This window comes from Cibotium barometz, chromosome 36 (assembly GCF_041138505.1).
Source record: "Cibotium barometz isolate CiBa-2024 chromosome 36, ASM4113850v1, whole genome shotgun sequence".
NCBI lineage: Eukaryota > Viridiplantae > Streptophyta > Polypodiopsida > Cyatheales > Cibotiaceae > Cibotium > Cibotium barometz.
Genome location: NC_141081.1, coordinates 17,752,623 through 17,824,711, shown reverse-complemented (window position 1 = coordinate 17,824,711; position 72,089 = coordinate 17,752,623). Strand labels below are relative to the sequence as shown.

The 72,089-nt window shown below is 41.4% G+C and overlaps 2 protein-coding genes across 3 annotated transcripts; one reads left to right on the top strand and one right to left on the bottom strand.

Annotated features, from left to right (window-relative positions):
- The first annotated feature begins 26,717 nt into the window (after positions 1-26,717).
- On the top strand, positions 26,718-41,796 carry LOC147617556 (E3 ubiquitin protein ligase DRIP2-like). 2 transcript variants are annotated; one of them, XM_086775430.1, is made up of 4 exons: positions 26,718-26,836; positions 27,689-27,945; positions 41,163-41,262; positions 41,359-41,796. In XM_086775430.1, exons 2-4 carry the CDS (start codon positions 27,816-27,818, stop codon positions 41,480-41,482), a joined length of 354 nt encoding a protein of 117 aa, XP_086631556.1. In that variant the 5' UTR covers positions 26,718-26,836; positions 27,689-27,815; the 3' UTR covers positions 41,483-41,796. The 2 variants fall into 2 exon arrangements, with proteins under 2 accessions (XP_086631556.1, XP_086631555.1); XM_086775429.1 differs by lacking the exon at positions 26,718-26,836 and adding an exon at positions 26,877-27,541.
- Positions 41,797-58,706: 16,910 nt separating this feature from the next.
- NOP10 (nucleolar RNA-binding Nop10p family protein) lies at positions 58,707-70,596 on the bottom strand. The gene is made up of 3 exons (XM_086775831.1): positions 70,402-70,596; positions 59,178-59,220; positions 58,707-58,995 (listed from the first exon to the last, which is right to left on the bottom strand). The coding sequence occupies exons 1-3, from the start codon at positions 70,453-70,455 to the stop codon at positions 58,898-58,900; spliced, it is 195 nt and encodes a 64-aa protein (XP_086631957.1). The 5' UTR covers positions 70,456-70,596; the 3' UTR covers positions 58,707-58,897.
- Between the last annotated feature and the right edge of the window lie 1,493 nt (positions 70,597-72,089).

Genomic DNA, 72,089 nt, shown 5'->3' with positions numbered 1-72,089 from the left:
TAATATATATAATTTAAAGGCATGTATTTTTAAATTATTTTTTAAATAAATTTAGTTTTTTTAAAATAAGTTAAAAATGTAAATTTAATAATATATTATTTTATAATGAAATAAATTAAATATTTAATAATTTATGTAATATATAAAATTTAAAGGTATGTAATTTTAAATTATTTTTTAAATAAATTTAGTTTTTTAAAATAAGTTAAAAATGTAAATTTAATAATATATTATTTTATAGTGAAATAAATTAAATATTTAATAATTTATGTAATATATATAATTTAAAGGTATGTAATTTTAAATTATTTTTTAAATAAATTTAGTTTTTTAAAATAAGTTAAAAATGTAAATTTAATAATATATTATTTTATAGTGAAATAAATTAAATATTTATTAATTTATGTAATATATATAATTTAAAGGTATGTATTTTTAAATTATTTTTTAAATAAATTTAGTTTTTTTTTAATAAGTTAAAAATGTAAATTTAATAATATATTATTTTATAGTGAAATAAATATATTTTAAGTTTTCTTCTTTAAAAATAGATATTTTTTTATTTTAAAAAAATATTATTTTAAAATATTATATATATATATATATATCAAATTCCTCCCCATTTTAAAAATCTAACCAAAGATATCATGTATTTTTTTTATAAAATATATATATTTATCAATCCATAATCATCTAATTGAATAAGGAAAAGCTTATCTTATGAAATAGAATATCCAATATAATGCAAGATAAGAGAGTAATGTTTCTTACAAATGCACACACTTCTACACTCATTTCATTCAATCATAGCTTGGCGTCTATTCTTCATAGCATTTTAGAGAGAATGGGCTCATAAAGTCGTATAGGAGTAATAAATCTTATAAGAAAACCCACCACTCATAAGGCTCAAGAAGCTGAGAGAAAGAGGATAGCTTGCGAGCAAAAAAGAGAGTGAAGAACATGCCACAACATGCAGTCTCTAATGTTGGCAGACCAACACCGCCCTCACCTCCTCTACATTAGCCCTCTCCACCCCCTTGGTTTGGATGAAGCATGTGAGCCTCCCTCTCCTCCTCCTCCTCCTCCTCCTCCTCCTCCTTCTAGTGAGAGTGTGGATGCAAGAGCCACCATAGGCAAGCTAGACATACGTCATTGTGTGTGCAAGACTATTTGTAACTTTTTTCCAGACCTCACACCCTTGTCACATTATGTTGTTCTCACATCTCTTATTGACCATCTTGACCTAGCCAAGTGTAGGGTTGTTGTTGAGATTGGTGAGCATCGAGAGAGGAGAGCGGGGCACCGAGATTCTAGTGCATATAACCTATCACCATGTTCTTGATTCTATGATAGATACAAGCTTACCTCTTGACTCTTGGTGGATGATTAACATATTAATCAAGCAATAACAAATAGCATGCCAAAGAGAGCAAATATTATTACATTTTGATCATTGAATATATGCATTTGTGCAAAGTTACATTAGTTGTGTGATAGAAACTGTCATTGCTTATTTGTTAATAACTATTGGTATTTAAAAGTAGAATGGATAAAATACGACTATGGAATAAATTAAAATATAATGATAAGGATTATTTCCTAAGCCAAAACATGGCACACTTAGTGGGCTATCTACCCCTACAGACAAAGATCAGACCCACATAGTTGTGTGAGTCACTAGGAGCATAAGTAATAACATATCCAAATGGCCTAACCCTAATCTATCTTGTGGATGTCTAATAGTAATATCTATGACATGAGCATTTGGATGACTATTTCTATATAAATGTAATTGAGAATGAAGTTAATCTGGAAAAAAATATTGTTAAGATGAAGAGATAAATGATCCAATTTTAGAGCTTCACAATGGTCAAGACCTAACTGGAAGTCTTCAATTCTTTGTCACCATGTGAGATCTCGGTAGGACTTTTTGGCTCTTAGTGATAGAGCCTTGGGATCGTAGCCTTAATCTTCATGGGATGGGACCTTGTGGCAAAAAACAATAAAAGGGCTACAAAATCATCATTGTCAAGGTATTTATAGCAGTTCTTAGATACTCTTGTATAGGATCTGTGGGCCGTTTCTTAGGTCTTTGCAGGGTAGTTCCCTAATTTTACATTTTTATCTTAGAAGTAATAGTTATAAATTTTTATTTAAAAAAAGAATAAAAGATAAAAGCTTAATAAGTCACTTTTAGCAGTTTCATTTATGAGGCTAAATAATAGCTAGAGATGGTTTCACAAAAGTTATAGTGTGTAGAGACTAGGGTCATAACATAAGGCATGTTCTTTTCTCCGTCTTAGTTTAGATCAAATTTAGACTACCCTAAATATCACCCTTGTCTTAACTAGAATAATTTGACCAGTCACACAAACAATATTTTCTCACTGCTGATTAGGTGTTTGCATTGTGCTTAAATTTCAATTATTTTCCACAAGAACACCTTACTGGTTATACCATGTTGCCTTGCAAACCTTACAAGCCTTCCCACATTTCCAAAACGGTAACATGCATCTAGCATACAACCTTGACGCATCTGCACCAGGGCTTCCCAGGGGGTATAGGATCATAGCTCGCAGCAAGACAGTAGTCTCTATCCTCTTGTATGCAGATAACATGGTCCTCATCTCGAATTCAGGAGAGAGGCTACATAAACATCTAGATGCACTTTGAACTTTTTGTGAGAAGAGAAATCTCACAATAAATCTTGGTAAAACCAGATCATACTCATCTCAATAAGCAACCAAACACTCTTTCTCCTACAATGGCATGACCGTGGAGATAGTTACTTCATATGTTTATTTGGGATTACCTTCACTGGTCCATATTCATCGTCGTGTGTGTGTCTGCCTAGGCTCACTTAGTTACTTCATATGTCTATCTAAGATTACCTTCCTCAGTCCTATCTTCATCGTGCTCCCAGCTACTTAGGCCCACTTAGCAAGAGGACATGCTGCCTAGAGAGATAGTGCTTGTAGGTCCATTTTCAAGAACCTAGCACCAAGAGTTGACTATTTAACACATTATTGAGATCACCTATGATGTACAAGGCTTTAATTTAGGAAGGTGATTTGGGAGAGGAGAATTGAAGGAGGATGGATGGAGAGAGTGCAGGTGATGATGTATTATGCATGATCAAATCTATAGGACATGAGATAGTCTTGGTAGAGTTCGGGGATGGTCATTGATGTTTTCTTCCAGACATTGGATAGAGATCACCTAGCAAAGGATAGCATTTGAATAGCATGTCTTGGAACTCACAGATTTGTCAGCTAGCTTGGCATGCATGGTCTTCAAATGAGCCATCTTCTCCCTTTTGATGAGTATAATCTAGATTCCCCATGCTTTGGATCTCAACTACATAACCCATGATTCAAACATGGAACATTGCCAAAGCTTATGTTCTACAAAGAGCACTTTAGAGTTTTAAAGGATGGCTTCATTAAGGCACTAGAGTATCTTCTTAGACACACGTCACATGCCATAAGGATTGCCAACCAATTGAGGTTATCCTCCCATATGTAGTGCTCCTCTGTCTTAGTAGACTAGGCATTTGCATAGTAGACAAAGGAGCACTACATACGCGGATGCCTAGTCTACTAAGAGATACGTGGGATATTTCATTACCTCTTCTAAGATGGATTTGGCACCCTCTCAAGTGATCTATATAATAGAGATCGGAGCTATATAAGCTTGTACTTGATTTGGAGACTCTCATGAGAGGCAACACTCAAGAAGAGGCAATGAACCAGACATCTCTCAAACCTTCATCAAATAATTTTTTGGTTCCCATCAAGTAATCACGATGCCCACCACCCAGACTCATCTAGAAAGGAGATAACATTGTTTACAAGCAGTGAGCTTGGGACCCTCTAGCACCATGCACCTAGGGAAGAGAGGACACAATCTCCAAAGAGCTCGACATCACCACCCCTAGATATCTAGACCCTCCACCCACTAACCATAGATACATGACATCCTCAAATGCCACGGAGATGTATCGCCCTAGGAGGTGGACATTGTTGCACTATGCATCATTTAAGAGGGAGGAGGATGAGCTTAGGTTCTCTTTTAGTATCCAAGGCTCACATAGTAAATGGGCCCATTTTATTTAGTAAATGTTTATTTTTTTCATGTCTGTGACATCCAGTTATTCATAGATCATCATAGACCCTCCTATAGAGCTAGTTTCCTTAAGTGTGTTTCAAACACATTTGCAGAAATAGGCCCCCCTAAAAGGTACCTCCATCCAATAGAGTTTTCATCCTTGTTTATCACCCTTCTTCACACTGTCACCTCCAGATGACTTCACGTCTTTCTTCTCTCTCCTATAGAGCTAGTTTCCTTAAGTGTGTTTCAAACACATTTGCAGAAATAGGCCCCCCTAAAAGGTACCTCCATCCAATAGAGTTTTCATCCTTGTTTATCACCCTTCTTCACACTGTCACCTCCAGATGACTTCACGTCTTTAATACCAAAGCCTCTTTACAAAATTTATTTTATACAATCTTTCTTTCTTCGCACTTGGTGCATAGACATGGATTGGTGGAAGAGAGAAATGGTTAAGCTGCAAGCATGCATCCTATAACTAAGCAAGCAAGAAGGTAAGAGCTCAAGAGAAGAAGAAATCTTTACGTTTGAGAAATGATTGAATTCCCCATTCACATTATCAAAAGATGTCTAAACTGAAGAGCGGGTGCCTTGCGTATCTCTAGAGGTGGGGATTTTTAATATATGGAAAGAGTTAACAATCGCCCTTGCCTAGACCTACTTCTATCCTTGGAAGTCGTGAATGATGGGGTTGTTGATGATGAGAGGATCTATGACCTCGTCATATGGAAGTGTTGCACCACCTTTAGACGTTTTGGAGTGGCTTCCCACCGACTAAACACAAATTTGTATCCTGAGAGGGTGAACTCATATGAGAACATCTCTTCAAAGGCTCATATCTTGAATGCTTTCAAAAATTGGGTGTGCTTAAATAGGCCAAAGATTTGTTGAAGTGTGGGCCTGAGGTTGATGTCAAAGGCAAGGCCCTTCCCTGGCCCTGCACATGTGTGTACATGTGATTCATCATATTTGTGCCATTGCATGGGGCCCTTCTCTTCCTTGAAGTCTTGTAGATAGATCCAAATGGTGTCGAGGAACTTGATGGCTACTTGGATGGCAACATCTAAGGCATCTTGATATGAAGTAATAAACTGTCCAATTAGACCACACATTCATTCTTGTGTTGGGATCATGTCGAATGGTGGAGATTCAAATTATGGGAAGTTGAGGAGAAGAGGGTTAACATTTTTTTTGGCATTTTACTACTTCCATTGAAATTATGCATTGTAGGGCACAATAGGTTTCCTAGCAGTTTGGATTGTGAAGGTAGCAAAGTTGCCACACTTGGGTTGGTTCTTCATCTCTGCACACACTGTTAAAGGCGTTGTCATCTTGTGTCACTGCTGGCGCTCTTTGATTGGGGTGTTTTACAACCATTTCTTGAAAGAAGGTTGCTCGAGGTAGAGCCACATAAGTGGGACCTCGAGCTCGTGGATGCCATGAATCGGCTCTCTAAGGGAGATTCTTTGCTAGTATGTGAATAGCTTCATAATAATCCTGAATTATAGGTAGGTGGGAGAGGTCCTTGGGAATTTCTTTGGGTAGTCTCTCTTTTGCTTCAAAAATAAGCTAGTGGGATTAAAAGTGCCAGGTAGGTGGGAGAGGTCCTTGGGAATTTCTTTGGGTAGTCTCTCTTTTGCTTCAAAAATAAGCTAGTGGGATTAAAAGTGCCAGGTAGGGGGTCACGCACCCATTGTGGTGCGGTTCTCTGATCTAAATCTAGTAGGACCTCACCTCCTTCCTGTGACGACTTAGTGCCTTCCCTATAGCTATGGTGGTTCCTCAAAAGCTTCAACATTGAAATCTGGAAAGTCCACCTACTGGGGCTTGTCTTCCTTTTCTATGCTAGTTCTCTGGGAGGCTTCAACATCTTTCTATTTGTCAATGCGCAAGGGCGGCTATTTGTCCCCTTCTTTAGCATCCTTGCTGGCAACCTTTGAGGCATGATCCTCTGACTTTTTGTGCTTGTCTACATAGTCTTACCTCTCCAAATCACAATAGAATCTAGGGCCTCACCCCCCTCCATTATATTAAAAGTTGGGTAGGCAACTTGGAGTGTAGTAAAAATAGAGCATTGGTTGCTTTCTACTCTTCAATTTGGGCTACAATACTACACCGATGTTGTCTGTATGTTTTTAAAAGGACTTCCTTTACATGATCCATAATTACATCTACTGTATGTTTTTAAAAGGACTTCCTTTACATGATCCATAATTACATCTACTGTATGTTTTTAAAAGGACTTCCTTTACATGATCCATAATTACATCTACTGTGGCAATTGGCTTTGCAAAATTTGATCTGCATTTAGTATATTGGCTTGGCATCAGCCTTTGCACATGTGTTTTTCAATATGGCACACCATCTGCATGGTAGTTGGAGATGATGGGGTGCACTTTTTGATTGTAAATATATGTTGGTTACTCCAAGAAGATGTCTCCATTAAAAATGAGCATGTTCACCAGGTGCATATACTCTACTGGCACCTTTCTATATAATTTAGTGAATAGGTGGAGGTTTGCTGGCTAACCCAAGGTGTCTTCTTGGTAGATAAATGTTAATGGTACTACCTAGAGGGCTATAGGTGGAGGTATTGGGTAGGGCTATACACACCTAGTTTGGTAAATGCACCACCACCTCGAGGATCAATTGATCCTTTTCAACATTAGCCTCGATCAACTTGGCTAATTCCGAGCTTGTTGGCTCTTGGGAACTCTCCTTGGAAATCTCCTACTGTGTAAGCATCTAATAATGGCATCCCTCTTACTCATTTATGATGCATGCAAGGCATTTGTGTTCTGGTAGGTATGTTCAAGGTGAATGACTTTTGCTTGCTGCTCTTGCAAAGCATGAAGTGTGCAGACTCTATCTCTTTTTATAAAGTGTTGATTGCCTTGTCCTTTTTTGTCAAGATTGACTGGTTGGCCACATGAGCTATGTTTTGAGCCTGTTAGCTTTGCTGCATGCTACAATTAGGCTTTTGATGAATAAGTCCTTTCCATCTCTTGAATGTTTACCAACAATGCCTCTTTAGACTTCCAATTCTTATGGATTTGGGCTTCCCTCAATCTGATTTGTTCTAGGGATTTGCTAAGCATTCTTGGTAGCTCTTTATGTCTAAACAAAGTGTAACTAGGAAAGTTGTGCTGCAAAGTGTTGGATCAACTTGATACATCATGCTTGGGTGTTTGGTTGTCCAATGGTAGTTAAGGTTTGGGTCTCTAAAGTAGCCCTGCTAGCACTTACGTCCCTTGTCATCCATTTATCACTCTATTTTTCATTGGGGACAACTGTCCCATGAGTTGTGAGACTAGAGGCATTCTCTTAGACTCACTTGGTCCTTGCACGATATCCGAATGTTTAATTATGAGGTCATCACTAAATCAATAGCCCTCAGCTTTAGCTTTTTCCTATAGCCCTTGGCTTATGTAAACTTCTTGGTAGTAGCTTGTGCCTCCTCTTCAACTCTGGGATTCTTTGTAGGTGGCAGAGTGACACAAACTCTCTTTCTTTTATGCTTTATGGGCATTGTGTAAAGGGTTTTCCTTTTGTAGGTCTTTCCATGGGTGGGAGTGCTTCTAGTCTTTCCATGGGTGGGAGTGCTTCTAGTCCTCAATATATGATTCTTGTAGTAAGAGGTCTCCATGGGTTAGAGTGCTTCCAGTACCAAATATATGATTCTTGTTAAGTAAGAAGTCTTCACCTAAGTACTGGCCTCCCAATGTCAACAACTTCTCGATCTCTCTATGGTCTAACGCTATAAAGTTTTGCATGGCTGCCTCAACATCTTACTCTTTGTAGGCTCTATAAAGCTTAAGAAGCACCCTTATGTCCACTTTTCTGATTTTGTTTTGCTTAAAAAAAAGAAAAATATGTACAAATTGCTTTTCTTGGTGTAATAAGGTAGGGCAACCTGACATCAGTCTAGTGGGGCTTGGTTAGCTTTTTTCGGACTGAATGTTGATGTCTACTCTACCTCTATAGCATTGTGCTAAAGTGTGGCCCACTCTCAGAGACTAAGGGATTTCTACAATACTTGTCATATGAGGCCATGGCCTAAAAACATCTCAGGTAATCCATGCCCCATGGTAGCCTAAAGAAATCAAGGAGTCCTACCTTCAGCTCTAGCATTGATATCCTCCAAAATCATTCTGCTACAATTTGTCGATAGGACTATGTCATAATAAGCCTTGTTTAGCATACCCATCTTTGACATGAAATTTAAGCATGTACCCACCATTGACCCTTTTCCATTCTTTAGCATGAAAAATTCCTGCCCTATTAGTTGTCACTTGGTAAGGGAGGTATGGAGGAACTGCCTCCTTGGGTGTTGCTGCCTATTTCTTCATGATCTTGTGGACCCAGATGTGCCTTCTGTGTGGTAGCAACTTTTCTACACCTTGCACTCTTACAATATACTTTTTTGCAATGAGCTTCCTTGCCCCCCTTGCATTCAATACAGTATGTAATCTTGCCTTGGCTTGCACTCCTTTTGCCCTATTTTTGGCAGAGTTTCTACTATGTGAGGCTTACCCTTTTCAATTTTGCCCGTAATTAATTGGACATGCACAAACCCTAATCTCTCTTACAGAATCTCCAACCACACTAGCCTGTGGGAGTTATTCCAATGTAAGAGTCTCTAAGAGAAATTCAAAGATCAAACATCTTAATAGGTGATTGCAATTGGGGTGCACACTTATGATGCAAATCGATGAATTCAACTAATGCAAAAGCTCAATTGCATGTTGTGATTGTTGTTGCAATCATCGACAAAGTGAAAATTGCTTAGGGCTTTTACATTATATAGATTTCCTAGTTAGATCATCCACGTGGCAATCAGGTCGGGTTGGCAATCCAAACTTTGGACAATTTAAGCATGTGACTGATCAAGATGCTAGACGATTTGAAATCACATGATCCAAAAACAAGGTGATCTAAAAAATCCACAATCTAAAAGTGAGCAGGCAATTCAAGGGATTAGGATCGACGATTTGACGTTATGGTGATATGAGATTTTTGGGATCGACAATCTGAGTGGATGGAGATTTCAATGGTAGGTTTTAGGTCGGTGATCCCATGGATGGCAATTTGAAGTTAGGATCGGCTAAAGTTAAGATCGGTGGGATCGAGAAATCCGGATCGGTGATTGGAAGTGTAGGTTTTAGGATTGGAATCTAGAAAAAGGAATTGAGATTAATAATCGAAAGTCTGGCATCTGGCAGGGCGATTCCAAATTTAGGATCACTGGATGGATTCGTATCGATGATCCAAAACTTGGGATCAATTAATTATGGAATTCTTGGGATCGAAAATCTGAGTGGATGGAGATTTCAATGGTAGGTTTTGGGATGGGCAATTCAATGGATGACAATTTAAAATTAGGATCGGCTAAAGTTAAGATCGACAAGATCAAAAAATCAGGATCACTGATTGGAGGTGTAGGTTTTAGGATTGGAATCTGGAACAAGAAATTGAGATCGACGATTGAAAGTTTGGCATCTAGTAGGGCGATTCAAAATTTAGGATCATTCGATGGATTTGTATCTATGATCCAAAACTTGGCAGTTATGAAATTTTTTCCTTTCCTTCTTTGGGGTTTCTTTAGCTTTGGTTGGGTGTTAGTGCAAGGGTCTCAACAAAATCAAGGTGCCTAATGCATGTGTTTGTGTGGTATAGGCACCCATAAGGATGCAATTAAATGCATAAAACATGTAGTGCATTGACACTCAAGTGGGGGTTTATGTGATTTTGAAGGTTTTTACCCTTGAAACTCTATCTCATGAGATGGAAGAAAGGATGATTTTGAAGGGTTTTACCCTTGAAACTCTATCTCGTGAGATGTTTGTGTGGTATAGGCACCCATAAGGATGCAATTAAATGCATAAAACATGTAGTGCATTGACACTCAAGTGGGGATTTATGTGATTTTGAAGGTTTTTACCCTTGAAACTCTATCTCGTGAGATGGAAGAAAGGATTTATCATAGAATCCTCAGGCAATGGGTCATACACTAGACCAAACAGAGAAAGGTTACCCTTTTGTCTTCTCACACTAGTGCCCCCCCCCACTCTAGGAATGTACCTAAGAGGCTCTTGGAGTTGAATTTTTACTCAAGTGTTGTTAGTGGATGATGAATGCATAAGTGGGACTCACTTCTTCAATCCTTCAACCTTGATTCGACCATTATGCTTATCACATCCCGCATCGATGACTTGACTTGATAGTTATGCTTGTCTCTCTAGCACAGGCAACTTGACCTATAAAAGATTTGAATAACATATTGTGTTGCACTTAGGATTTACACGGGTGCTTTTTGGCCTTTTGTAGTAGCTGGAGTCTTGACTTTTATGCCCTTGGCATGCTTTGGCCTTTGGTGACTATTAGTCCTTTCTTTCTACTATTAGTCCTTTCTTTCTACTTTGTGTTGCTATTTTTGGGGTAAGAAAAAACTATTAATCTTTTCTTTTTACTTTGTGTCTCTCCAGCACAAGCCACTTGACCTATAAAAGACTTAAATAACATAGTGTGTTGTGCTTAGGATTTACACTTTTGGGCACTTTTTAGCCTTTCGTAACTCAACTCTTAACTTTTATGCCCTTGGCATGCTTTGGCTTCCGGTGACTTGCAGGTTGTCTATTAGTCTTTTCTTTCTGCTTTGTGTCACTATTGGGTAAGCAAAAACTTCTTTTATACTGTGATATGGTATGTAGGTGACATCATCCTCTTTATAAACAAGGTTTTTTCCCATGTAAGGATTGGAGACTTAAGGGTCTTGGGGCATTTTCTGAGGTGAGGTTTGCTTATCAACCCTGCTCTGCCCGCCGACACTTTTGTTGGGATTTGAGGAATCTTATTTAAGCTTGAGGTTGATGCAAGGTCCTAAATTTATCTTTGGAGTTGTTCCCTTTCTCCCTCAGTTCATAGTTCCTCTATCTTTACCTTGCCTTTGTTGGTCCTTTTAGGTACCCATATTTGCTTTGGCTCGACTAGTTTGTGCATTAGCTTTGAGCACAATGATGATTTTTGATGTACTAGCTCTCATGCTTTGTTGGTTGTAACCTTGTGTTCGCTTTATCTTTGACACCTATCAAGTTGTGTCCTTTATCTTTGACACCTAAATCAAGTTGTGTCCTTGATAATCTCCTTGGGCTTTTAGGGAGCATTTTGTAGTTATCCATCCTTGTGTGGCTGGATCATTCTTCAATTTGGTATTTCTCCCTCTCTTTGGGATCCATACCAGTTGTTATATACAGTCCATTGTACATTCAGTATACTGGCTTTTGGGATCCACTTTTATTTTGGTCTCTTGGCCTCAGCTTTAGGAGAAGTATAGGGTACGATAACTGGAACGATTAAGACTTTTGATACCCATACTTGTCAAATTTTACCCATTGGGTATTGGTGGGCATTGGAGGCATCAGGAATTGGTGGGCATTGGAGGCATCAGGAATTGGTGAAGTAGAGGCATTAGGAATTGTTATGTCCTTGGCTATTTTTTTGTTTCTTCTGTGATTCCTCCTTGGTTTCGTCTTGGGCTTCTCCTCCTTAAGTTTATCTCTTGGCTTATAGGCCCTTGCTTGTGATGGAGTTGGGAAGGGTTATGGTTGTTTTGTTGAAGCTTGGAGCTTGAGAATAATTGAGCTTACTGGCTTAATCATACTTGCTTATAATAAAGTGAGCATTTTTTAGATCTCCAAGGAGACTTGTCTTAGTTGTTCTTTTGCAAGAAGAACATATATGGTTCGTTGCTCAAATTTGATGGTTACAGTCCTTGTCCTCCAGTTATGAGTCACGGTTGGCTATTCACCCTCTTCTATGGGCGGATGATTTTTTTTGGCATAGTTTCTGCAGTCTCGTGAGACAAAGAAAATATCTTTCTTATAATAAGAGGTTGTGTGGAAATCAAGATTTACAACACCGTCATCATTCATTGTACAATCTATAAAATAGTTTGCACTAAGGTCTTTGTAAAACGAGATCCATATCTCGTAGGACACTAAGTTTCTCCCCGCCCTTATATCTAATCAAGCAAGTTTGTCTATACCTTTCATGGTTGTCGAAAAGTTCAAGAAAAGATTTGCGGGCTTTACTTCTTCTTCTCCTTTATTATCATTGTCTACTAGCCATGTGGACAGGAAGAATGCCTCTCTGCTGCTGTTTAGTTTTTTCCTCACAAGACTTGGCTTCTCATCAAGCTTGTTTCTTCCTTTCTAATTTCTTTTTTTTTGTTTCCTTAGCCAGGTGGATGGCTTCAAGTTGTTCATAGGAGAGATGTCCGTATAAATTTTTAAGTTTACTCCCATTAAGGAATCCTTCCATTTGGACTCCATCCAATGTTTCTAAGTGAATAGCTCCTCCCAAAGTCATTTCATAGATCCCTAAATGACCCATTCCTATGAGTTTGAGTTTTCTTTAGTTTTCCTTGAGGTTAGAGAGTAGGATCAAGTCCCCTGCTTGAACCTCTTTGTTTTGATGTTAGAATTAGAATCCTCCTATTTGGACTCTATCCAATGTTTTTAAGTAATGAATAACTCCTCTCGAACTCATTTCATAGATCCTAAAAGGACCCATTCCTATGAGCTTGATTTTTCTTTTGTTTTTGGTTAGAGTGACCAAGTCCCCTACCTTGAACCTCTTGTCTTTTGATGCTCGAATCGAACCATCTTTTTCTCCACTTCTTTTTAGTACACATGCCCACCAAAGAGTGGAGCCTCGCCTCATTTTTAATAAGTTTAATGAATCATTCAAATAACTTATTGCCAGTCCACTCCATTTGTTTTGACTACCCTCAAGGTTAGGATCATGAATTCCATAGAGAGAATTACATCTAGTATAAAGACCAAATTATTAAGGCATAGTCCTTGTTGATGTCTTTTCAGTAGTCTAGTCTGCCCATAACATTGATGAAAGTTTTTGTTCCCAGTCTTTTCGGTGGTCTAGTCTGTTCTGGAAGCTTTGAGACTGTTTTTTAGAGCATTGCACATAAGGCTTTATTCTAGATCTTAGCCTTGTCCATTCGTTTACGGATAGTATGGGAAGACTTATGATGGATAACCATAAATTCTTCTAAAAGAAACTCCAGCATATCATTTAAGAAATGAATCCCTTGATCACTTATGAGTTCTAGGAAACATTTAAACCTTGTGATGATGTTCTCATAGAGGAATTTGGTAGCCATCTTAGTGTGTTAGACTTGATTGTGGCCTTAACCTCAACTCATTTGGTTATATAATCCATAGCCATGATGATATATAGTGCTTGTGTGCTTTTAGGTAGGGATAAAGGGTCCAACAAAATCCATTTCTCATTTAGTAAAGGGTTTGACAAATATGATTGGCTATAAGGATGTGCAGTGCTGGTACTCATCCGTATCTTTTGACATATTCAGTGGCATCTCCAAAGAGTGTTGGTCACTACAATTCATCATAGAGGACTTTTTGAGTGGTGATTTCACTCCCAAATAGTCTTCTAGCAACTTCTGTGTGAGCTTATTCAAGAATATCAATGTACTCATCCTCACACACATAGAGTCTTAAGATATTGATCATCTCTTCCCTTTTTATATAGCTTCCCTAAGATAAGCATATCATAGGCTACTGCCTTCACATGTTGTCTCTTCCTTTTTAAGGACATTGATTCCTCTAATGCGAATCTATGGCTCAAGAATTGAGCAATCTCATAGCTCTATCTTGGCACTAGGCTGATTTGGAATAGAGGAGCTTCTGAAAGATCGTCCTTAACTCTTGTTGGTGGCTCTCCACTCAAGATTCTTAACATATGCTCAGCTTATCAAGATGGTAAATTTAAACTCGAGAAGAAGCAATAGCCACCATGTGATTCGCCCCAGGGCGAATGGCTTATTCACTAGATAGAGTAAGGCTTGATGGTCAACACAATGGTCAACATAAAATACAAAATTGTTTTGCCAAAAGATAATGGTGAAAATTCTTTACATCATAAATAATCAATAAACCCTCTCTATGATTTTATAGTTCTTCTTTGGCTCATTCAACTATCTACTGGCATAACAAATTGGAAAATCCATGTTGTTTTCTCCTGGTGGTTGAATTAATATCCATGTTCTTTTCTCTTAATATCCATGTTCTTTTCTCCTGGTTGAGTTAATATCCATGTTATTTTCTCCTGGTTGAGTTAATATCCATGTTATTTTCTCCTGGTTGAGTTAATATCCATGTTATTTTCTCCTGGTTGAGTTAATATCCATGTTCTTTTCTCCTGGGTTGAGTTAATATCCATGTTCTTTTCTCCTAGTTGAGTTAATATGCATTCTATGGCATAAGCTGTGTATATTATAATATGCACATAGAAGACAATATCCTATCTTGGTGCTCTCCAAATTAGAGCTGAAATCAGAGTTTGCTTTAGCTTGTGGAATGCTTCCTTGCATTCCTCTACCCATATGAAACATACCAACATGGCATATAGAGATCTAGCAATTTCTACATACATAAATATAAATGTATGTCTATGATGCATGTATATCCATTCCATGTCACATACTCTCATGATAGCATGTATGTCTATGATGCATGTATATCCATTCCATGTATGTCAAGATGGGTCACTCGAGATCTTCACATGCTCCCATGATAGCATGTATGTCTATGATACATGTATATCCATTCCATGTCATATGCTGGCATGGACTTGTCACATGTTGACATGGACACATCAAGTGCCACATCATTAGATTAGTCCACCCATGGAACCAAAAAAAAAAAAAGCTCACCACCAAATGCTCGCCAAATAAATTAAACTCTAGAGTTGCCTTATTCTCACCAAAAACAATAAGGCTTGATGATTTGTATAAAAAATAGAATGATTTCCCATTTAGATGGCTAGACAGATCCTCCATACTCTATCCTCATCTCCACTATCTTCATCGAGCTCTCGACCTCACCAGCCACCATCATCTTTTTGGTGCTCTCTGAGATCTCTAACCTCACCAATTTGCCACCACCACCACCCATGTTATCTAAGCTCTCCATTCCTCACCATTGCCATCACCACACTTTCCTCAAACTTCTTTGACCACCAAGTCCATTGATAACTGTGTACACTCACGAGGTGCATTGCCACCATGGGCTAGGCTACTCAAGGCTTGCATATCCCCCTCCCTTTCCCAAGGCTTGCATATCCCCCTCCCTTTCCCAAGGTGAGTAGATATCTCTCTTGAGTTCCATCTCCCCCTCCCTTTCCCAAGGTGAGTAGATATCTCTCTTGAGTTCCATCTCCCCCTCCCTTTCCCAATGTGAGGGGAGATCTTTATTGAGCACTATATCCCCTTCCCAATGGACTCTAGATCAAAAGATCTTGAGCGCCATCTCCCCCTCATTTTCCCAAGGTGAGGGGAGATCTTTGTTGAGCACTATATCCCCCATGACATAATCCGTAGTTATTAAAATGTACCTTACTTGGGTGCTATGTGCAGCCTTACTGATGGGTCCCACAAAATCAATGCCCCATTTCATAAAGGGTTATAGAACTTTAATAGGGTGCAAGGACATCATGTCCTTCTTTTGTGGTTTAGCACATCATTGAACTTGTCACACTCTTTTGACAAATAGTGCACAATCTTTGAAGAGCGTGAGCCACCAATACCCCGATTAGAGTATTTTCCTTGCCACTGTAACATCTCCTACAAAGTGTCCATAGGCTACCCCTTGGTGTGCTTGTTTGATTATGTATAAGTATTCATCCTCCCTAGGGAAACGCCTTAATATGTCATACTTACCTCTTCTATAAAGAGTTCTAGCAATCAATTGGTAAGGTTTGGCTTCTTTAAGGAACTTCTTTGCTAGATCTTTCCTTAGCTTCTTTACCTTTAGAAAACCATTAGCTAGAAACTTAACGATTTTCTCACTCCACTCTGGTATAGTCTCTGCTTTAAATAGTGTAGCGTCAAGTAGATCATCACCTATTCTAGTTGGTGCTTTACCATTAGGTATACAAGATAAATGATCAGCCATGACATGCTTTTTGCCAAGTCCTTACCACCACTATGAAATCAAACTCAAGAAGAATCAACAACTGCATAGTGATTCTTCTTATGGAGAAAGGTTCATTGTTGACAAGGTATAGTAAGGCTTGATGAATCAACATAGAAAACAAATTTATTAGCTAGAAGATAATGTCATAATTTCTTCACGGCATATGCCATCCTTAAACCTTCACGCTCTGTGGTGGCATAATTTGTCTTAGTCTCACACAACTATCGATTGGCAAAACTTATGGGGTAGTCTAGTTTATTTCACCTGGCTGGTGGGCTAGGACACATCCAATTACATAGTTAGAAGCATCACTATACACATGGAAGATAACATCCTAGTTTGGCACTCATAGTATGGGATCACTAGCCAAATCTTGCTTTAACATGTCATAGGCTTGTTGGCATTCTTTTGTCCACTCGAATATAATGAAAAGCTTACACAAGGGACGTGCAATCTTGGCATAAAAGAGGATGAATTACATGTAGTAGCCTACATGCCCCATAAACCTTTCAACTACCTTGTAGTTTATTGATGTGGGTAATTCCAAGATAATTTTGATTATACTCTCATCTATGAAAATCCCATTTTTGGACACTATATGTCCTAAGAGATGACTCCATGTTTAACCTAAAATTGGCATTTGAATGGTTTTAGAGATAGGCGATCATTCAAATACCTTCGTAAGCAGGTTAAATACGCTTTCCATGACGAATGAATACACAAATCATCTAAGAAAGCTTTAAGAAACATCCTTTAAAAATATTTAAAGGTCATGTTCATAAGTCATTGGAATGTGGCGGTGTATTTGTTGAGCCAAATGGCATAACTTGATAAGCATAAACTCCATGTTCTATACCAAAAGCAATTTGAGCTTGACCCTCCAAAGCAATTAAAATTTGGTTATATCCTGAATACACCTCTAAGAAGTTGTATGCTTCCTTGCTAGCTACTCATTTGAATATGCGTTCTGAATACAGTAAGGGGTAATGATCTCGTCTTATTACTGCATTGATATTTTGAGATCAATACATACTCTTAATTTCCCATTCTTTCTAGGCACAGCCACGATGGGTGACACCCAATCCAAATGTCCAATCCCATAGATGACTCCACATTCAATGAGCTTGTCTATCTCTTCTTTAACAATTTTAGCATACTTTTGATTCATTGGATAAGGTCGTTGATGGAAAGGTTAAGCATTTAGTACCATGGGGATTACAACCTCACTAGGTACTCCCTTCATATCATGGTAAGTCCATGTGAAGAAATCCTTATATTCTTTGAGGAGATTAATGAGTTCAACTTCCTGATTCTTTGGAGTGAGGTATTTTGTTATGAAGATTGACTTAGGGTCGGTCTTCCCCAGGTCAGCCAAGTCTACTTCTTTTACTCCTTCTCCCTTACTTGTTGGTTTTTGTGTGGTATTATCAAACACTAACTTGCAGTCCCCAATTGTAAAAAGATTTATAGTGCTCTATGGTAGGGCACAAGTTAGGTGTTGGCTCTTGATTTTCTTCAGCTACCTTAGAGCATGACTTACCACCTATAGATCCCTTTGTTGTATCCCAAACTCCTCCCCTTATCTCAATTTCCTATAGAGCATGACTTGCCACCTATAGATCCCTCTAGTGTATCCCAAAATCCTCCCTTATCTACACCAACTCTTTCCACCCCACCTGAGAATAATCCCAGCAATCCCCCAGCCTTCTTAACACTCTATTGTTCAATTTCCTAGCAATTTTTACATTAGGCTAAGCCAAGGGAGGAGGGACTTTGTGAGTCCACCAAATGCCAAGGCTAAAGAAAGAATTCCCTGATGCCCTAGTACATTCATCCCACTTCATCAAGCCCATCACTTTCTTCCAGTTCAGACATAAAGACTTGCAAAAGGGGGAGCTTAGGACATCAGCTTATCTTTCTAATCCAAGCCCAAGCCACCTGCCTTTGATCCAGATATTAGACTCTTCAATCACTTCTTTGACCATTTTGGCCTAGATCACTTCTTGTTGAAGACATTTAGGTAGACTAGTTGCTACCCATGAATAGGCAAGTGCAAAATCCCAAGTCCTCCCACCTTTTTAGGTGGGGTTACTTTCTCCTAAGCAATCCAAGTTGAGACTTTCCTGTCAATCACTACAGTTTTTCCATATAAATTTCTTGACTGGGGCCATGATCCTTTTCCAATAACACTTTTTGAAGTCTATCATATGACAAAGGAACTTAATGTATGCATTTAAGATTGTGTTAGCAATGACCATCCATACCCTAATCCCTTCCCATTTCTTTATCTTGTCAAGAAACCTTTCGATTTCCCAATTAGTTACATCCTTGCTTGTCACTCCAACACCAAAGGGAACCCCTAGATGTCTAATGACCTATCCCTTCTTTATAACCTCACATCCCCATCTCCCCATGTCAAAGTCATGTTCCTCTCAGTTGAGCTAACAATCATGAAATTATGTATGTTGCAACTAGATCCAGAAGCATTAGCAAAATAACCAAACTAATTGCAAGGAATTCCTTAAATTATCATTATCAGCCCCCTTCAAGAATAGAAGAGAATCATCAGCAAAACACTGAATCTCACCAACTGCTCTCACCAGTCACCAGCCCTCTTTCACAAGCATCCTCCAGAGCCACAATCAAGGGGTGAGAAGCAATGTGCGATATCAGCCTACGACCTCCATGAACTTGCTAGAAGAGAATAGTGCAACTCTCCACCCAACCGCCGATATAGGAACCCTAGCCCTGGCCGTCCACACATGTTCGGACTCCCTTGAACCCTTGACTCCCCCTAGTCCTACTTGTGTCTTGAGACTACTCCCCCCTTTTGGAAGAGTTTTCATCCTCGAAAACAAAGGTAGGATATCAGGTATTGAGAGTACTAACGTCCTCCCAAGTTGAACCTTCTTCTGGTCTATCCTTCCACTTAACTAGACATTGTTGTCTAATTCTGTGTGACGAGTTCGCTTCTCTTGATAATCCAAGATGTGCTCTAGCTCGTGTGGTAACACCGGAGACTCAATTAAATCTACAATAACACATGGATAGCATCTTTGCCTAGTCGTTTCTGCGCAGATAACCAACATGAAAAACTGGGTGAAACTTGGAATGTTCTGGTAGAGGTAACTTGTAAGCAACTTCACCTACACATTTAAGTATTGTGAAAGGTCCACAATACCTCAACGATAACTTTGGCACTTTGCCCGTCTTTAAAGTTTTCGAAATCGGGGGAACCTTGAGAAATACTTGGTCACCTTGTTCAAATGTGACCACTCTGCGGTCTTCATCCACATAATGCTTGTAACACTCTTGGGCCCGTTTAAAATTTTCCTTAGTAGCAATCTTCAGCATATCGTTATGATCTTGCAGAAAATCTTTAAGCTTTTGAATTCTTTCAGTAGCTAACCACCCCATAGCTACTGCAGACCAGGGTTGAAACCCATACATGAGCATGAAAGGACTAAAGCCTGGAGTGACATGCTTTGCATTATTGTAGGCAAATTCTAAAATTGGTAAGTAATCTTCCCAATTTGTTTGCTATTTACTCTTATATGCCCTTAGCATATCCTCGAGTACTTGGTTGACCCGTTCTGTCTAACCATCACTCTGGGGGTGGTTAGCCATGCTCATATTGAGCATTGTCTCCAACCTTTTGAACACTGGCTTGCTAGAAGTGACTATTAAACTTCTGGTCTCTATCACTGACTATATTGGCTGCTGACAGCCCATAGAGTCGATAGATATTCTCAATGAAAAGCCGAGCTAACTCTGGCATTTTCACCGTGGTTTTAGTTGGAATAAATCGAGACATCTTGGTCAACCTGTCCACTACAACCCAGATGGCATCATGGCCTCTGCTAGTGTAGGTAAACCTACAATAAAATCCATAGAGATGTTTTCCCACTTACCATCAAGGATCTCTAAGGGTTGTAATAATAGCCCACCTATCTTAAGACGCTCAGCCTTATTGACCTGGCATTTTTGACAATGTAAAACATATTCTTGGACGTCCTTGTGAAGTCCAGGCCAATAGAATTGCCTTCTCACTAAGGCATAGGTCTTCCTAATTCCAAGATGACCTGCACTTGGACTATCATGACACTCATAAAGTATTTGGCGCCTAGTGTCGGAGTATGAGGGTACACACACTCTTCCTTTGCGTAACAAGTATCCATTATCGATGGAAAAATGCTTCCAACGATTAAGCTCGTCCAAAGAGAAGAGTTGGGTGTGGAACTATTATTTACACTCACTACTATAGAGTGGGAAGGATCCCTGCGTGTAATAACTTTCCACACCTGTGCATATGACTGATCATGTTCGCACTTGCCTTTGAGTGAATCTAAAAATTCACTTTTTAGCTCCATGAAACTCAACGAGTTTACTTGAGGCATACGACTTAAAGCATCAGCCCCATGACATTGTATCGGCCCTTGAGATACCTTAATTGAAAGTCAAATTCTTAGAGGATTTCTACCCACCAAGCTTTACAACCTTCCAAATCAGTTTGAGTTGTCAACCATTTGATACTCTCATGATCAAAGACAATCTCAAACTTAGCACCGTAGAGATAAGTCTCCACTTGCCTAGAGCATAAATGATGGCATAAAGCTCATGCTTATACGCAGAATAATTCTGCTAAGCTCTATCCAACTTCTTGCTCTCAAAAGCTGCCGGTCTTCCTCCTTGAAGAAGCACATCACCAACTGCATGGTCTCACTAGCATCTGTTTCAACCACAAACAACTGATTAGGATCTACCATTGCCAACACAAGTGTAGTAGCCATAACAACCTTAAGGCAATTGAAACTTGGTCAGCACCCCAAACAAAGTTGTGACCCTTAGCCTTTAATTGGTCTATCATAGGAACCCAGCCAACCTAAGGAAAATCTATAATTCCTCCAAATTGGTTGGATGAGACCGCTTAAGGATTGCCTCTACTTTTGCAGAATCCATCTGAATTCCCTCTACCAAAATTGTGTGACCTAAATAATGGATCTCTGAGGTAAAAAAAACTCACACTTTCTCTCTTTAGCATAAAGTGTGTTTTGCTTTAGCAGTTCGAACACTAATCTTAAGTGTTGCAAATGCTCTTCCTCGGTGTGCGACTAAAGATCAAAATATCATCAAGAAGTACTACAACAAATCGACCAAGACACGGGCATAAGACGCTATCCAGAAGTGTCATAAACGTAGCTGGAGCATTTGTTAGACCAAACGGCATAACTAAAAACTCATAATGCCCAAATTTGGTACAAAAAGTTGTCTTAGGCACATCCTCCATGGTGGATGCAAACTTGATGATAGCCTAACCTTAAGTCAATCTTGCTAAAGTATCGGGCACCTTACAGTTGATCAAAAAGCTTATCAACTCGCGGTAACAGATACTTATTCTTTATCGTGATTGCATTCAAACCATGATAGTCCATGCATAAACACATAGACCCATCTTTCTTCTCCACCAATAAAATTGGTGATGCCCATGGTGAATTGCTAAGCCTAATGAAGCCTCTGGCGAGGTAGTTAGCAAGCTAACACTCTACCTCACTGGCTTCACTAGCGCTAAGCCTATACAGAGGCTTGTAGACTAGCTTTGCATCCTTGAGCACTTTAATGCTGGTCATTGCACTCAGGGGGCAAACTAGATGGCAAGTCGCTTTTGGAAACATATCATGAAATTCATACAAAAGACTTTGCAAAGAATTAAAAACTTGTTGAGTGAGCTTAGGAAAAATTTTATTTTGTTCATTATCATGCATAGCACTAACATGTTGTTCACATATGATAGAATTAAGAGATTCAATATTCAAACTGGAATTAAAATCACCACCACTAGCATCATCATGAGACAAAACTGAAGGAGACATGTAACACAAAAATAGATTTTCTATTTCATGAGCATGTACAAGGTGGTCCACTTCAACATAACAAATGAGTGGAGATGAGGGCACATCACATTCACCTTGCAAACGAACTTGTTTACCATTGACCTCAAAATCAAAAGTATTATCTAGATAACTACGAGAAAGAGATGGTCCTAAATGAAACAACCATTCATGACCTAAAATAACATCACCTCTCGTAATATGCATAACCTGAAAATTTAAGTGCATTTTATGTCCCTGAATACTAAGTGGTACTTGCTTAACCACCGTGTCCCATACATGCTTATCATGCCGATTCGCACAAGAGATACCATGTATTTATGATCACTAGGGCATTATGGCAATTTTAAATTTTTAACCAAATGATAATTCAGAAGTTTTGTGTAGCCCCATCTTCAATCATGACACGAACTCTTCGTCCGTTGATATGTTCATGCATCCGAACCAAATCATAAGGCCCGAAACAGGGTACCCACATTGTAGAGGTTACATAACACCCATGCGTGGCATTGGTATGGCATACTTGAACTTCATAAAACTTCTGAGAAGCTTCAAGTGGCAAGACTTGCACCGTGTGCACTGCCTTACTACTGCCCTTATCGACTCCATGATTCTTTGGACAATTCTGTTTATCATGATCAGCAGCCATGCAGATAAAACATAATTTTTTCTTTTTAGCTCGCTCATAATCTTGCGGTGACAAGGAATCCCTTAGCCCCTTGGCCTTCTTAACCGCATCATTACCTTGTTTGTGCCCCTTAGAACTATGGAAGTCGGATGCTCCAACCCAAGGTGTCTTGACCGCGTGTTTCTTCTCAATATTATCACCAAAGATTTGCGCACTTTTTATGGTCTCTTCCAAAGTTTTAAGATATTGAGATTTAACTTTCGTTTTATATTCATTATCTAAACCACACAGAAAACCTCGTACTTTCTAGAAATCATCCAAACGTTCAAGCTTGAGAATTATATTGCGATACTTAGAAATATATTGGGGTCAACGTAAGACCTTTCATCTTACAATTGTCCCAAGCATCCCAATTACGATTTCTCATTCTTAGGTAAGAATTCTTTCTGAAAGAGTGCCTTAAAAGTAGCTCATGTTGTAGATCGATCACTCTCGTTGAGGCTCATCCACCACTTGTAGGCCTTGCCCTCAAGCGTGAGACTTGCCTTAAGCACGCGAATAGCATCAGGAGAACGCTTCAAAAGGTGCAAGTCCGTCCACTTTTGTAAAAAAGTCTTCACTGCATCTTTATTACGCTCCTTCTCTTCCCCATGGAACACAAGAGGCTTCATGCTCTTGAGCATAGCGGCCACTTCCTGATTCTCGGGCGTTTTGGTGTCTTGAGTTGACTCCCCATGAGTAGATGCCCCTGGAGACACTCCAAAACCCTGAACTAGCAACCAACTGCTTAAGAGTCTCTTATACATGGTCTGTAAACTTTGAGAAAGAACAAATAAAGTTTGCTCAATACGCTGTGTGCATGATTCTAATAAAGTATGTGCATGCAAATCCATAAATCTGTGATCACCCACATCCATATTTGTATCAAAAAATGGATGACCGCCATGCTGTTGACCCTCGGGGTGCTCAAAATCTTCTGAGGTCATGCTAACAAATCAAATTTGAATGCAAGATGAAGATGAATACCTGACCAAAATCGGCTCGACTTGATCTTGATTGCTCTTCACTCTTGTGGATAACCCTCGGTGCTAGAGTGGTGGGGTTGCTTCTCTCCTTCCGTCGATACAAGAGAGATGCTTCTCCTCTCCACGACTGTTTACAGCAGCCTTCTAAAAAGAAACATATTGGTTGTCGTTTGATTGATATGGCCGGCTGCATCACTGTTGCAAAAAAGCTTGCTCCCACACGCGGTTGTACGCTGCTATTGTGTGTAGTCTTCACTTCGTTGTTGAGAGAGACAAGAGAGCATGTGCTCTCTTCTCCGGCTGCAGAGGTTGCTCTCAAGGCCAACTATGTAATGGCTAAGAACCGTTGGCTCGCTACTATTATTGTGTTGGGTGGGCTTATGCGTCGACTGGACTGACTGAAAGCAGCCGTGCCATGGCTTGTTAGACGCTATAGATACTGATGCTGCACTCGAGCGACTGCTTTCTTTGCTATGCCTTGGACAGTTGCACGGCTGGCAATAGCTGTGTACTATGGCAACTGTTGAAAATAGCCGTATATGGTATACGTCCACGACTACTGTTATTGCTGGCAATTTGTGCACGTTGACTGTGGCTTGGAGAGATGCACTTACAATTGTGTACACTGTAGTTGCTACGATAGTTGCTACGAATAAAAGAGAAAATCTTGCTCCCTTTACAACGCCTGCTATTGGCCTGCTTTTTCCCAAGAGCTTTCTCTCCCAAGAATTGGTGCAAACTATGACGATGAAGGTGCAGCCTATTGTGAGGTTACACAAAGAAAACAAAGGATGAAAGAACCATGCTCTGATACAGTACGAGATCAACCTACGACCTCCATAAACCTGCTAGAAGAGAATAGGGCAAGTCTCCACCAACTGCCGGATATAGGAACCCTAGTTGGCTAAAATAGCCCTGGCCATCCACACATGTCCGGGTAGAAAAGATGTTGTCATATATGGATCTTCCTTTAATAAAACCATATTGCTTACTAGAGATCACCTTTTGCAAAACTGTGCTGATCCACAAAGCAATGACCTTTGCTAATACCTTGTAAATCACAATAAGTTGGTCTCCAATGGGTAAAGCTGTGATAACAAGCAGATTGCTTAGGGATGAGCTTCACAATCCCTTCCTTCAAGACATTATCGAGCCTTCTTGTGGCAAAGGCATTCTTACATATGGTCCACACCACGTCCTTGAGAGAGGGCCAAAAGGTAATACGAATCTCCATAGACAACCCATCCCACCCAGAGGACTTCTCCTTCCCAAGCTTTTGTAGAGCCTCTCAACATTCTTTCATTTCCACATCTATTTTCAACCATCTAGCTCTATCAGTATCCACACTCTGACTAACCATGCCTAACAACTTGCTTTTTACCTAAAACATTCTTTGGTAGCAATCCTCCTTTAGGCTCAAACTGGCCCCTAGGAACTCTTACTAACCATGCCTAACAACTTGCTTTTTACCTAAAACATTCTTTGGGAGCAATCCTCCTTTAGGCTCAAACTGGCCCCTAGGAACTCAACCTATTTTAAGGTAATCTAATTAATATCACCAATCTCTTGGCCTCTCTCATCCCTAATATGTCCTAACACTTCCATGCTCCCTTTCTCCTTAGCTAAACTAAATAGATACCTGGCTGGCTTCCTCCTGCTAATGAAAGATTTCCACTTGTCCCCCTTTTCTCTTTCCTTAGCTAGCTTATCATCTTCTCTCTTCAAATGAGCATGGCACTCAATGTATTGATTAACCTCTACCTCAGAAAGACCTCCAACTTGTCTCTTCCTTTGTAAATGCTCCAAACAGTTCACCCCAGACCCTCCTCTTTTGTCTTTTCTCCTTAGCCCTTAGTTTACCAACTCTCTTGATAATGCCTTACATCTCATTAGCAAATTTTCCCCAGGATCCCTCCCTATCATCCTTATCTCTCAATCTACTAATAACCTCTTCAGTAAGGGAAGTAAATAGCTCATCCTTAAGTAATAGGTTATTCACTCTCAAGTTCTTTGTGGGAAATTGTATGAGCTTATCTTCCCCCCATTCAGTCACATGCCACCCCCGTTTCAAGGGCATATGATCTGATAAGGCAGAGCAAGACACCACTTTAGCAAAAAAGGTATGGGGAACCCATAAGGCTTGATGACTGAAGAAAACCTTATCTATTCTTGAAGATGACCCAAAATATTGAAGGGTAAAGTAAGTATGTCCAGGTTCAGATCCCCAAGCTCCCAATTCCCATCAACAAACCCCATCTTGCCTCTAAGATTTTCCACTTCTTTCTCGCTTGGCCCAGCAACATCGTGCTTCCACACATATTAACATGCTTCTCTACCATGTTAATATCCCCCATAATTATGCATGGGTAGTGAATATCCAACTTAGCAATCCATTCTCACATCTTCCCTCTTATCTTATGATTATGAGCTCCATATACATTAACTATCCACACCTTCTCCTCATCTACTTGAATTTCCACAACTAAGATTCTACCATTGGGATGATTAGCTATAATACTGGGTTTTAGTTCCTTCTTAACAATAGTCAAAACACCAATGAATCATGAATTCACTCCCCTATACAAAACCATGAAATCCCCAAATCTATCCTTTCTCCAACACTTCAGACCAAACAAATTATGTTCCTGAACCGCCATCACCAAAATCCCCCAAGCTCCAAAAGGCTGAGTTCTTCTTCTTGTCCCTTAATCCCTTGACATTCCAGGTGCACCCCTTCACATCATATCTCCTATTCATTCGAGAGTAGTGGGCCGGTACCATATCCACTTTAGCCTCCTCTTCCATAGCTTACCCTTCTCTCTGCCCTTCCAGCCACTCATTGAATGTCCCTCCATGTTGTTTCAACTTGCCAGTTGGATCTTCCCATGGAAGATGTTTCACTATCATCTTGGCGAGGGAGAGGGAGAGAAATAGAGCGATGTCTCTAGAAGTCTTTATTCACATGCAATTCTACAAAAATTAGACACCTGTTTTCTTTCCTTTTATGACTACATAGTTCTAGCACATATTATGGGTAAAGTAGAAAATCTACAACTAATTAATTAATGGTAGCCAAAAAAACGTGCTGGGTGCATATATTATTCAGTTTGTTTACATAATCCAAGAAAGTTCCGTAATTTCTCAACGATTTGCAGAGGTGACTAGCGAACCAAGGTTGGTGCTTCATGTGTATTTATTGATCGTGGTTACTTTTGTCAATCTTGAACCAGATAGGTCAGTGGGCGGCATGCAAGCTGTGAAAAACAGTACATGGATTTCACTTAACGTGCCGTTGAATATGCATTATTAATCGCTTGCCTTAGTAGCTTAATGATGGGAATGCTTGTGTGGGAATGGAGTACTTGGACACGAACGTTTGGACTCTGATGCATTGTTGTACACTTTCAACTTGGTGGACGATGCAGAGGACCCAACCCACAGTAGCTTTTAGATGCAACAGGGCAAACATGTGTAAATATGTGGGGGGATCAAAACCCAATACGTTCCCATGAAACCCTAGAGTGGATCCCTTGCTTGCATGCTGTAGTGCTTAAAGGAAACTTTTTCTATACATCCTGGATTTGGGTATTTGATTTTGCTTCCCTCTCCTTTCTTAAAGTGCAGAATGTGGCCTGTTGTACTCAAACTTTTGCCATGACTAAAGCCATGTAAAGTGTAGATAGTTAGCTTACACAAATGTTGGCCTCCTTTGATGATGTACATGGTGTACTTGAGTTACATGGATTTTTTGGGCTTGCCTGAGTGTTTAGGGCACCTCGGATAAGGTGTTGCAGGTCTACTGGTGCTACTGGCTTTGATGCACATGTGCTTATGAGTCAAATGGCCATGGGAATAGCATCTTCCAGTAGATCATATGGGGTATGACAAATCTTCAAGCATCCAAGCTATGGTGCTGCTGGCTGATATGTTGCTAGAACTCTTTTATATGCACAATATTGAACTTATTTTGTGCAGGACAAATTAAGTTGAAAATTAAATGTGCCTTTTTTCCCAAAAATATTGCAGGTGTCAAGATGACAAAAATAACACTCCACATGATATTCCATAGTGAGAAGAGAATTGTCTATGAAGCGCTTTTATTTTCACGGACCAATATTTGCCACCCCTGATGCCATGATAAGTAACTTTTGAAATGCATACAAAGAAGATGACATACAATTTAGTAAAGGTCGCTAGGGCTCCACTGATAGTGTGTTTGCAATGCCCGCTTTGCTTCAATTTGGTCCATGAGGCCACTACAATCTCCGAATGCCTTCACACCTGTAAGTACTTAGGTCAATCTTGATCTGCTATATGTGTACAGATCATAGTATTCATAATGCAGCAATTTTTCGCTTAATGTTGTTAATTAATCAATATTCCAAGCTTATTAAACCTGTAAAACTAAAAATAGGGTTAGAGAAGTGTTGTTGCATTCATGCATGGATTTAGATTGAAGAGTTGAATGAGGAATAGTTGTATTTGTTGAAGAAAGGTGTGTCTTTGGATATAGAGCTACACCTTTTAATTAATTTAAAAAATGAATTTTAATCAAGAGTTGTTCAACATATCTAGACTGTAGAGGACCGAGCGAGCACCTCGGAAATGTACGAGGCGATCTATGCCAAGTTCCACAAGCTTTTCCTTTGGGATAGGCTGATAGCTTACCTACCTGGCTACCACCATCTAAACCAGAGGATCATTGCATTGATCTCCTCCTGGGCTTGGAGCCATTGAGCAGGTTTCCTTATCGTCTTAGCAAGTCGATGGAGGAAGGGCTTGATCGTCAGATTCATGAGCTTTTGCATTCGGGGTTCATTAGACCTAGTGTTCCCCTTTTGTGGCTTCCATCTTGTTCATAAAGAAGAAGGATGGGTATTCACGATTATGTGTTAACTATGGAGCATTGAACAAACTGACCTTCAAAAGTCAGTTTCCCATGCCTCGCAACGATTAAATCCGTGAGCAGTTGAATGTTGCCAATTTTTTTTCTAAGTTAGATCTTAAGAGCGGGTACCATCAAATTTGGAGAGCCATAAAATGACATTCTTAATTGAGAAGGTCCATTATGAGTTTCTTGTTATGCCTTTTGGTTTGACAAATGCTACGGCCACGTTTAATCGTAAGATGATGTGTATCTTTGTGGACTTGATTGGCAAGTGTGTATTCGTCTTTTTAGATGATATTTTTGTTTTCTCCCGCTCTCTAGAGCAGCATGATTTACATGTTCAGCAAGCGTTGGAGCTTCTCGAGTGGAACGAGTTGCTCTTCAATGAGAAGAAGTGAGAATTTTATTTGACAGAGGTCCATTACCTAGGCTATGTTATTAGTGCCAAGGGTACCTGTCAGGGCCTCGCAATTGTTCAAGACATCCTCGATTGGGAGGTGCCAACCATGACATTCAATGTTTGTTCCTTCTTGGGACTTTGCCAGACATATTAATCTCATGTGGACATGCTCACTGACATCAGCCCCACTCTCTGATGTGCTGAAAAGCATTAAAACCCGAAAGTAGAAAGTGTAACTTTCTCTCGCGGCCTTGATTGCTTTCAACAAGCTCAAGAATGCTCTCTCTGAAGCGCCTTGCTTGAAGCTAGTTTCTGGGGATGATCCATTTGTGGTATACACAGATGCCAACAACCATGCCATTGGGTCGGTGCTGCAACAACAAGACAAACATCTTGTTGCTTACATGAGTCGTAAGCTTGACTCCGTAGAAGGTAATTACACAGTATATGATAGAGAACTCCTTGTTATGATCTAGGACATGAAACATTGGAAACATTTTCTATATGGGCACGAATTTACCATTCGCATGGATCATCAAGTACTTCGGTGGCTATAGGCCGTGCCTAGTGCTCAATGGAGTCATCGCCAGGCTCACTCGGTGTCGGATCTTTCAACAGTTTGAACTTTGGTGGAATAATCGAGTATCTTCCAAGTAAGGCCAACCTAGTGGTTGATGCATTGAGTCGGAAGGGAGCTACATCAGTTATATCCCATGTGTTCCCCACCTTGCTAGACTCTTATAATAAAATCTCTACTAATGATGTTTAAAAAACTCCTTTGAGTGGTTGTAGGGGAGTTAAGCACTCCAACTTCTATGTTGAAGCATAATTTGAATTTGACTAATACGATGAGGTTAAGTGTACGTGTATAGGTGGTCCACTTTCCGAGCCAGCTATCCAAGTAAAGCTCCTTACACTCATCCTTCTCACTCAAAAAAGGTTCCAGATGAAAAGAGACTTGCAAAGGAGGGGATTACTAGCTGCAGCTTGGGGAGCGTGCTTCGCTAACTGTCTTTGTAAATCAAGAGCAAGTGGAGGCTAACCTGAAGGCATAGGAGGTTGCACACAGCCCATATATTGATGATATGGCTGAAATTAAAGCGTGCTTGAGGCCTTTGGGATGGAGAACTGCAAGCCTATTACGTCGCCGATGGACCCGAACACAAAGCTAACAGTGAATGATCCTTGTGAGCCAGTTGATGCCTCTCTGTATCGGAAGCTGGTTGGTTCATTGATCTGGTTGCTGAACACCAAATTGGACTTGAGCTTTTCCGTGGGGCTGTTGAGCTCATTCATGTAGACACCGTTGAAGTCTCATTGGGACGCAGGATTGCGGATCTTGCGGTATCTGCAGGGTACGAAGGATCTTGGACTCTTCTACACTGGAGGGGGATTGATGGATGGAGTCAGACTCCAAGGATGGAGTGACTCAGATTGGGGAGGAGATCCAAACACGAGGAGATCCGCATCAGGCTACAGTTTTTCCCTCGGCTCAAGAGTGGTTTCATGGAGCAGTAAGAGGCAGCCAACTATTGCCTTATCATCGACAGAGGCAGAGTACCGGGCTGCTTGTGGTGCTGCTTGCGAGGTTGTGTGGCTGCGAAGGTTGCTTGGCGAGATTGGGTTTCCACAGAAGGAGCCCACAGTCATCCAATGCGATAACCAGAGCTATATAGCTATTGCTTGGGAACCCGGTCTTCCATGCTCAGACCAAGCACATAGAGATACAATATCACTTTGTACGTGAGAAGATCTTTCTTACTTCTTTATTGTTCGACGGAGGACAATGCGGCGGACCTCTTCACGAAGTCTCTACCTCAGGCTATGCTTCGGCGGCACTCCAGCTCCCTGGAATTGGTTCCACATCCAGGAGCTGAGAGGGGGTGTTAGCAGTCATCTCCTGTTTGTATATTTACACCAGGGCCTATGTTGTGGGTGTGCCCGCCTGGATTAGGTGTTTTCTCATTTTTCCCCACTCCATATTTTTCCCCTATTTTTTTTGCTGTGGGAGGCTGTCTTGTGCATGTCGGCTACCTCTGTATGCTGGCCGACTGCAGGACTGTGTGCTCTAACACTGGCCACTTCTCCACAACTCTCCCTGAGTGCTGGCCAACTGTATGTAGCTGGCCGACTGGAGATGTAGCAAGTCGGGTGTCTTTATGGCTGCTGTCGGCTGCCTTTTGTGCTGGCCGACTGGCTGATGGGGCCATATAAAATGGCCCATGGCCCCCCACACTTTGTATTCCAGATTTCGGGATTTCTTGTGTATATAGCAGAGTTACACTCCTCTCTCTCTCCCTCTCTATTGCTGTGTTTTTCTGCAGTGCACTTGCTCGTGTTTTCAGATTTTGTCTTCATGTCCGCTGCATATTCTGACACTTCCCCCCCCCTTTTTAGCATAAAGTTCACTTATGCCCAAATTAACTGCACGCACATGCTTTAATTAGACACTCATGCATTCTTTTATTGCGCATAGGCTTACTAGTGTTTTCCAGCCCTCAGGCTGTCTTGTGTACCACACATGTGGGTCTTTTACTGAACAGCCAGTTTCAGAAAGACCTCCAAGTCCACGCATCTCTCTCTCTTTGCGCTAAGCATCATCATGTTCCTAATCAGTAGGCTTAGGGTTGGATCAAGTAAGTCAAGGCCTCCACATACAACATTCGTAGCAGAGCATTTAGGGTCAGCCATCTAAGTTGTCCCAAGAAAGGTGCACAGATCCATGGAAGAATGCAACCAGGGTAGCATTTATGAAGTGGTCGGCAGCAGGCAAAGCCAGAGGAAAGCATTCCCTATGAGTTGTGTGAAGATGAAGAGGTTGAAGAACAAAGGGCCTGATGTGATGATGAACGAAAGGGCGAGGATGCCAAATGCAAGGTGATGGGTAGACCGTGCAACCCAAGAACACCAACAAAGGCTTGAACAAGACGCTATGCAACTCTAGAATCAACAATTAATAGCATTTATGCAGGCAAACATGCTGTCAATTCTCCCTACCCTAGCGCAACAAGGTCCGAGTTCCTCCACCACTGCCACCACCACCATCATACGAGCTGAACCAAATTTTGGTAAGTATGATGGTAAGTGTGATCATGCTGCAGTTATGCAATTTATTCATCAATTTGTGGCATACATTCCTTTGGCTAAGCTTTCAGATTCTCAAGACTGAGTCCACTTGGCAGCACCTCACCTCTCCAGCAAAGCAGTTACTTGGTGGCAACATTGGTCCAGTCTACATGTAGACCCAATCATAGGGGCTCCTCAGTATGCATAGGACACCATGACCAACCTTGAGGATGAGTTATACACACTCTCCCAAAATGGGTCTCCAATATTGACGTACTTTAACAGTGTTACCACGTCAACGCAGCAGTTGGGGATATCCGAGGAAGATAAATTGAAACAATTCATTAGGGGATGGGATACTAACATTAGGTTCATCGTGCGTAATTTTTGCCACAGTCATATGACATGGTTCTTACTCTCCCTCAGAATCAAGAAATGATGCTGAATGGAGGTAAGCTTAAGCAGATCCAGGCTAGCTTCAAACCCCAGTAGCAGTCATCCACCACCCAATAGTCATCATCCCAGTGGGGAAAGGGAGCTCAGAATAGTAAGGATAGAAAGAAAGATTCCCAGAGCACCTCAGGAGGCAAGAAAGATGGGGAATTCAAGCCTAAGAAGACACCTAAGGAAAAGACCGAGGAGGGCATTACTAGTGGATATCTCCAACCAGATGAGAAAATGCGGTACAAGGGGGAGAACTAATGTTTCTTTTGCCACACTATGGGGCATGATAAGAAAGATTGTACCAAGTGGTAGGATGCACAAGCCTCTAGGACCTCTGTCTCCATAGTAGCCACCGCTACAGCTTCATCCACATCTCCAACATTGGCCACTAATACCATCTAACTCTTACCCTCCTTAAACTTAGTACCAACAGTGGTATTTAACGATAAGCAAGAGGGTGAGGTTGAGGGGCAAAAGAAAGTCCTCATTCGTGCTTATGGCACAACGAAGGGACAACAATTCATTGTCCTCTTCGATATGGGCAGCTCTGAGGATGCCATTTCTCCTCAGTTGGCTAAAAAGACGAGTTGTACACTTCTATCCCATCATCTAGATGGAGACAGCTTCACAACCGGTCTTCGCACTCACATTTTCCATAAGGCTCAATAGTTTGAATTAAAGGTTCAAAAGGCCACATTTCATGGAGACGAGTATGCATCCATTCTTGATTGGAAGCAGGAAACTTTCACAATTGTTGATGGTGTTCTTGAGCCTGTCTTGATTCGCGGGGATAGGTGTATTCTCGGCATTCCACTCATGTCCCATATCCAGGTCCAAAGAGCCATTAGAAAAGGAGCCGAATATGCTTTGATTTATGTCCGTAGCGAGTAGTCTTTTATTCAACTAGCAACCCCTTTGACACAAAGGCTGGATGTTCTCCTTGCACAGTTTCAAGATATTATGCTAAAGAATGATCTCTCGCCTGAGCTCCCACCTAGTCGTCTTGCGGATCATCGCATTGAGTTGGTCCCTAAGATAGAACCGCCCAAAGTTCCCCTATTGCCTTTCTAAGGTAGAAGGCGAACTGGAGCATCAGCTTTCCTGATTACTCCGAGCTAGATTTATCCAACCCTCATCGTCACCCTTTGCTGCATCTATTTTATTTGTGTAAAAGAAAGACAAGTCCGCACGATTATGCATGGACTACAGGGCACTCAATAAGCTCACAGTTAAAAACATGTTTCCAATGCCTAGGATTGAGTATATTCTTGAGTGACTTAATGGTGCGAAGTTCTTTTTGAAGATAGATCTCAAAAGTGGCTATGATCAAGTTCGGATCTTTCCAGCTGACATTCCAAAAATAGCCTTTAGGACTAAACGTGGCCACTACGTTTGTGGTGATGCCATTGGGACTCACCAATGCACCGGCGACATTTAACAAGATGATGTCTAGGGTTTTTGTGGGGCTCAAGGAAAGTTGGTGTTCATCTTTTTAGATGATATCCGCATCTTTTCTGCCAATGTAGAGCAGCATGAGCAGGATGTTGAAAAGGTCTTGCAACTATTGCGAGACAATGAGATTTATATCAATGCAAAAAAGAGCGAATTTGGAGTAGAGTAAATCCACTATCTGGGATATGTCATTAGTACAGACGGGATTAGCTTAAGAGATCCTCGAATGGGATGTTCCCAAGAATGCTCAAGAGATCCTGTAGCATGCGCTGAGCTAGGACCGTGTGAAACGACGAGGCCTTTTCTTTAAACCTGAGTTTAGTGAGTTTAGCAATCCTTTAAAACAGCAGACATGAAACTGAATCTAGATGTAGTAGAGTCGACACTAGATGGGGTCCCGAATCACCCACTGAAGGGCCCCCTCTTGCAAGCAAGAGTATTTGCTTTATTTCTTCTTTTGGAGAACTTTAAACAAGCTGAACTGTGTCCACAAGATTGAGCGGACAAACTGATTGACTGACTGCCAAATGCAAGGACAAAGCGACCAAATGTTGGGCAGAATTGTGCATAAGCTTTAGGCATTTGTGAAGCTATCTTTGAGAGTAATACACCGGCCCGAGACTGAGGGTAGGTGTGCTGGAAACTCCTGAAGAGGTTGAGCTTCTTTGCCTTGGGCTGAGAGCACAAGTAGGCTGAAAGTAATGCATAGCACAGGCCTAAGCATACATGCTTGAGTGTTGTCGTTGATCTCTGAATTTCTCAGTGAATATTTGGGACTGAATTTGCTCTTGCCTTTTTATATGCCCTGTGGGTGCTGGTCGGCTGCCTGTAGAGGCTGTCAGCTTGCAGGGTTGTTCACGGTTGCTGCAAAATGGCATTAAATGCCTTAAATGCTCAATCGGCTGGTGCAACTGAACTCAACTAGCATCTAATGCTTAGTTGCTGGTATACCTGGTCGGGCTGGTTGTCCGACTGGTTCCCCAAGCCCATGAAGGGTTGCCGATTGGGTCTTGTGAGCATGGCTAGGGGATTGACTACCCCTTGCAAGGCTAGCCATCACTTGGGCTGCCTTGGGGCTGGCCTTAGGGCTGGCCCCCTTCTACATGAGATGCAACTACATGCTCCTAATGCAACTACTACTAGGGCTGACCTTTACATGCTCCTGAATGATTAATGCTTGCTGAATTCTCCACAGTGGGTTAAGAGGACTGACCTGACACTCACTGACCTATGTAGCTCGTGCCTGACATGTCCCGAGCTGGGCTCACAAAGGGGTCATTGCATACGACAAATAAACCGTAAAAGGTACTACTTTTGTACATGAATCTTGCACTGTTGATGAGCCAGCTTGTCACCGTGTACCACAGTGCATGGGTGCACGTGACAGATTTGCACTTTTGTAGGTCTTTGTCAAGCATACAGTTCCCACATGGACAAATTTTCCGACCTTGTAGCATCTCTTACAGATTTGCTCAAGGGTGTGAAGATGCGTCGGTAGAAAGTGTCCATTACGGGCAAAGCACTCCATGCATTCCACGCAATGAAGAAAGTTACCTCCGAGTCTCCGGTTCTCAAGCTGGCTTCATGGGATGATCCTTTTGAGGTGATTATCGATGCTAGCAATTTAGCCATAGGAGGGGTCCTTTAGTAGGAAGAACGCCCAGTGGCTGATTATAGCCGAAAATTAAATGACATGGAGAAGAATTATTCAGTGTATAACAAAGAATTATTGGGGGTGATGATGGCTATTAAGCATTGGAAACCTTTTCTTTACGGGAGGGAGTTCACAGTTAAGACTTATTATCAGACACTTAAATGGTTGCAAACCATGCCTAGTGTCCAATGGAGTGATAGACAAGCCAGATGGAGTCAGATTTTCCAGGAGTGTGGAGGTAAGATTGAAGACATCCTTGGCATGAATAATCCCGTTGCCAACGCTCTTAAGTCACAAAGGTACCATTCGGACTCCTGCACAAATACAGGAAAAAGATTTAGACAGTATGAAGGCACAATATGAGGATTATTTGGAATTCAGGACTCAATATAGATTGGTTCTTTAGTCAGAACCACGTCAATATACCATTCAAGATGGCTGGTTGTTTTACAAGAACCGGCTATGCATACTAAGAGAAAAGCGATAGCACTTCTTCACGATTCCCATGACTCTCTTGTCGAAGGTCATTGCGGTATCAACATTACATTGGAGAAGTTAGAGCGTTCATTTTATTGGCCAAAAATGAGAAGGGATGTCTATCAACGTGTCCAATCATGTCAGATTTACCAAAAGGTGAAGGTTCCTCATACGAAGCAAGTAGGGTTGCTACAGCCTTTGCGAGTTCCTAAAGGACCTCTCGAAGACATCAACACGGACTTTGTAGGACCCCTTCCAAGAGCTTTTGGATCCAGAAACACACATTGCATGACTATTGTTAACTGATTCAGTAAGTTTTGGATGCTCTTCTGCAAGTTAACAGCCACAACAGAAGATATCGCCCGCTTGTTTCTTCGCCTTTGGTATTCCACATGTGGTTTGCCAAGGACAATTACATCTTACAAGGATCCAAAGTTTACTTCACATTTCTGGAGAGCATTATTCGGCAGCTTTGGAACCAAGTTACAGTTGTTGTGCATTCCATCCTCAAACAGATAAATATATAATCAGCTTGCATTTGATGTTCTCAAGTCATATTGCCATGATTAGCAGTCGAAGTGGGAACACAAGCCTCCTCTAGCTGGAAGCACATGGGGGAAACTGCCTGTATACTAGGGAAGTACACCATCTTGGTCCTCCCGAGCTGGGGAAGCACCCTGGGAGCCCTAGATGTGTTACTGGAACGTGGAAGTATCTGTATCACTGTCGTGTGTCGTGTCTTTGCTCTTCTTTTGAGATGAAGACTTTCCCTTGGTCTTGTCTTTCTTCTTGGACAAACAATCCTTCGACAAATATCCTCTCTTCCCACATGAGAAGCAACAGCTCTGACCTTTCTTCTAAACTGAAGTGCGTGCCTTATTAGAACTGTTGAGAGACACCGTGATCTTACCCTGAGAAACAAGGACAGACTCTTCTTCCAAGACAAGGGAGCCTGGCACTGCAAAGCGCGAGAAACCACATCATTCTCCATTGCAGCCAGCTGACTGCATAGTGTGGATAAGTGCAGCCAATTGAGTAGAGGAAAAAGTAGCACCCATTGCCAATAACTGGTCATGGATAACTTCGGCCTTCATGAGAAACAACTGCATAGAACTGCCGGTAGGAAATAACAGACCGTAGAGTTGCCCTTGCAAAGTAACTGCCCTCGTCAACGAATCTCAAGTAAAGAGATCCTCCAATTCGGACCATACTTGATGAACACTGGTAAGAGTTTACCCGGCCGGTGAGACCTCCTTTGTAATCGTCCGCACAAGCACTGAATGTGCCTTCAAATCACGAGTCCCCCAGTCTTGTAATTCCGCAAGGAATTCATCCTCTTGATCCTAGGTCCACCTCCTCGAGTTCTGAGGATGCTCGGGCTTCTTCTCAGTGCCTTGAACAATCTCCTATAAACCCTTGTGAATGAACCAGATCCGCATATTCAACTTCCAATGGGTGTAGTTGGTTCCGTCCAACTTGTCATCCTTGTTCATAAGGGGGGAGCCATATCCACAGCAACAAAGTACACAAATCTAGACTCCTCTCAAGCACTCTCCAACGAAGCGAGGCACCAGGACCAATCACTGGAAACACCCAACCGGAGGGAGGGGAAGCCGAGGAAGAAGCAGAGATGTCGGGGCTGCTTGTCAGGATGCACCACACACAAAGAAACAGCTTCCACTGCAGTCCACGCTATAAAAACAGCTTTCAAATCTCACACAACTGCTGTAAATGCATGTAGAAGCAAAAACACAGCCAACAGAAGCTTGCAATTGATGCTTGGTAACCAAGCATAGGAGCAGGGCAGCATGAAGAGGAAAACGCAGAAGTGAGAAGCCTCCGGGTGAAAGAAAACGCAGCTATGATGAGAAAACACAGCTACTATGTTGATCTCCAGAAAAACGCAGCCACGGTTTTGATCTCCAGAAAACGCAGCCACTGGTGTGAACTCCAGAAAACGCAGCCACTGTTCTCCAGAAAACGCAGCAAGGGGGAAAGGATAAAGCTTGCAATTGGTGGATGAAGAATTCTTGCAGGAGTACCCGCAGATACTGTCGGACTACTTGGAATCCATGAAGCTACCACCAAGCTAAGCAGGAGGGAATGTCACATGCACCTTGCACTATGGTGCTATGTGACACACTGGCTCAACGTTATATGTAACATCATGTAGTATTAATACCTTTTTAGGATTATTTGTCGTATGCCGTGGCCCCATTGTGAGCCTTGTTCCGGACATGTCAGGCATGAGCTACGTAGGTCTATCTTCCAAGCCTTGGAGAGTCTGCATATGTTAGTCCTCTTATCCACTTGGAGAATTCATTATGTAGGAGCATGTAGAAGTCAGCCTAGCATTAGGTCTGGCATTAGAAGCATTTTAGCATGAGCATATAGCTTATGGGCCAGCCCATAAGACAGTCCATATGGGGCTTTTGCCTTGGTTGATGCTTCAGGTATCATAACCCCACATAAACAGCCAGTCGGCCAGCATAAATTGGCCAGCAATCATAGCATTAAATGCTTAAAAATAACAAGTTGTGGGCTGTAAGAACTGACCAGCAATCATAGCATTAAATGCTTAAAAATAATAAGTCATGGTCTTTAAGAACTGGCCGACAACAGCATGTTTGCACCGACGAGCATTAGTTAATTCATAGATAAGCAGCCCATGGTCCATTGCATAAATCACTTCATACTTCAGAATTCAGCAAAGCAGTTTAAGAGAACATGTGTGCTTGAGATCCCCAGGGTTCTTGGAGCATACAAACAGCCTCAAGCACTCCATGCTTCAGTCCAAGGCGGCATAGAAGATCCTCTCATCTTCAGCATATGTGCATATCCTCAGCAGTTCTAGATTTGCATAAGTGGCTTCATAGAGCTGGTGCTATTGGTTCAGCGTGCGTTTGGTCTTCCACGTCCTTGCTTTTGGTAGTCCTCAGTCATCATTCATCATCATTGTACAAAGTTCTCAAAAGAAATACAAGCAAATACTCCTACTTGTGGGGGGGAGGGGGGGGTGCTTTGAGTGGGTAATTGGACCCTATCTGGTGTTGACTCTCATGTTCTCTCTCTCTGCTCTTCTCTCTTAAAGTAAAGTGGATTGCATAAACTCTCAGGTTTTTAAAGAGGCTTTGTTATGCGTTACGACAGTCAAGCTATTGCATGCTACAACCAGGCTTTGATACCAATGGAACATGCGGAAGAACTGCCTATATTAAGAACTGTGCAAAACACAAAGATGACAGAGAGAGGGGAGAGAGAAGTTGCTGTAACAATGTTTTTGTATCTATGTATCAATCTATACATAGCCAACATGGCCTCCAAAAGGAAATACCCAAGCCTATGACCTGTCCCACCAAATTAGGGATCAGATGAATACAAAAGCAACTGAACTTGCCTATTTATAGGCTCCAAAATACCCCTATGCTGTAGTCGGTTAGGTCCTTGGACAAATAAATGCCAAACTGCTAGGCTATTTTCTTTTGACTACCTTGGGTAAAATGCCTACCGTTGATCCTGGCTGTTTACTACCCCAAAAGTTGCATAATCACAGCCTAAAACTGGGAATTAAGCATGTCCACATGTTGTGCATGTGACATTTTCCGGGCTCGCCAACGAGGGTTGTCTGGAGCAAATCCCGAATCTGACCACGTGCTGGGCGGCTTCCTATGAGCTTGCAAACCAATGAAGAGGCCATGAGGGAGGAGATTGTTGAAGCCAAGAGTTGGAGGTCCTTTTCTGAAAACAGGCAAGGGACGGCGGCCTCGGCTAGGGATGATGGAGCGGCTGCCATGGAGTCCTTCTTAAGGGGTGAAGACCAAAGGAAGCCACCAAAATAGCTACAACCCAATTGCTGAAACCTAACAGAAAGGGGAGGGAGAGGAAGGGCATAGAAAGGAGGGGCAAAGGCAAAAAGGGGCTGAAGGGGTGGCGGGAGACAGGCCAGGCGGAGGAAAAAGAAAGCTAGAGAAGCTAACAATGAAGGGCTGCGCGGAGAGGCGGGCCAGAGTCTGATAAAGGAATTCTGGAGGGAAGGCAGACAACGAAGCAGCGGGTGGGCAAGTGAAACTGCAGGAGGGCAGTAGGAGGGCGGAGAATAGCGGTGGGGGGAGGAGGGCAGAGGTGGACTGAGGGCTGGAAGGAGATGGCGAATAGAGGGCAGGAGTCAGAGACAAGGCAAGGTTTTCAATGAACAGGTTGCCAGGAAGGGAAGGATGACAAGTTGGGGAGTCCACGTGGAGACAAAGGGATGATGGCCTTCATCCAGGGTCAGAAGCCCGTTTAGCAGAAGGGGATCATGGATGTCATGTGCATGCATGCACATGGACATGCAAATCCCTGAGAGGCAGCAGAAGCAGACTTGATTCTGGAGCTTCTGCAGTTATCAGGCATGGAAGGTACTGCGGTGGGACCAGATTCTTGTCGGCCAGCAGATAAAGGACTTATCAAGAGGCTGTTGGCAGCAAAAGATTATTGTGTCCAAGGGCCTGGCCGACAGCAGGTCGGCCAGTCCACACGACCTTCAAGAGCCTATACAAGGCGGCGCATGGCTCATTGTTGGGCATCTGACACTTGTAGGGTTGTTAGGTCATAGACTAGGAATTAGATAGGTGTTACTACCTTTTTATGGGGCAGCCTAGGGGTTGCCAAAGATTGTACCTTTTTGTACTATACTGAAAACTCTGCTCTCTGCTCTCTGCTCTCTGCTCTCTGCTCTCTGCTCTCTCTCTCTCTCTCTCCTCTTCATCTTTTGCTTGCGTTTTGCATCTACATGTTCTTGGAAAGGTGTTCAGGGCTGAAAGAAGACAGAGAGCTTCCGCGCATGTGGTCTGTGTGAACAACGAAGAAAATAGGAATGAAGTCTTTGATGCTTTTTGTTTTTGGTACCTGTCATGATACATTATTCTGCATGCACTCAATGTTATATGTATGTGAGCGAGGAGCAAACAACAAAGAGAGTGAAACTAAGCCTTTGATGATGATTGAACTTGCGTGCTTTTGGCTGTCATGTTGCGTTATGCACAATATAGGTTCTAATGCTTATGCACAATATAGGTTCTAATGCTTATGTTTGTGAATCAAATGGACATCGTTAAAGTGGAACCGTCTGCTCTTGCAGTTTGCAGAGACTGCATATATCAGCAGTTAGGTGATGGAGAGAGTGACTGCTGCCCGATTTGTAATGTCAACCTTGGCTGCTCACCTTTGGAGAAATTGAGGTAAGGATGGTCACCTATGTCTTCTTTTCATCCAAAGCAAACTGAATTGAAGCAAACTGCACACAAGATAATATGCTACTGCTTTGTACCATGCAGGGCGGACCGTCAACTTGATGATGTGTGCACCAAGATATTCCCTGTCAAGCTGAAGAATAACCCAATTGCTAATCTTCTTTCGCCTGTACTATTGGTGCCCTCTGCAAAGATTCTAGTGCCATGATCTTTCCGTGCATCCTTTGTAAGATCATGGGGTCAAACTATTTGCTCCTTATGAGAGATGACAGGCAACACATTTAAGTACGATCCTCTAGTATCCTGTGCTAAACCTTCACATCTTTGATGCTCAAAGTACTTGTGTAAGCAGCTTTTTGCAGTAAATGTTCAATTCTACCACTACCCTTCTTTCTTTTTGGGCATAGAGAAGTGTAGTGGCCAAGGCTCATACACCTTTAACGAAGGTTTTCATTCTTGCCTTTCAAATAGAGGATAAGAGAATGTAGTGAAGAATGGGTATAAGTGAGTTATGAACTTAGGACATGTAAAGTACTCTACTTTTTATTCAAGCCAGCTGCTAATGGCTATAGTTAAGCAAAAACTCTTACTCCTAAGGTTTTATTCTCCACCTTCTAACCTCATGCTTTAGATTTTCACCCATTTAACCTCACTTTAATTAAAATATGAACTTCCCTTTTTTTTCAAGGCTAACGGTCACACATCCTAGCATATTTTATGAATGATTTTTATTATTTAATTTTTATTAAAAAATTAGCTCATTTATTTTATTTAAAAATATAATATTAATCTTGTCTCTTTCTAACTCGAATGTGCAAGGGAATTCACGTGCATATACACATGGGCAAGCTCCAAATAATTTATGCACATAGCAATTTGATCCATTAATCTTAAATTTTATTTTACTAAATTTTTAATTATTCAAATTCTCAAACCTTTCTTTTTAATTGCATTTTTAATTTAAAAAATCACTTTCCCTCACTAGAAAGTGCACCTTAGAAAGTAATATCTCCCTTATATTAGTTTAAGGAAAGATAGTAAGTTGATTCGAATGCCTTTAATCACATGATGAGTCATGGTGAGTAGCTCAGAGAATTAATGGATTTGAAAAAACCAGGCTATGTAGAATTAGGTGAGTGGTTCAAAGAACTATGTTGATTTGGGTGTCTCCAATCACATGACCATGACAATGGGGTGGTGAGTGGCTTACAAAATTAAGGGAGATTTGATAAAACCAAGTTATATAGAAATAGGTGCTGCAGGTGTATCCTATTGAGCATGTTGAAGAAGTCCTTTTGTTTTTTCAAGGTGGAAAAATAAAGTATCTTGTTGATGTGTTTCGTATATCGAACCGGTGATGTCATGTGTTGTATCGAAGTTACATATGTATTGATATATGGGTTTTACCTTAAGGTTGAAAATCATGAAGAGTCTTATGGTCATTCTTTAGTACACACTTATGATGCGTATGGAACCAGGGTCTTTCTAAGAATATCTTGACTCATCCCAAGTTTGGGTTCTCTCTCTTTGATTAGATTCATTCCTTCTTATCGTGAGATGACAATCCTTCTATAATCTTAAGGACTTTGTCCCTTTTCAACTAAACATTCCTAGTCCTTACTTTGGACTTAGTCTTAACCTTACAATCTCCAATTCTATACTAAGGAGTATCTAATTTTTGTGCACTATAATGCACATAGGACTTCCTTTTAATAACTTTTCTTCCAAGAATTTAAGATATGAGTTGTACTTATTTGGGTAGATAATGTGCTTCTAAACCCTTGATTTTATGGCTCAAATAAGACTTTCTATCTCAAAGTGTATCATCATTTGAAGAGATTTTTTCAATTCTATCTTGCTTTCCACAAAGTTGACATTAATTTCTTTGAATTTAATCCTAAGGTTTTTGACTAGCATTACTCTAATTCATCCATGCACATCTAAGGCATGAAGACAAGCATTCTCTCTCTATAACACTTTTAGATATTCTGTCTCTAGAGTACTAACCTACCTTTGTACCTTAAATTTCTCTAAAAAGAAAATCTAAATTTTAATTCTAAAAGTTCTTAAATACTTCCAATAAGCTTGGGTGATGTCCCATCTCTCTATTAACCTTCTCTCTCTACATCTTTAACTCTATCTTATCTCTCTACACATAGGTTATCCCTAATTCATGACTTGTATATTATCTTCCTAATTAAACCCAACCTTCCACTAGTCCAAAATTTAACCTAAGATTGGATACACCTCAACTAGAGCACTTGGGCAAATTTTCTTTCTATGAATTATTTTTCCTAAGGCTTCTCATAAATTATTTAAATATTAAATTTTCCTAGTTCTTGAGTTAGCATGTCCTAATCCTTGATTTTTCCATGGTGCTATGCAATAAGAAAATCTATTAAGGTCCCCATAAGATTATATGTAGATTTAAGTTACGTATGGTCATAAGGTAATTTCTAGACCTTAGAGATCTTTGCTTTTGAAGGATGTGTAGAGATTATGAATCTATTAGTTGAACTTAATCTAAACTTAATTTAGCATGTATTTTTAACAAGAAATGGACATTATGAGTTTACAGCTCTTCCGTTTGGACTCATTAATGCTCCCACAACATTTATGTATCTCATGAAAAATGTATCATGAATACTTGATGATTTCATCCTGGTATTTCTAGATGACATAATTGTCTATTTTAAGGATCATTGGGAAGCCCTTCCATAAATTTTAGGCAAAAATCTCCAACTGTGACTTTGCAAAAGATCAAGTTATTAACCTTGGTTGAATTATCTTAAAGGATGGAATCCATATGGACCTAGAGAAGGTTAGGGAAATCATAGAACGGCCTATTCCTAGACGTATCCGAGATGCACGAAATTTTCTTGAATTAGCTCAATATGAGAGAAGACATACTCGAGATTTCTCCAAAGGTTAGCCAGACCTTTGACTGACTTGACAAATAAGAGTGCAAAGTTTAAATGGTTCGATAAATCTGAGGAAGCATTTGAAATCATTAAATAAGAGACCCGCAAAGAACTATATTTTGAAATTGTGGTAAACTGCAAAGAACTATGTTTTGAGAATCCATGAGATGGGTAAACCATTTGTGATCACATGCAATGCAAGTGGAAAACCAAATAGTCTAGATGGGAGAGTAGTGGCTTATGAATCTCTAGGATTTAGGGATCATGAAAAGAAATGCTCTAAAAGTCATCTCAAACTTGCAGTCGTAGTCCATGCACTTAAACATTAGACATACTTCCTCTTGGGTACCAAGTTTGAAATATCTTTTTACACAACCTCTTCTCAAAAATAGAGGGAATAATTGGATGGAACTCTTATGTGAGTATAATTTTGACATCAAATATCTTGCTTTAAGTAGAAGACCTCCCTATAGTGCCATATCTGGTAGTTACACATGAAATTGAGGACCAAGTTAGGAATGCTTATAAGGAAGGATCCTTATTTTAATTCCATCCTCAAGCAGTTGACCTAAGGAGAAGAGCTTTTTTTAAAAGAATTATGTGATTCGTGTTAATAATTTCTCAAAAATAGACTTTGTATCCCCACCCACCCCCCTCGGTGCGCGATGTATTTTTGAACTTAAAAGATCCTCAAGGATTATTCAGGATATGTAGGATTCAAAAAAACATGTACGAAAGGACAAAAATCATTCTTTTGGCTAGGACTCAAAAGAGAGATTGTAAATCATGTAAGTCCACTTTCGATTTGGAACATCGAAAGTTTCCTTTTCCCCACAAACTCTTCTTTTTAGCTTTGACTCTACAACACATTTTTTGTGGTAGTGGATAGACTCACTAAGATGCCACATTTATTTCTAATGAAAAAGACAGATGGGACAATGGAAGTAGCCAAGCTTTTTGTGAAAGAGATATTCTGACTCCATGCTCTACTAAAAAACATAGTGTCAAACAGAGAACTCACTTCCAATTTTTGGCAAGCTATATTCAAAACCATTAGAAAAAAGCTCAGAATAAGCACTAATTTTCATCCTTAGACCAAGGCATTTAAGCCCGCATGGCCTACAATGCCTTCTTGGTGGTGATTGCATCAATCATTATATTTCACAATCAATGTAAAACACAGTCCGTTTAGATCCAAAGGACCAACATAAGACTGCATTCGCAACAAAGTGGGAAACATTCACATACGAAGTAATACCGTTCAGACTCACAAACATGCTTGCTACATTCTCAAATGATTGCTATATATGGTTTACAAGAATTTCCTACATAAATTCTTAAAGGTCTTCATGGATGACCTCTACATGAACTCAAAATTGAGAAGAGAGCATATCCCTCATCTGTAGGGCAAGGGTTTAAGAGATGCTAACACTATAGGTTGTGCATGAATTGCATTTTTTATTTCTCTTCAACCCAAAAGTAATGCGGCATCCCTTTCTCATTTATCAAGTGTTTGAAAGAGGCCAATACTATAGGTTGTGCATTACTATAGTTTCTACTGCTCTTCAGCCCAAAAATAATGAGACATCCCTTTCTCATTTAAGAGAAGCAAAAAGATGACCTTGGAAGGACCCTCCTTGTATGTGAAAGGATTCTACTCAAAATCTTAGATGAATGACTTTTTGACTAAGGAGTTGTAATCTTCTAACAAAACTTGGGAGTGAACCCAAGAGCTCTCTATGGCAATTTAAGAAATGTGTGCAAAGTTTCACAAGTCAACTGCACCCAATGAATCTTGGATCATTGATAGTGGAGTGTCTTGTCACATGACCAATCACAAGGGATGGTATACATCCTTACAACTAGTAACACATGTCATCCAAGTAGTGGAGGGGTACATACATGTGCAATAGAGGTAGGTATTGAAGAGGGTGCATATGAGGGAATTGCGGGAATAGATGAAGGTGGTAGGTTTTGTGAAGTGCCCATATAAATGGGTTGGGAGTCAAGCATAAAAGAGGAGAAGCTAGTATGACGACATTAACAAGGTTGGTTATGTGCCGCGACATGAAAACTGTAGCACGATGCCCTAGCAGGTGGGATAGGATGGCTAGGGTGTTCTAAGAAACTTGGCCAAAGGCCTCAAAAAGTTAGAAATTTCTACATTGTTAGTAAAGTGGGCTCGGAATCGATAACAATATCTCTTAACAAATGGATTCTTACATGAAGTGGCCAAATGGGTATGGTTGTGGAAAACATGGTGATAAAAGGATTGTGTGGTTTGAATGGAAAAGATTAGTTGAGGGGAAGCATAAATATCACATAAAAGGAAAAGAGAATAGAGATGGAGGGTGCATACTAAGAACTGTCAAACTGTGAAAGTAGGGTGGTAGTGGCTCGAGTGACCCCACTAAAGGCGTGTAACAAGGGAATCCATGCAATGATGTGCAAGAGAGGGGACATGAGGACCAATGCGGATCATGGAATCGATAGTGAGTAGGTGTTGGTGCCATCCATAGCTGGAAGGGTTATGGATGCAAGCCCCTCTAGTCTCAATAGAGTTAACTTTGTGGGTGAAAACACGGTGTTGAGCATGGTAAAGGAAAACGATTCGGGATCGTGATGATGAGATGAGGGAAAAATTGTACATGGTGGGAATTGGTAGAAGGATGTTAACCCATTTTCAAATGAAGAGATGCTGGCACTAATATTCTACATCAAAGAACAAAGTTAGACACATCAAAAGGATGTATGATCAAGCTATGAAATAATGGTGCCATATTTACAACTTGGATAGGCGTTGTATGTTGATTCCCACTCCAAGAGCATGTGGTAGAAAGCTAGGATGAATTTCCTAGTGATGTAATTCATGGATGTATTATGAGATTAAGTATTGTATAACAATAGGCCACTACCATGAACTCCAAATTGACCACTCTTTAAGTGTGTTTATGAACACTTATGGCCTTGTATATAAGTCATTTTCTTTCATGATACAATTTACTCTCCCATTGTGCGATCGAGTCTTGCTGTTACTAACCCTCTTACTGATCTTCTTATTAATCACATGCTAGTGAGTTTGTGAGAGGTGAGGGGAGGGACGAGAACCCGTAGTGTAATGTAGCGGTGTGAATGCATAGGAGAAAGTGACGTACATGTGGAGCTCTTGGAGCACGGCTCCAACTCCCCACCACCACCAAAAACTTCCCCACGACAGTATTGGAGCAAGAGGTAGAGTGGTCCCTATGCAGCCTATACATTTTTTTGGTGCCAAAGTCGGGGAGAAATGCCTTGGCTTTTTCTTTACTTTTCTCTAGATATACACTTTACATAGGGAATTTCAGGCTTAGATTACATCAAAATGTGCATGAACATTGCATTTTTGTTAATCTTTAGCTCACTTTAAGTGGTACACGTAGAGCTTAATTTTAGTGTTGCAATTGATGCACACTGTATTTAGCTCATCCAATTATAGTAGAGAGACCCTTAATTTTAGTGTTGAAATTGATGCACATTGTATTTAGCTCATCCAATAATATTCTTTCATGCCTAACCATGAATTTACATTTATTCGAGTTCAGGCACAACCTATAATATCTATATCTTTCAAACACTTGATGTGCTACTACACAGATAAATGGAATATGCTCTCTTCTCAACTTTGAGCTGACACAAAGGTCATCCACCATGAAGACCTCTAAGAATTTTCATAGGACGAAAATGAGCTTCAACAAGAGAAGTTGAATGAAGGTGAAAGAGTGGAGGTTTTTCTCACTAGAATCAAAGATCTCCATCACAGATTGTGACTTGCATGTTCACTTGCAACCATTCTTGATGGAGATAATAAGGTCATTTCAAAGGGCATTCGCTTGTCTATTTGTAGTCCAGACTGGCTTGAGTAGCATGAAACTTTGGTATGAGAGATATGGGCATCTCAATGTGCATACTCTCTTAGAGATGCAGAAAGGTAAGCTAGTTGACTATTTACCACTAATTTCTGATAGTCTAGATGTATTTGAAGCTTGCATGATAGGTAAGTAGCACTGGAAACCGTCTCCACCACAAGATGACATTTTTAGGGACAAGGCTCCTCTTCATCTTGTACACAACATTTATAGGGACAAGGCTCCTCTTCATCTTGTACATGACATTGACCTCTATGGAAAGATGAGTACAATTACACTTGGAGGCTCTTCCTACTTTTTCACATTGATAGATGATTATAATACTGTATTTTTTAAAGAAAAAGTCTCAAGCTTTTGGAAAGCATGCATTACTTGAAACTGAGACATGAATAAAATTGAAGCAGTTCAAAATAGATCGAGGAGGAGAATTCATCTGATGAATTCTTGGGTTTCTATATAAGGAAAGAGGCAGCTCACTACCATTCACAGTCTACAGAAGAAAAATGGGTTTGCAGAGTGCAAGAATTGTACTATTGTTGAGATGGCAAGGAGTATGCTTAATGGTAATCTCAAGAATTTACCTAAATCATTTTGGGCTAAGGTAGTTAACACGACTATGTACACTCTTAACAGGAGTGCAACAAAGGCCGTCAAAGGCATGACTCCATTACAAACCTACTCGGGCAAGAAACTTTCAACTGCACACTTGAAAGTTTTTGGTTGCTTGTGAATGTTATCTATGATCTTTAGACAAAGAAGATCATAGTGAGTTGTGATGTATTCCAGGAACAATCATGTCGAAGGAGGAGGAGCTTCTTTCTTCTTCTTCATCATGCAACAAGGAAATCAACAAAGCGCCACAACCTCCACATGTAGCATGAGCTTCCTCGCATTTTGATGAGGGAATCTTTCCCATTTCCTATGGACATGGATTTCTGAAGATAAAGATAAGATCATGACGTGCCATAAAAAGGTAAGCAATTCCCTAGAACTTTGGATGGAGTAGAACCTCTGGCCATAGGGAATGCACCTCAAGATGTTTGCATATCCAGAAGGTTAAAGGAGAAAATCTGGGTTCAAGAGAATCTTGTGAATTTTTCTATGACAGAGGTACGAACCTATAACCTTTGTTTGAAGCATAAGGGGATCTGAAGTGGATGGCAGCCATGCAAGGAGAATATGACTCCATCTCGAAAAATCACACTATGAAGCAAGTGTCCAAAGCTACAACTTGGATGAGCGCCCGTAATGGTGTGACGGAGTATTTATGGCGATTCCCACTTCAAGAGCGTGTGGTAGCAAGTTAGGATGAGGTCCTAAGTAATGTACTTCATGGATATATTATGAGAGTAATTGTAATAGCATTAGGCCTCCTATGAGCCTAAAGTGCTCGGCCAGCCATAGTTTAAGTGAGTGTGAACACTTATGGCCATGTATATAAGTGAATTTCTCTCATAATACAACATACTCTCCCATTGTGAAATTGAGTCTTTCTCTTGCTAATCCTCTTGCTAACTCTCTCCCTAATGCATGCTAGTGAGTGTGTGTGAGTGTGAAGTGAGGTGAGAGGAGAGACGAGTACCCGTAGTGCAACGCGGCGGTATGACAACGCTCGGAGACACGATGGAATTGCTTCTCAAGGAGTTGTAGAGCTTGGAGACCTCAAGGGTTACGAGCTCGGCCATTGGAAAGATCCTCACGACAGTTACAGTTCACCAGGTAATCTCTTTTTGGATGTGTTTCAAGGAGGGTTAGAGTGAGCCATAACATTTTTGGCGCCGCTGCCGGGGAGCCATCCCTGAGCTTTTTCATCGTTTTGTCTCTAATCTACGCATAACCCATTGCCCATTATCTTGATTAGTGGTTTCCCATGAAAAAGATGTGGATTTGATGGTGATTTGTATGAGATTTAGTGTAGAATAGCTCTCTTTTTTATTTTTGAAAAGAATGCTTTTTGCTTCTTTTTTAGATTAATTTGTTGTTTTTGTGGTTCCGTGAAAAGGTTCGACCGTAAAAGTATAGGCTGTGAAAAAAAAACCCCCTGTTTGGAGGCTCGTATGTAGCTACTAAGCCATATATCCAATGAAGGCGCTCTAGGGCTCATCGGAAAGCTCACATCGAGCTCTTCGACTTTAGACCGATTGTCCGAAGTCAAAATCGACCGTTTTGGCCTCCGACCAGCAGTCTCAAAATTCGACCCAAAAATTGAGACAAAAAACAGCCCAAAAACCACGAAAAATCATTAAAAAAACAGCACGAAAACGACGACAAGCCATTTTTTTAGGGTCTAAAGGACAAAATCACGGACGACTCAGGGGAACAAAGTTGTAGCACTCCAAAAATACAACTCCCGCGTATAGAGTTTTTCAAAATTATTTTTGGAACACCCTCAAAAACGTGCTGCGAAACAGGGAAAAATTTCTCGAAAATTTTTTTCGTCTTGAGACACTGATGAAAAAATAGGTTTTAGGACCTCCTCTTCCATCTGGGAAGTTCCTAGCATACGCTTTTTCTGAAAAAATATCACGTGCTTAGTGCCTAAGCTAATTAGGACAAACGGACACCTAGTTGATCCAACGAAGAGTACACGAAGCATCTCAAGGCTATAACGGGCTGTGGGAGAGTATAAAAAGCTAAAAAATAAATAAATAAATAAAACAAATAAACAAACAAACTGTGATTGCTCATTAAGGAGCATTTACACTCTGACATGGCCACGATAGAGGGATTGCCAGGGATCACACAAGGACTGAACCCAATGGCTGACATCTTCGAGGCATTGAGATCTATGCCACAAATTCACCTCCCAATGCCATTGGCTATGCCTATAACCAGCGTGTCATCGGGTTTTATACCCCCTATGACTTCGATCCCACCGAGCTTTGGCCCCTTGCCTAACATTCTCGCGAATCCTATAAGTACCAACCCTTTCTTGAATGCCCACATCTTGGACATACTGACTAGTCTAGGAAGGGGGGGTGGCCCAAGGACTCAGTGAGTCTCTTCTAACAAGAGCACTCACATACGGCCTCAATGACAGATAGAAATACGGCCGTACAAATTTTCAAAATTATGGGCAAATATGATGGAACAATAGACCCTGTTCAATTCATTCAAATGTTTGAACAAAGATGTGAAGCCTTTGGAAATCCCAACTGCCCCACTAAGGTACATGTGTTGAACTTATACTTAGAAGGAAAAGTTAGTCGATGGTTCATCGCATTGATGCCGGCGATCGAGACCAACTGTAAAACCTTGAAATCAATCTTTATACATGGCTTTTCTAGACAAGGTGATCAGTGGAGTACCGTGACAGAACTCTATTCAATTGAGAGTCAACCAAATGAATCCATTAGAGATTTTATCCTAAAACTCTTGGACTCACGTTGTGAGTCATGGGAAAAATTAAACGATGTTCAATTGAAGAGATGTTTCATGATGGGCTTGAAGAATAACAGCTAACACAACTTGATCATTGTATCCAATCCGGAAACATCCGATCAATGTTGTAAAGAAGCAATACGTTTAGATGAATGGCAACATGCTAGAAGATGATCATGCTACGAGGTGTTCCTCGTCTAAACCAAGTGAACTAATGGTGAAAGAAAGATCGATCTCGAAATTAACATTCCCCAAATTTTTATGCAGCCTTGCTTAAAATCTTACAGTAAACATCTCTAAGAGAGGATGAAAACCTTCAAAACCAGACATCCTTAATACCTCTAAACGTGAGGAGCGGGATGCCTTTTGTTGAGTGCAATCACTACGACCATCCCAATCCTCATTGTGCATACAAGGCACCTATTCTTCTATACTGCATATATTGTAAAACCTTTGACCATGATACTAAAAAATGTCTCGCTTCATCCACAATGTACTCAAAACCTCCATCGCCCATGCACCAAACAGAAACAGTCCAAAGGGTAGAAACTACTCAAGAAGCAATTAATCGAACACTTCAATGTTTCTATTGTCATGGACCTCAGAAGGTGGCAGACTCCATAGTTTGGAATACTTCCATGCCCATAGTCACTGACACCTTGCGACCAATGTGTGAACAATGTGGCATTGAACACATGTCCCAAGATTGCCCAAGACGAGTTGCTTCAATGCAAATTGTCTCACAAAATACAACTCTTAACGTCTTAAGTATACAAAACGGGCAATTGTCCACGGTACCCTTGAATGTGCTTACACACTTACAAGCTAAGGCACGAGAAACAGTCATGGTGAAGATGTGAGCCACCTAGTCCTCTGTGTCGACATATACCCCAGTAGATCTACATCACCTGCTAGAACCTTCTCTCTCACAAAGTGATAGTACACCTAAATGTGCTTTGTTCTAGCATAGTATACTAGGTTACTGGCCAGCTGTATACTAATTATGTTGTCACAATAAATGACACCTATCCATGGGCTCACCCATATCACCAAGTAGCTTTTGAAACCAAGCTACCTCACACGTTGCCATAGTAGCACCCCTGTACTCTGCCTCTCTACTCGATAAATCACTTGTTAGTTGTCTCTTACTGCTCCAACTCACAATAGCACTCCCAAACAAAAACAAGTCTGGCCTAGTAATGGTCATGTAGATCAAGCTACCCACTATGCGTCTGTATATAGTGGGGTCCTCCAAAATCTCACCTATATCTGTGGAAAGCTTTGTATTAGGCTCCAATAGCACTGAAATAGGCTTATAGCCTGCCATACCATACTTGGACAACATGTCCAAGCTATACTGTCTCTGTAATAATAAAATGCCATGAGGTGATCTCACCACCTCTATGCCCAAGAAATACCACAACTCACCTAAATCCTTCATCTCATACTTCTGCTTTAAAAGCCTCCTGATCATGTATGTCAACATCACTATCACCAGTGATAATTAAGTCACCCACATAAATGACTAATAGCATGATTCCTCTTTTTGTATTTTTCACATAAAGTGAAATTCTGTATTGGGTATCTAAAATCCAATGGTAACAAGATACTCCCCGATCTTGTTTGACCATGCTATGGGTACCTGCTTCAAGCCATACAAGGCTTTGCGTAACCTGCACACAAAATCTAGGTGTGCATCACTCTCATAACTTGGTGGCTGCATCATGTATACTTCTTCTTGCAAATCACCATGCAAGAAGGCATTCTTTGCATCCATCTGATGTAAAGACCAACCCTTTGTTGCAGCCATAGCAACTCTCATAGTTGCCATTCTTGCAACTGGACTTAATGTTTCCTCATAGTCAATGCCATAGTTTTGCACATAGTCCTTGGCAACCAATCTCGCCTTATACTTGCTCACTGAACCATTTGCATTATGCTTAACCTTATACATCCACTTACATCCAATTGCCTTCTTTTCCTTAGCCAAAGGCACTAACCCCCATGTTGCATTTGCATCCAATGTTGCCATCTGCTCATTCATGGCATCTTTCCATTTTTTATTTTCAAGTGCCTGCTCAAAAAATAAATGGGCTTCAACTCCTATATTGTTTTAACTATGTAAGCATAATGATGGGTTGTATATCCATCATATCTCAACCTGTCACAATAAGGTACCTAACCCTTGTAGACTTACGTTAGAGTGTTGGCATCCTGTATATGCCCTATATTGTCTGTGACACTGATTAAAAGCCAGTACATAACTTTCCTTGCACCTTGGTTCCTATCCTTGAATGCCTTTATATCTTTGGGAGTGGAACTCTCTTCAGACAACTCTGGAGGCTCCTCGTTATCTCCTTTGACATAGTCCCAAAATCCTTTGCCCATAAGAAAATTGGTCATTCTGAACTTCCAAGCATGGAAGTTGTTCTTGTCTAGCTTCTCACTAACAATCTAATTGAGTCCGTCAAATATGTTTGCCTGACAAGCAAAAATTTACAAACCGATAATTTCTATATGCAACCTTTAACACAACAATACCTTATGTGACTACAACAGTACTTCAGCACAACTTGTGTATCACCAGATGTGACTAGAGTACATGTACATATACCCAAGTTCAATGATATATGTCATTAGGAAACATTCGAGCTTCAAATGGGCCCTTTAAAGGCTTTCTCTCTCTTCTTGGAGTCTAGGAAAAGTACAAAAATAATATTATTATATTAGTTTTCTCTCGCTTCTTTTCAAATCTAAATTCACCTTTTTTTGTATTTTCTAAAGAGATTCAATGCTTATTTTATTCTAATGTGCTTAAATTCCATGTAACTTCAACCAATGTGAGTGAAAATTCATAAATGTGAAAAGCTGGTACTCTAAAAAAACAAGTACGAATTCCATGTAACTTCAACCAATGTGAGTGAAAATTCATAAATGTGAAAAGCTAGTACTCTAAAAAAAACAAGTACAAGAATATTTCTAGCATATGTAACTATGCAACTATATTTCTGGCATAAGTACAACATGGACTTCAAAGACGTCGATTGGAAAAAGTGGCGTTTTAAAAAAGAACTACAATATATCTTGAAGCAAACTTAGTATTTTTTTTAAAAAAAATTTCCCAGCGCGCTTTACTTCTATTGTAGTGCATTTTCATGAAGTTATGGTGGTTGTCATTGGGCAAGTTTTCCTCATTCAATAGCCACTCTTATCCATTTGAATTTCCCTCCATTCAAATCTTCAATCTCTCAAGCAAGCCTCTAAGCTTTCACCTGAATCTCCTCTTTTCTCACATACTATTTATGCATGAACCACAATGAAGAGAGATATGACTTTCTGGTGCCATCAAGTGGAACCAAAAAGTCATATTTGTCTTCATTGATTTTCTATACTTGATTCTTTTACTGCTATGAAGTGTTGTTGCATCAAGAAGGGCATCAAGAAGTGTTGCTACAGTGCTTAATGAAGATATGGATATGTTTAGAGGACATTAATTTTATGTTATTTGAAATGCAAATGTCTGAAATTAATGATAATGTTTCACTGCACTTATATTTTTACAAAAGAGTCAATTAATTATAATTTTAGTACTGTTTTATAGTTTGTAGAACATCAGAAATAATTCTAAGAAGCAATTTATACATGTGGACTTGGATGATGAGTATGCTCCTCTCTCTATAAGAGAACATAGGCTTCTAAGGTCAACCCTTACGTAATGCAACACACCACGGAATGAGAGAGAAAGCATGTTGATATATGGGTGGAAGGATCAATTTGCCCACCTAATCCCTCATCCCAACAACAACCACCTAAACTTGCACACATAACTTCTTTGATCAAATATGTTTGTGAGGGCAACGCTGGCTTGCTTGGTTAGACAACAAGGCTTGCTAGTCAAGTGCAAAACGTTTGGATATCGTCACAAAGGATACTGATGTTGAAGGAAGCTCAGATCAAGCAGTTAAATGATCGGCTATCTAATAAGAAGAATGAATACAATGAGTTGGCAGATGTTGTTCATGCTTAGCATTTGCAAAACCATGAATTGGAACAAAAAGCAAAGGATCTAGAGGCCAAGAACAGTAGATTAGAAGTGGTATTAGAGAAGACAGTTAAACATGGGCCCACCTCAGATCAAGCAGTTAAATGATCAGCTACCTAATAAGAAGAATGAATACAATGAGTTGGCAGATGTTGTTCATGCTTAGCATTTGCAAAACCATGAATTGGAACAAAAAGCAAAGGATCTAGAGGCCAAGAACAGTAGATTAGAAGTGCTATTAGAGAAGACAATTAAACATGGACCCACCTCTAATTTGGATGCTCGTGAATGAGTAAGGGAACAAAGACCAATTATTACTGAATTGTCAAAAAATAGTGGAAACTACAAATGTCGTATACATGCCGAGACTGAGAAGTTGAAGAACCTTAAATAAGACAATGGAGCACTCTCACAAGTCTTGTCAACAAGACAGATGGTGAAGTCTATACTTTCACATTCAAAGTTCAGAATAATTAGTGATGATATCGTGCATGAACGATTGCAAGATGTGAAGAATGCATTTATTGCAATTGAAGCTCAAGGTATTTGTGACAAAGATGGTTTAAGTAGACAATCCTATGCAATGATCTATAAACAAATGGATGCAAGTTTTAAGTCTATGTTGCAAAACAAAAGGGTAACTCCACTGCCATGTTCTTTTAGTGTGGCAACAATTAAATAACAATGTCCTTGAACTCATTGGTGAGCCTAAACACATAGTTCACTCGCATGTATTCAAGCATTTTGCTAAAGAAGTGACCTTCAATTAGAATCCAAACAACAATCATATCTTGAATGTGTACAGTACAAATTGCAAGCTGCAATGGTGTTCTATGATATGTCTGTTAAAGAATGTGGTGGCACATTGAAATTTATACTAAAACTTGTGAAATTAATAAGAGTGAAATTGTGAAGAATCAAAAGATAGAAAGAGAAAGTTTGACATTGATAAACAAAGTATTGGATCCTTTCATAAAGCCAGGTGATTTCTCAGTACTTTAGTGTTCAATCTGAAAACGAAATTTGGTGGCTCGCAGCAGTTGAGGTTCCAAAAGAGGATCATGAGAAAGGTGTTTTTCAATCTAACAAAGATTCCTATTGTGGTTCAATGTCTTTTAACGGGTGAAATTCTACATGCGGATGGTTTTGGAGACTACTCTATGGAATCAATCCTATGTAAGGAAAGGTGTATGGTTCCTCCAAGTGTTTTCCCTTCATAAATACCACAAGGTCACATCGAGTGACTCCCAAGGTTCAACAAAATGTCATGACTCCTCAATTATGATAGCGATTTCTCCATCCTTACTCATGACTAGACTAAACTACTCAATCCCAAGTTCTTTGTTCTATAATATAAATTTGCTTCTCATTTTTAAAGGTACCCACAACTCGGATCCATCCTTTTTTACTTACCCAGATCCATAGACTTAGCCTAATCCCATCTAATAGCCTTCCACCCTCCACCAATGGACCTATGGAGTTGGTGTGAACTCACAAATCCATAATTGAAATTGCCAATTTACTCACACGCCACTTAAATTAAGTTTGCATGCACTTCTTTGAAAATAATCCTTTCTTAAAAGAAAAACATAATATCATACAATTCTTTATATATCATGCTTAATTTCATATCTCCCTATCACGTGTCACAAGATAACACATCAATATTACATCATCGACATAAATCTCCTTACATAATGACCTCATCCTCAGACTACAATAGCATGCACCAATGAGCTTGAATACTCATGGACTATCATGATGATTGGAGGACCCTACATGTCTCACATCCATCTCAATACGAGTGCCATAATTCTAAGAGCTACTTGTATCAATCGTCACCTATCCTAGAAGTACGAATACTCCAAGTTTTGATATCAAGATCCACGTACGTCTAGTACAAGTACGCATACTTAGCCACTAGGCACTCCTCTGTCTGTTTCACTCCAAAGTCACTTCCTCTTCAATTGTGCCAAGAACACACCCACGTTCGGTCAAGAGGAATCAAGGTCTCAGACGACCACCTTCAAGTGATGCACCTTGCGCGCATATAGTTTCCAAACAATAATTCTAAGATATGAATTCTAGCAACATGTTGTTTTCCTCATCAACTTGCCTCTTCTTGCATTCATTTTTAATAATGACCAAGTTTATTATTGTCATAAAAACATATCATCTTCTCCTCCTTTTCCTTTGGTGAAGAGGAGTATCAAAGCCTTTACCTTTGCATTTCTTTTTTGCATGCTAATAGCATGGATGATGCTTAGAAGGCTCTTGTCATCACAACCATGAAACTCATGTACTTCATTGCACAAAGGGACTTGTCCATGGCTGCATGTGTAGATTTATTTACTCCTCATATACAAGTCAATATGCCGAATTTCCCTTTGTGTCATAGCCATTCAACTTCTAGAGGTGCAAACAACTGCTTTGGTGGAGGCTCCTTATTTCTCAATTGTCCTTACTAGGAGTATCATTAATAGGTCTATAGTGCTGACAATGTTGAATGAGATCAAGTCCTTGAAATTTGAAAGGACACAAAGTAAATCATACTATAGACTCTTGGTGACAGCTTCTTGTGTCAACTCCCAGCATGATAAAATGGAATCGATGTGAGCCATGGGGTTGTGAATTATCACCACTACGACCCCCTTTAGAGCTGAGGGTGAAAGTGCTGCAGAGCCCCAAAACTTGGTACATACTGGACTACCTATATTGGGACAATATTCAGTTTGCCTGCAACTAGACTGGAACTCAGCCTACATCACCCTGCAAATGCAGCTTCTTGTGTGTGTAGCATCACCCTAGACATGGCTACTCCTAAGATTGAATGGGAAAGTGTAAGTGACCTCATTGGGATGGACAATTTGCACTTCAATTAGATACTATCTACATCAACCTCAAGCAGGGACTCCTAGAACCCAAACAAACACCTCAAAAATATTGATAGCCAACAGGATAACTTCATACAGATAGTCCAGCCAGCCATTGCATTGACATACCAGAATTTGCACTTCAATTAGATCCTACCTTGAGATGCGACTCCTAGACTCCAAACAAACGCCTCAAGAACACTAACAGCCAACACACTTCAGGATAGCTTCATAAAGATAGTCCAGCTATCCAATGCATTGACATAAAAATTCAATGGGATAACAGCATTGACACATGTTGACAGCTTGATGATTTGAAAATCACACATTTAATCTTGCTAATAGCATTCATTAAAAATCTTTTCTTGTGTCACATCACTAACACTGCTGTTCAAAACAACGTACATTTTCTTCACAAGTGCCAACTTCAACAGACATGAAAAGATCTAGAAAAGATCGCACAATGAAATCTAAACCTACATGCTTCTCAATATTTGAATACTAGTATGTCGGCAGAGGTGCCTGAGTAGGTAGCAACCCAAATCTCTTCTTCAACACGACACGATGCTTAGAAAACTTATCATCCGGTGAAAAGCGAGCTGTTCAAAGAAGTGAATCAACAAGAGAAAAAGTTAGGGTCCTCGAATTTAAGTTGAGGATGAAGAATAAACACCAAGTTTATATTATTAGGGCCATCCACACCACCGAGTAAGGTTCATGTTCTATTATTAGGGCCATTAGCACCCAGTTGAAAGCCAACCAGTGACACATGTTATAATACCTGGATGTGCTGACTGGGTTGGGCTCCCCTCCGGAGAATCTTTCTGTCAAATAAACCACACAAAAACACCATCTCATAATTTTATTCGTAGCTTTCCCCAAAAGTATAGTTCATTTATTATCCATAAGTTTTTCCTATTATCAGCTCAATAGCTGCCCTTGAGCATTTAGACATGATTGCAATAAAACTTTATGTATACCACTGAGAAGTTCCCTTGTTATTCCCAAACTAAGAAAAAACTAGAGAGCCTACACAAAGCTTCAAGCCATCAACTCCAATGCATATGTACACTCTGTGGTATGGCATTCCCACTCATGCCATCTGTGCCTATAAGTAGGTGCAGGTTCGTGTTTAGGACACATCTTCGTGGTTAAACTGCCATACTGAGTTTGCGACATGCAGACTCAGCCATGAGAAAGGCTAGCACGAAAGAGATGAGAAAGAAAACACACACACACATACATATGCACACAAACGAGTGGAAAATGTGTACTGCTACAAAGCTGTTTGGCTACAAGTTGGACAAACACTTCAAAAAAAATCTTCATGCCTGCTAACACAGTAGCCAGATAAAGCGATGGAAAGTTCAGGTTATTTCCCAAACTTCTTAAAAACCTAAGGGTGATCTTGATTCTAAACTCCGTAAGAATCTACTAGATATCTACTCAAAATCAGACCCTGTACAACACATTAACAGATACAAACAACGACAAGAGATCCGAGCTTTTCATGACAGATTTGTATTACCTTGGATTTATTATTAGTTTGTAGGGCATCCAATTGGACCCTGCAAAGATCCAAAAGGTGCTCAATCGGGACATCCCAATCACAGTGTATGATATCCAATCCTTCATTGGGAATTAAAAAGCGTATCAAACCCACATTGACAAGTTCTATGATGTTTCGGTAGCTTTTACTGATTTCCTGAAAAGAATAAAGACTCGACTAACTTTGGACATCCCCATGTACTATGCAAATGACCAATAAGGTGTGTTAACTGGAAGTATTTCTTGCCTTTTGTCCTCAGCCTATCCGCCACCCAACAAAAGGGTGCGTTTTCGCTGTCCGCCCTGCTTCTCTTAGCACCACCCCACCATCAACACCTTGCACTTCAGCTCATCTCCACCTCTGCCTCTGGTCGCACTATTGATGTTGCCTTAGTCTATCTTCAGTACCATAGTTGTTTCCGTACGGCATACGACCGTGTATCGTGCAGAATACCGTACGGTCCTGTTTCCAACCGTTGCTGCCTGTGCGCAGTTTTGAGAAGTAGCCGTTTTTAACCGTTTTGTGGACGTTTTCAACTGTTTTGCATGTTTTGGGCCTTGTCATCATAGTCACAAGCAATGGGCATTTTTAGACTCGAGAATGTTGGGGATGGAAGCATCTTCCCGTTCCCATTCCCGTCCCATGTCACTCTATAGTCACAAGGAATGGCCATTCTCAATCTTTTCCGTCCCTGTTCCATCCCCATTTTGCATCCCATGTGACTATGCTTGTCATATGCCATATGCTATAGCCTAATACCTATATAAGGCTCAAGCCTTTAAACTCTTTCACCAAGCCTTCAAGCTCTAAGGCTTAAGCTCTCAAGCCTTCGAGCTCTAACTCTAAGCTCTCAAGCTTCAAACCTCCAAGCTCTCTCTCTCTCTCTCTCTCTCTCTCTCTCTCTCTCTCTCCGCCCTTGCTGTGCTGCGCCTGCTTGCACCTGCGCTGCTGTGCCCTTGCTGTACTGCGCCCGTGCTGCTGTGCTGCGCCTGTTCGTACCCACCCACCCACACTGCTGTGCTGCGCCTGTTTGCACCTGTCCTGCTGTGCCCTTGCTATACTGCGCCCGTTTGCGCCCACGCTGCTCCTGTCCGCGCTCCCTCTGCCTCCCTTTTCCCACCCACCCACCCACCCTTGCTGCGCCTGTGCGCACCGCACCACCTCCCTTGAGTGTACTGTGTCCATCTCCCTTGAGTGCACTGTGCGCACCCGCCCCTTTTCCCACCCCCAAGGCAGCAACTAGGGGGGAAATAGCCATTATGAACCTACATGAGCTGGAGGCATACATCAAGATAGTGGAGGACAAAACCAAGAAGTTTTTGGGCGAACAAAAGAAGGTGCTGGACAGGGTTCTGAACCAACATGAAAAATAGTTGGAAGGCCTCCGCAAGGAGATACAGGGAAAGAACAACAAGATATAAGAACTGGCAGCCCAGGTGAACCACCAGGAAGAGATGATTCAGATGTTGAAAGAGACCCAGCTGCAACAAACAGGAATGCCAGAGGCTGCCCCAATAATAGGGGAACTCCGGGCAGAAATGAAAGCCCTAAAGGCTACGGTCAAGGACCATACAGTGGAGGAAGGGGAACTGAATATTCAGGAGGGTTTAAGGACTGACTTGGAGCAGTTTTAAGCTGCAAGTGATAAGCTGCGGGAAGAACTGCAAACCACTAAGAAAGATTGGGTGGAGCTGGTGAAGAAGCACAAACCCGCACAGAGCATCATACATGAGACTCTCGAGGAGGAGAAACGCAGGAAGGATAGGGCAGTACGGGGGCTACATGCGGGGGGCTTCCCCCAAGGAGGATGCCATGATGCTTTGCCAGATGCTAGGAGTGGACGGGATCGCCCCCCCCCCTTTGCAGATACATGCAGGGCAAGCAAGGATATGACACGACAGCGGCCCCTCATCATTAGATTCCCTGATGCCACCAGCAGACAGGTGGGCTGCCCTCAAAGGCACACAGTTGTACATGGGAGATGATCAGGTGGCACACCGGCATGAGGCGATGGTGACTGTTCATGAGGCCCGCAAAGCAGGCAAGTGGGCTATCTACAGAGATGGTAGAGTCATTATCACTGAGCGCTGTCCCAAATAGGGACGCGGGGTCTATGAGACCAAACACCTAAGGTTGGGAGTATGGAACTGCAATGGCATGTTGTGGTTGAATCCAGGAGGCTTGAGCAAGATTCTCACAGGCAAGGATGTCATTTTTTATACAGAGACTCATCAGAGCCCTGAGAGGGGCTTACCATACATAGTCGGGTATGAGTGGGAGTCAGCTTTTCAAGACAAGACCCACACGTAAGGAGGTCCGAGGAGTACGTGGCTCTGGGGGGGTAGCTGTCCTTTTTAGATCCCATCTCCGACAGATTCTCAGCATCATCCACAAGGACGAGGATGCACGGAATCTTTGGGCGCGGCTACAGCTTAGCAGTGACAGAGTCATCCACATGCTGTGTGTTACGTCCTTCCAGATGATTTATGCAGATGACATCGTCGTCCTCTCAGACTCAGCCGAAGGGCTTCAGAGACAGTTGGATGCCTTACATGACTTTTGCACTCAGCGGGACCTCTCTGTTAACCTTGGTAAAACCAAGGTAATGGTCTTCAATACCTCTCGCCCCTTCGCAACCAAATTGAGCTTCACATATAGAGGGGATCCTGTGGAGATTGTCTCATCCTATGTCTACCTTGGTGTCACTTTCAATGGCCCACGCTTTACCATGGTTCCTGCAGCACATGCCAGAGTGACGCGGGGATATGCAGCCTTGAGCTTATTTGAGCGGCAGTGCTTCTAGGCACATTTCCAAGAGCCCAGGACGAAGGGCTGGCTTTTTGACACCCTCGTCACACCAGCCTTGATGTATGGAGCAACCTTCCGGGGCCAGATTTATCCGATGAGGATTGGCAGAGAGTTGAGAGGCCCCAAGTCATGATGTTCTCCCGTATGATTCACAGCAAACCATCAGTCCCACACCAGATTATTCAGGCAGAGTTTGTTGCAGCCCTGATGGTAGTGGATGCACTCTTCTAGACAGTCACATACCTCCATCGCATCAGTCACATGAATCCCCATAGGTACCCAAGGCTTGCCTTGGAGTCCTCCAGACAGCTAGCACTTGAGGGGCACTCTGGAGTATGGTATGCACTAGTTTCCACTTGGCTCTCAGTATATGGGCTCTGCATGGACCGCCTACCCCCCCTTCAGTATAGTTTGGACTCCCCTTTTCTCCGACTCTCTCACGAGGATACCAACTGGGTTATCCACTTAGATCTTCTCAGCCTCTACACACATTGCACATGGATCACACCTCCGGAGCTCCCCACGAAGATGCACTTCTACAGAGATCACTTCCTCACACTCACTAAGGATGGATTCATCCAACAGCCGGGCTACTGAGTGTTCACATGTCCCATGCCAAGCGAACTGCAATTGGCCAAATACGGATTTCATCCCACCACCTCAAAGTGGAGACAGGTAGAGCTAAGCGCATCTTCAGAGCCGAGAAGCTCATATGAAGACCCAGAGAGGAGAGGATCTGCCAACTATGCCACACAGAGGTTGAGACGATGGAGCATTACATATGCCGCTGCCCAGTATACTATGAGATCTGCGGGAGGTTTTTCACTGTCTATTTCGTGAGGAATTCGGTCCATTCTCCAAGATCATTGACTTCCAGGACCAAGGTTGCCTGGGCCTCTTCCTGCTTGAGCTCCGCAGACATAGGGACACCTTCTTGAGAGAACCTCGGCCCCAGCCACCCCACCCCCTCCCTCGCCAGCCAACCATCACCAGTTTTTTCCGGACCCAAGAGGTGGAGGACGACGACATACTCGATCTTGTGGACCCTCCACGAGCTGCTCTCGACCTACCTCGCTCGAGAGGAGTTACCTCGGACCGAGCCTCTGCACTCTAGCGTGCCCGACGCCCTAGGCCCCCCCGTCGGCCACGATCACCTCATCAGCTCCAAATCCAGGACATGCTCCACCGCCATCAAGCTACCTTTCCACGTGACATACCTGAGGGAGACCTCTCGGCCATACTCATTAGCCCCATGCTTGATATTTTGGAGAGTGGTATACCATCTACTCGGAGCTGATGTTGCTCTCATGTTTCTGTGTTCTTAGTATTCCATGATGAGTTTCCATGGACAGTTTTGTATCATCCCAGTGAGATAGCTATGTTTATGTTTTCTTTCTGTTTTATTTTCCATTCCATGATGAGATATGATATGGACATTATTGTATCACTTTGATCTCATAGGCCCATTGGGTCTTTAGTAGACGCTTAATATATCTATCTTTCTTTCTCTCTCTCTCTTTGCCCCCCTCTCTATCCTCTATTCCTCTTATCTTCAAGGTTCCATAATCCATTGCGCAAGCATAAGTTCCACTCTCCTCCCCCTCTCTCTCAAGTCGCTCCTCTCTTCATCAATCACAATGATGAGAGACATGAATGAAGCTTTCATATTGCATGTTATCCATGTCTCACAAGCAAAATGCTATAGGTGGACGTGCAAATATTGTGGCAAGCCTTATGTGAGCGGCCTCACTAGGCTTCGGAAGCACATTGCAAAGGTGGGAGTGCCTCAAAACATCGCCGATGAGATGTTTAGAGCCATTAGGGGTGTCAACCGCCCAAGTAGGAACTCAAGCGCCCATGATGAGGTCATTTCCCCAAAATGGGATACTTCCACTCCCACCGCCTCCACAAAGAGGCCAAGGTCCGGACAAAGGCACGAGGCGACCTACTTTAGCTAAAGCTACCGGGGGTTCCATGGGTCCCCTATCACATCTTTGAGAGCGTCAACATCAAGCGGAGATCGAGATTGCACGCACCATTATTGAGTGCAATCTCTCTTTTAATGTGCTCAAGGTGGAGCAATGGAAGACAATGGTGAAAGTCATTGCAAATGTGAGCCCGACACACGATGGATGGACCGGCGTCTCATACCATGACATGCGCACGAAACGACTTGACGAGAGAGGGAGAGAATTGATAATTCTCTACCACCCGTACGAGCAGGATGGACCGAGTATGGGTGTAGCATCCCCTCTGATGGGTGGAGGGATAGAAAGAAGAGCGGAATCATCAACATACTTGTGTCTTCTCCTCTAGACACATACTTTGTACAAGCGGTGGATTCCGAGAAGGAGAGAAAGACAACGGGCAATGTTACGACCCTGTGTTTTCCTCAAGACAGTATACAGGTGGGTACGGGCACGAGCACGGGATGGACAATGTGAACGGCATCAGCTCGGAATCGAGAAGGAAACCCATATGTGGCCACCCCAAGTGTCAAAGGGACAAAAAGGGATTTTAAGTTTAAAGGTTTTATATAACCTTTGATGATAAAGAAAATATTTTTTTTGAAAGATGCGTTTTTGCTATTTGCTTTTGGCTTTTTGGAGAAAGCGAACTGAATCGCATCTTTAGTTATAAAAGCGAAGGGTGGCGCATCACCTTGGGATCGCAGCTTGAATATCTCTCTCACGTAGGCTGGCTACAGGAGTCGTCTTGTGGCGTGTGGTGTGAGGCGCATCTAAGGCTGATCACCAGAGAGCACAGCATTCGGTGTGTGTGCGGCGTTTCTCTCCTTGGGTGGCTGGTCGCCAGAGATCACAAGCAACTCGCAAGACTGCAAGACAAGAAGCGCACGAGGGCTGAGCTGGTTTGCGCAAGTCAGCCGGGGTAGGCCAGCGACTGCAAGATAGGAAGCGCACATGTGGGCTGCTGTTGTGCACGCCTTCGTGCTGTGGACGTTCGCGCTGATGTATAGCGCCTCTGTTAGGCTGCTGTTGTGCGCGCCTCCGTGTTGCTCTCGGCTGCTATTGTGGCGACTTTGTGTGGATTGTACGGCCGAGCAGGGCTGCTATTGATGCTCCTGTTGCTATTGTACGACAGATTTTCCCCAAACCTACTTGATGCAAGAGACTAGAGATAGGCTTTTCTCTTTCTCTCGCTCAAGGTAGTGGGGCAATAGAAGCCGCTGCTTAAGGTCGCGGACAAACTCGTCCCACACATAAGCTGCCATACCTAATCTGGTGTGGGCATGAGCCCACTAAGTCCACCAAGGAATGGCCTCATCGTCCAAGTACCAACCGGCTAAGATCACTCTGTCAATATCTGTCTTTCTAACTGCGGCAAAGTAAGCTTCAAACTGATGCAACCATGAATAGAGAGTTGTGGGATCGAGTTTACCATTATACTTACTGAAGTTCATTTTCTCGCGAAAATGATTCGAGGGCGCCGCCGGTGTCAATCTGGCGTCCAAAGCTGCTAGGTAACACTCGTGCTCCACGCGTCGCATGGCTTCGTCTTCACGTTGTCGGATCTCCAATGCACGCATCTGCAACTCAAGCAAAGAGCTCGGCCGCGGCTGTGACCCCGCGAGAGGGTCCATGTGTCGAGAATCTGGAATCTGGGATACGGAAGGAGAGGGAGAGAGGAGATGGAAAACGCGACGCTGGAGAACCAGTTCCAAGCCAAGGTCTGTGCCTTCTGCTCGTTCATCTTGGTTGTCTGGTCTGCGATTGCTCGTATCATCTGCTGGACCATATCTGTAACACTCAAGCCTGGTGCCCTAGCTGGGCTACCTCATGCACTCTGGTCCCATGGTTCTTGGTCTCTCTCGTCGTCGAAGCTCGCCATAGCAAGAAAACGCACTTCCTTTCCGGAACGCTATCTGACCATCCACTATCTGTGTGGGAGACGTCCGAAGGCCTCCGGAGGCTGAAAACCAACCGTCCTTCGAGGGACAGGAGTCACCCCGAAAAGGGTAGTCCACCGGTGTCTGAAAACCAGCCACACGAGTGAAAAAATTATGGTTTCTTTGCTGAATCTTTGCACTTGAAGTAGGCTCTAATACCACTGTAACATGCGGAAGCTTCGGAGAAGATCGGTAACTTCAATGCTCAAAAATCAGCACTCTTTTTGTGACGGAATTAACGCACAAACTGAATGAAGATGTGCAGAAAATAGAGAGAGAGAGAGAGAGAGAGAGAGAGAGAGGGAGAGATGGAGAGGACACAGTATTGGGTCCCAAATACCCTCTGTAGGGCCCCCACCACGGATGGTGTATTTGCTTTATTAGAATGATTGAGAAGAATGCAGGGGAGAGGGTGAGCTTAAGATCCTTACAAGCAAAACTTCTTCACACACACACACACACACACACACACATACAAGGGTAGATAAGCACACGAGAGAGATGGATACCTCAATTTTCTTCTAACTTCTCTACAACCATAACTTAAAGATAAGCATACATACTATAAGGGAATGTATGGTTCATAGTGTGAACCTAACTATATGAGCTGGCACTCTAACTATGCCATAACTCTAGTAAACCAAAGTGACTATCACACAACCCATAAAATGAGTGGTGGTATCAAACCATAGTCTCACTAACCATGCCAGTGCCATAAGTGCATAGCTAGCATCCTAATGTGTCATCTATACCCATACTAGAGCTCAATATCGCAACAAGGGACCCTGATGTGTCCCAAACATAGGGAGAGAAGTGTGCAAATCAAGATAACTATGTTAAGAAGATTTTTCTTTATTTGTGTTTCTGAAAAGTTTAAATTTTAAACCTCAAAAAATGAGAAAAAAAGCAATGAAAACCTTGATGTTATTTTCCATAAAAGCATTAGTTATTTAATTTCACCAAAAAAACCAACTTTTGAACACCTTATTAGCAATAGTTCTTTTATGCATGCCTTTTACAAAGGCTACACTTAGTTGTGTATTAGATTGTCTCTTAGTTTAAAAAATGTGAATGTTTTTTATTACAATATTTTCTAAATAAGATTGCAGTGGTGGAGGAAAGAGATCATGATAGTGATGGATGCCAAAGAATAGGTAGGTGGGAAATGCAAAAGGTGTGGAAAGAAAAAACTCAAATGTCACATTGGTGGTGTAAACATGGAGACATTGAAGGCAAATATTTCTTTAAATTTGAAGGGCCAAACACAATACAAACACCATCTGAAGGTAAGGCTTTCTTCAAATGTTGGAGAAAAGAGATCATGATAGTAGGGGATGCCAAGGAATAGTGCAGGTGGGAAATGCAAGAGGTGTAGAAAGCTATTGATGGCACAAACATGGGAACATTGAAGGTAAAGGTTTCTTCAAATGTTGAAGCACCAAGCACAACAGTGAAACCATCTAGCCATAGAGGTTAATGATCAAATGCAAAAAATGACCAGGTTGACCATTAAAGTATGCCCTTAGGGAATCCTATTAGAGCTTTTTCCAAAAGAGCAATGAAGACCTAGTCCATAAGTGCTTACTCTAATAGAGGTTTGCAGTGAGAGCACTATCGAATGTGGTTAATCCATATGCCAAAACTCAATTTGAGAAGCCTTTGACCAAGGATGAGTGTTGCAGTAGCAATAGTCATGGAGCTTGAGAAATCATTGGGGCCTAATTCTTATATGGAAATGGGATTGTATAGAGGATGATGATTGGAACATGGTTCAACAGAAAGGCATGAATACGGCAGGCTGCTTGAGGGTTTGAACTTTGGTGTGATGAAACTCCTAGATAAAGGGGGTAATAAGCAATGCATTGCACTAATTAGAGACTCATCAACCTTCTCAATGTCTCTTATAAAATTATTATTAAATCCATGGCTCTTAGATTACGGTCTCATATTATGAGATTGGATGACGGACATCATCCATCCCTAGAAAAATAAGTTCATAAAAGGCGACTACATCTTGGATGCTATCATCTTATTATGGGAAGGCCCAAACTCACCATGAAAATATGGGCAAGAGGGCATCCTTCTCAAGATTGACAAATCTTATGATATGATGACATGGAGTAGGTAGATTTTACTCTAATCCTCCACACAATGCTCCATTCTGCTCCTACTATTTCCCACCTGTCATTCTCATAGGCCAGTTGCAAAGCACAGATTCAGCCGACTAGAGACATGCATCTACTTTACCCTAGTCCATCCCTATCTGCCTGTACACTCCCTTCTAACAACTAGTGCTCACAATGGCATGAACTCTCCTAATCTGTCCCCATTATCGACATGCATCTGAGGCTTGATGCAAGCAATACTAGAACTTGTAAGTAACATCCTTGATCAACTTTAGGGAGTCAAGCTTTATTTGGATTAAGGCTTAAGTAAAGACTTAAGTGTTACACAACACTATTATGCGAAAAAGGCAGAGTCACAGAACACTCTAGCGACCAAAGCTGACAATGAGGTTCAGAAGACTGTGCCGGTAAGCTTGCCCCATTATTTTATCAGTCTTCACTAGAGACTAGCCTTCATTTTGGCACTACTCACTGCTTATGGCCACGCTTATGTCAGTAATTTCCATGCCTAAGTAGTGCTGCCCGAACTCTTAGGGAGCCATTTGAAAAACATGCCATCAGCAAACTCATTGAAACTCCCCAAGCATTCTACAGAATGTGCACATCAAATGGTCCACAACATTGATAACTGATGCAGCGAGACTAAGGTCAAACAAGCAAAGAAGGCTTTCATCAAGAAGCTCCCTCATGACACTTATAAGTAAAAGTTTCCAACCATTGGAAATAAACCTAGTAATACACCCAAGTGACTTGGCGGCATATTATAGCTCTGGCCTACATATCTCAAGGGTACTCCAGACTTAACACAAAGGAGTACCAAGCACCAACTACCAGCAAGATAACTGGATCTTTAACAAGTGTTACTTGGATAGGACCTATGTTGCCAATGCTGTTGTAAAAGCATACTTTTTAAAAAGATCATTTTGAACTTCACGTGCCAACAAAATCATTTCAGACAACTCTAGGCTTTGTCAGCCTATCATTTGACTAATGCCAAGGACAGTTATTAGTCATGGCAGTTGGGTTGGTGGAGACTTTATCATGTCCTGTCAACATGTGCAGAAGCAATCTTCCTTGGCATTGCAAGAATATCTTCTCTCTAAATACAACCTCAGACATAGCTGTTCCCAAGTCGCAACAGTGTAGCCTCTCATCAAAGGCACAAGCCTCGGAGGAAGTCACCTTCTCTTCTCTATCGCTAGAAGGGTCTTCACCTTGTCTCTTCTGGCATTCAAGCTCTATCCCGTAGAGGACAAGCCATGGGAGGATTCTGCAACTAAGCTTCTAGAGGGGCGAGCTATGGAGGGGCCTACAACAAATCTTTTCCTGCCCTACATAATGTATCCTCTCTCTAGAGGAGGTAATCCTTCTTTAAAACCGGCAAAAATGGCCATCCAGATAATGTGCTTCCTTCCATAGGGTTGCATCTTCATGCACTTCCAACAAGAGAGACCCAATTTTGAGTTGTTTCTTAGAACACACTCTCTCTCAATTCTTGAAGGGTTCTTGAGATATTTTCTTACGACGTTACAACCTACACACACGCACACGCAAGTGAAAAAGTGAGTACCTGCAATGCGTAGACCTCACAGCCATGGAAGTGATGAGTGAATACCTGCAATGTGTAGACCTTCTCGCCATTTTCGTTGGTGTAATACATGAGATACATGATTGCCGCAACCACGAATTCCAACCCTACAACCAGGCCCAAAATATATGAGTTGAGACCGTCCTTCGAAGGTAGGTTTCTTATGGCGTCCCTTCAGACGGAACCGGAAAGAAAGTGTGCGTCTGGACGCCGAGTGGGAAATCGATCTCTCTCATTCCAGGCTTCCCTTCGTAGCCTGTTTTTAATAAATAGTGTGAGCATTTATAATCGCTCCTAAATTCCAACCTTACTATCTAAGGTTGGATCTTTGATACATGTAGCATAGGCTCAACTTCTTAAACCAAGAAACTCCTAGTCTCGTGAAAAAGAGAGAGCTAGAGAGAGGGGTTTAGTTGCTCACAACCTTCAAGCAAGCCAAAGATAGTTGCTTGCAAAGAGAAACAAGCTACAACCTACCACACAGCTTGTATGAACCAAAGTCTATTGCCCTGCCACCTCAGGAGAGAGAGAGAGAGAGAGAGAGAGAGAGGGATGCATCTCTAGAGAGAGATTCTCTTAAACCAAGTAGAAGCCCTTGTGTGCGCGTGTGTGTGTGTGTGTGTGTGTGTGTGTGAGAGAGAGAGAGAGAGAGAGAGAGAGGCCGAAGGCTACTCTAGACTGTGCATGAGGAGATGCCACACGCATCTGATAATATCCCAAAATTTTAGAATTATTATTTTTAGTTCAATATAAAACTTTAGCATAAAAGCTGATAATTTCTATAATAATTCCTTAAATTACCAGCTATGAGAGAGAGGTATTTCAACTTAGTCTCGATGTTGCGCATTCTCTGATAACTGGTCATGTATTATTGGGTCCTTTTTGGTGATAGTATGTTTCCTTTCATCCAATGTAGCTTTCACAACCACTATGTATTGTTATGGTCTCTGCTGATGTATATGAGCTATTTCTTAAGTTGGCTCCCATTTTAATATAAGTTTTTGTTTTTTTTAATCCTTCAATTAATTAACGACCATTAAAGGATGATTTTGGTGCCTTGTTCACTAAAATTACTGCTCACACATGCACCTTAATTATTAATAATCTAAGGTCGAGGTGCCACATGCCATAGTAAGTTCTCCTTGTCTAACTCACAAAAAACCACCCCACATCATTATCCCCTCTCCTACAATAGTCCTCCTCCTCCTCTCCTATAATTTCCCTACCCTTCTACTAGATGCTTAAGTGAGTGTGTGTGTGTGTGTGTGTGTGTGTGTGTGTGTGTGTGTGTGTGTTTGAGAGAGAGAGAGAGAGAGAGAGAGAGAGAGAGATCCAGTTGGATAGCTAGAAAGAGAACATTGAAACCTGAAAAAGAGAGAAAGTTTCCTTTAAGAGGTGAAAAGAGTGATGCAGCCAAAGAGATAAGAGAGACCATGTCTACCCCCTACGAGAGAAAGAGAAAGAGAAAGAGAGAGAGACAAAGATGGTCACCTCTTCAGAGGCTGCTGTACACAGAGCATCGCCTGCCAAAAAAAATGAGGTAGTAAAAATAAAAAGAGAGAGAGATATAGAGACAAAAATGATGACCTCCTTCCAACTTTGTCCCAACCAAAGTGAGAAGAATGTGGGGGAGAGGGTGAGCTTGAGTTCCTTTACGAGCAAACTTCTTCACACACACAAAAGAGTAGACAAGCACACAAGAGAGACATGGATGA

What these genes read in the sequence shown, in the direction of transcription:
- NOP10 (XM_086775831.1), bottom strand. Translation starts at nt 70,455, where the DNA reads ATGTATCTCATGTATTACACCAACGAAAATGGCGAGAAGGTCTACACA. An exon ending in AGAAGGTCTACACATTGCAG is followed by an intron (nt 59,221 to 70,401) that starts GTATTCACTCAT and finishes TTTATTTGACAG; the next exon opens with AAAGATTCTCCGGAGGGGAG. An exon ending in AACCCAGTCAGCACATCCAG is followed by an intron (nt 58,996 to 59,177) that starts GTATTATAACAT and finishes TTCTTTGAACAG; the next exon opens with CTCGCTTTTCACCGGATGAT.
- LOC147617556 (XM_086775430.1), top strand. Translation starts at nt 27,816, where the DNA reads ATGCATACAAAGAAGATGACATACAATTTAGTAAAGGTCGCTAGGGCT. An exon ending in CTCCGAATGCCTTCACACCT is followed by an intron (nt 27,946 to 41,162) that starts GTAAGTACTTAG and finishes CTGCTCTTGCAG; the next exon opens with TTTGCAGAGACTGCATATAT. An exon ending in TCACCTTTGGAGAAATTGAG is followed by an intron (nt 41,263 to 41,358) that starts GTAAGGATGGTC and finishes TGTACCATGCAG; the next exon opens with GGCGGACCGTCAACTTGATG.